The sequence below is a fragment of the Liolophura sinensis genome, chromosome 1, assembly GCF_032854445.1.
Source record: "Liolophura sinensis isolate JHLJ2023 chromosome 1, CUHK_Ljap_v2, whole genome shotgun sequence".
NCBI lineage: Eukaryota > Metazoa > Mollusca > Polyplacophora > Chitonida > Chitonidae > Liolophura > Liolophura sinensis.
In genome coordinates this window covers 59861541-59913743 of record NC_088295.1, presented here as the reverse complement: position 1 = coordinate 59913743, position 52203 = coordinate 59861541, and the positions used below count along the sequence as shown (strand labels likewise).

At 38.4% G+C, this 52203-nt stretch overlaps 4 protein-coding genes across 4 annotated transcripts; 2 read left to right on the top strand and 2 right to left on the bottom strand.

The window, feature by feature from the left end:
* Positions 1 to 4319: 4319 nt before the first annotated feature.
* On the bottom strand, positions 4320 to 21036 carry LOC135476920 (1-acyl-sn-glycerol-3-phosphate acyltransferase gamma-like). The gene is made up of 9 exons (XM_064757069.1): positions 20895 to 21036; positions 18862 to 19048; positions 17697 to 17866; positions 16556 to 16723; positions 13734 to 13887; positions 13133 to 13238; positions 11269 to 11347; positions 9855 to 10053; positions 4320 to 8285 (listed from the first exon to the last, which is right to left on the bottom strand). Exons 2-9 carry the CDS (start codon positions 19037 to 19039, stop codon positions 8182 to 8184), a joined length of 1158 nt encoding a protein of 385 aa, XP_064613139.1. The 5' UTR covers positions 19040 to 19048; positions 20895 to 21036; the 3' UTR covers positions 4320 to 8181.
* A 301-nt stretch (positions 21037 to 21337) lies between these two features.
* LOC135476868 (tyrosine--tRNA ligase, cytoplasmic-like) lies at positions 21338 to 34007 on the top strand. Its single transcript, XM_064757015.1, has 14 exons — positions 21338 to 21453; positions 23025 to 23132; positions 23634 to 23780; positions 23901 to 24076; positions 25094 to 25223; positions 26151 to 26231; positions 26529 to 26580; positions 26829 to 27011; positions 27445 to 27530; positions 27754 to 27886; positions 28516 to 28607; positions 29951 to 30147; positions 31195 to 31333; positions 31714 to 34007. The coding sequence occupies exons 2-14, from the start codon at positions 23061 to 23063 to the stop codon at positions 31822 to 31824; spliced, it is 1599 nt and encodes a 532-aa protein (XP_064613085.1). The 5' UTR covers positions 21338 to 21453; positions 23025 to 23060; the 3' UTR covers positions 31825 to 34007.
* Positions 34008 to 35550: 1543 nt separating this feature from the next.
* Positions 35551 to 44598, bottom strand: LOC135482077 (centrosomal protein of 57 kDa-like). The gene is made up of 9 exons (XM_064761910.1): positions 44500 to 44598; positions 43731 to 43890; positions 42778 to 42957; positions 41645 to 41886; positions 41011 to 41082; positions 40161 to 40334; positions 38508 to 38707; positions 37451 to 37595; positions 35551 to 36832 (listed from the first exon to the last, which is right to left on the bottom strand). The coding sequence occupies exons 1-9, from the start codon at positions 44518 to 44520 to the stop codon at positions 36596 to 36598; spliced, it is 1431 nt and encodes a 476-aa protein (XP_064617980.1). The 5' UTR covers positions 44521 to 44598; the 3' UTR covers positions 35551 to 36595.
* A 108-nt stretch (positions 44599 to 44706) lies between these two features.
* On the top strand, positions 44707 to 51207 carry LOC135469465 (protein FAM76B-like). Its single transcript, XM_064748052.1, has 9 exons — positions 44707 to 44858; positions 45744 to 45805; positions 46248 to 46308; positions 46560 to 46715; positions 47196 to 47686; positions 48119 to 48232; positions 49748 to 49910; positions 50185 to 50286; positions 50710 to 51207. Exons 1-9 carry the CDS (start codon positions 44769 to 44771, stop codon positions 50797 to 50799), a joined length of 1329 nt encoding a protein of 442 aa, XP_064604122.1. The 5' UTR covers positions 44707 to 44768; the 3' UTR covers positions 50800 to 51207.
* Positions 51208 to 52203: the final 996 nt, after the last annotated feature.

Genomic DNA, 52203 nt, shown 5'->3' with positions numbered 1-52203 from the left:
TTTAATAAATACGCTGTCACGAGAAGCTGACATTTGATCCCATTTCTGAAATCTTATTGGGACTCTCGGATCTTTATATTTGATATTGGAATAGAGAGAAAGAGAGAGAGAAATAAAGCAAACAGACCTCACACGCACATGATATACTCTGTATTGACCGTATTTATAGATCCGGGTAACGGCTTAATGTGGTTCTTCGAAATTTTTACATGTTTGCAAGGTGGTTATTAAAGAATATTTTAAAGGCATTATTCTGTGATGACTTATAAAATAATACTTTTTGTGAAGTTTTTACACTGGCCAGTCTAACCTATGTAGCTTTATCTCCAAAATCATATTAAAAATTGGCATAAATTGCACTGAAAGTTGCCCTTTCATATGCGAATAGGTTGAGGAATTAGGGTAATACTAAAATTTATTATATTGAGTATAGGTTGGCTATCTTATGAAAACGCATACATGTATATTAAGTATGTTGTTGTATTTCGTCATGCCAAACGTCCTTTCTGAATAACAGTCCTTTGGTGTACCGGGGGTGGGAGAGGTTGTCTACATGTTAGGCTTGCCTATACACACGAGGCACGGGTTCAGCGTTGGAGTTGGAATTTGCCCCACACTTACTGTTTACGGAGCCTTGGTGACAATAAACAGTGTACGTCTGGCCGTTCTTTGAAGATCTTTTGTCTTCCACCAATGTGAAATTATCATCTGTACATCAAACGTGGGAAAATTCGTCAGTAACTTTCCAAAGGTCAGTGGTTTTCATCAAGCTTTACGGTTTCATCCACTCAAAGAAGTGACCACGATCGTATAAGTGAAAACTTCAACAATCAATAATGAAATAAATAAATAAAGTCTCTGCATGGGATTGTCATGCATGCGACGAGTGAAAAAACACACAGAATAAAAATATTGATGTCTTTGCTTTCGTTACGTGTGACAGGTGAAAATATAAACGAAATGGCCGATTCCTCAATAAGCCATGGATCCCAACAACCTGTTTTTATTTGCTTCTGTAAATATCAAAATATATACTTCCACATTTGGTTGATTGATTAAAGAATAAATATTCGCTGAAACTGTTACGCATGTTTCGTCTATGATACCAACCAATATTGCCGAAGGTGATGCTAAACCTCAATCAAAAATCACCCATGTAATGCCATTTCGGCCATCGTATACCAGTGTTTTCGTTGCATGCGTAATTTGACGTCATGATTCAGTCTGGATATGGGATGATATTCCTACGTAACTAGGACATTGAAAAAAGGATTAGCCTCTGAAGGGCATATGTGGAATCATGATATAACGTATTACATGTAATAATGCCTAATGTTATTTGTTCCACCAAGTACGCTGAATAACATATAAAGTATTGATGTTATTTATTCCACGAAACAAGCTCTTCATAATCTCACGAAACATTTGCAGACGAACAAATTTTATGTCAACCGTGTATTTCACGTCCCAACAGGAGACCAAGTCGTGGTCGCGCGGTCACGTTGGTGTACGGCCATATAACCCGAGCAGGTCATTATCTCCTGTAGAACATTTTCCAAGAGAACAGTTTCCCCGGTGAACAGTTTCCATAGAGAGCAGTTTCCCAGGTGAACATTTTCCCACCACCATATTAGTTTCCCTGGTGAACATTTTCCCAAGAGAACATTTTCCAAGGTGAACATTTTCTCAAGAGAACAGTCTCACAGGTGAACATTTTATCAAGAGAACATTTTCCCAGGTGAACATTCCCAGGTGAACATTTTCCCAAGGAACATTTCCCCAAGAGAACAGATTCTCAGGTGAACATTTTCCCAATGAAGAGGATCGTTTCCCAGACCCAAGTTTTTCCATATGCCTGACTGAGTATGTACATATACAAAACTGATTTAAATGCGTGTTACTAATTGCCCTGAAAATGTCTGGGAGTAACACTGAAGTCATCATGATTAACATTCAAACATACATTTTATCAAGAGAACGGCTTGCTGTAAATATCAGGTCCTTGACCAGTCAGGTTCGAGATGGCTGCGACCTTAGGTCAAGAAGTTTGTCTGCAATGTCAGGTACCTGTGGAAGGTCCGTGGTTTACTCCGGGAACTCAAACTAAATCCAACAATAAATCTGACCCCGGTCATGAAAGTGAAAAACTCTGCGGATCGCTCCGATAGCTGTAGAGCGTCCGCCTCAATGTAGGAAGGCCTGGGATCACATCCGGGTCGTGTCATACCACGTGCACAGACTTCAAAGTGGTACTTGTTGCTGCCTCGCTTGGCGCTTCGCACTGATATTAGATTACAGCGAGAAAACAGGGGTCGATGCCACTAAGCCATTTCTGACTTAAGTCAAAACCTGAAACATCTTCAAAAAGTTAAGTTTTTGGAAAAGGAAGTTGAAATTTGGATATATTTGTCTTAAGATAACTTTGATGTGGTGGACAAACTTTTAATTTCTAAAGACGAAAATTAAATTTTGAGATCGTATTTAAAATTTTGGCTTACGTCAAAAATGGCTTCGTGGAATCGGCCCCAGGGCATGGTTTCATAATGTGACTGGGTTGGGTGTCTTCAGCGTGAGACTCCTGTGGCGACAGCACTTTGACGGCATGGACTCAATATGCCACAAGAAGATACAGTTTATGAATACATATCTAATGACTCCACGTGGTTATAGGACTGAAATTTTGTTGAGTACGACGTAAAAACTCAAGCATACATACATACATACATACATACATACATACATAGATATATACATCTACGTACATATTTTAGCACTGCGTTAAACACTAATCAAATTACGATAAATAAATATTCATTAAAACATTTCTCGATAATATCCGGAATACAGGAGGGTTAAACCAAAGACTCTGGGATTCTCCGAAAAATCTACCAGAGTAAGGCACTGTAAACGACACACAGTGTTAGCGATTATAACGGTAATTTTTGTGACTGATGGCGTTTCGTCGAAACCGCAAAGGCCACATTTTACGTTATGATGTTGTCGAAAATCTGATTTCTGTGCAAAACTGATGCCTATTATCTGTTTCAGAGACCCTGAAGATTATGTTTGCGACGGCGACAGCTAGTCTTACACTAGCATGTAAATTTACAGCGATCGATTACATGTAGTACTGGTGCAAATTTAGTATACACAATTTGTTTAGAATCTGTTCCTCCCAGATCCATTGAGCTTTCCCTGTGATTGCCATTTGTACATACCCTGGGTAAACTGTCAGCCGGATTCTCTGGTCAAACCCAATTTTTCCAACCGGGTTTTTAGGCCGTCCCAATATTCATTACCGTTTCTCGTTACTAATTTTTAGCGGCGACGAGAAACAGGGTCGCCTGTGAACACCAAAATCCAGTCAAAGGGAAGTCACTCCCAATTACTTTCGGAATCGCCAACAAATGGGACTGTTATTAAAGCACTAAAACCAAGAGAAAACAACACACCTTGTCTTTGCTTGGCTGGTAACGCGTACATATCATGGATTTGGTTTAATTTTGTGGATGTACTGACACACATCACACACATACAACGCCTTCACTTTTAGTTTCTTAAGTTCTTTAATGAATATAACTCTCCGGAATGTAAATATAGAATCTCTGTCACTCTGCTTCATGATTGTGTCTAATTCCGCTTAACCCTGGGCAAGGGACTGTATATTCATTTGAATTAGATGGCCATGTTGGATATAGGGGCAGTTGTGATCAAAGCACATCTGAGATACAGATTTTATTATCGACAACTTCTACACTATCATCGTATACGATTCGAATAGCGATTTCACGATGTTCGCCTAGAACATACCTTGAGTCTTTCCATCATCATTGAAAACTGTTAACGGCTTCTCTTTGCATGTTTCTGTCCTAATTTCTTAATGGTGGTTTGTGTTAAACGTCCTTTTGGGAATTGTCTTTGCGAGCATTGACGTGGAACGTCCATGTGGCTCACGGCTGGTATGCGAATGTCCGTTTCGACGCTTAGATCCATTTAAAATTGTCAGATTCCGACCGGTTGATTCATGGTATTTCACTCACTTTCGTGAATGGGGGAAATCGAAGAAAACCAACGACCTCTGAAACAACCGGACCAACTTTCGCAACTCATTGGATATGTATGCCATTTTTTGTGGAAGTCGAATGATCTTAAAAATAAACTTCAGGAAGTTAATTCACGTTGAGAACCGGAATTTTGCATTACATGACCTGTATCGTACCTTTAATATATTTCCCATAAGAAGGTGTTGCAAACACCAAACACTTCACCCAGTCACAGCATATGTAAAAGTCATTTCACTTGAAATCAAAACTAATCGCATATTAACAATCTTTATTGGTGAATCATTACCCATTCAATTTAATTTCATTCGCACAAAATTAAACTTATAGTTCCTGGAAACAAATTACTCGCAAATTAAACCACTGGAATCGCACAAGCCATAAAGACATCACGAGACAAGGACAAAGATTCTTGTAATTTTATGTCAATTGGCAATCAAGAAAAGCATTTTAACACATACTGTCTATATCTTGGTACGGATATACACTTTTTCCAAATATGTTCAAGAATAAAGAACGGATTCCACCATGATTATACACAGACATGCCTTTACATGTCACAAGACATACAGTTGTCCGTTCAGATATACAGATGTAGGGTATAAATATAAAATCATGAAGGAATAACAAATCTGACATAATAACGACGGGGAAAACAATAATTAATAAGTATTATGACGGCCTTCAAGCAGGCGCAAATAACTATTAATCATTGGTAAGTTTCTAATTGTTCCACTCTCAAAAACTGCTTTATCCTACCCCAGATGCACCTTTTTTTGTCTGACGCGAGGGTTTCAATTATACGTAACTAGAACTCACAACACCAATATCAAAAGTTTAAACATCAGGCAAATCGCGTTTCTTATTCACATGCATATTGGGCGCCCATGTATCCGTTACGTTGGACAAATTAAAAACCTATCTGGTTATTTCGATTTGCTCACCTCTCAAAGTTTGAGCATGACCTAAATGTACGATTTAATGTAGCTCTGAGATCGGTTGGCCATGTTCCCAGCTTAGGTTCCACACTGTATTTCTGAAAGCCAAGCTGGAAAGAATGGAACAGAACTGGCATAGATTTAATGATGTCTTTTATGCTGTACTCAACACATGACAACGGGTGGGTCTGTGGGTGGTCAAAACAGGGGAAAACTACCGACCCTTATCAAGTACATGACAAATCTCGACTTGAAGCCGTTATCTTACCGAATCAGATTCCAGCTCACAACCTTGTTTCCAATAACCTGTCGTCTGTAGAGTAGGCCTACTTAGTTTGAACCTGCGTCTGTGTCTACCTGAACATTTTGATCTAACATTTAACTTTAATCAACCAAACAAGGGAAAAAATTCCGAGATCGTTCAGTCACAATTTTATACAGTACAAAGGGAATTTTTCTGCGGTTTAGTTTGTAAAAATAAACGTGTACAGGTATGAAATACGTTATCACAGTGAATATTTACAAGCACGCTGACCTTTTCGGTTTGGGCTATGTTACATACCAACAGTGAAGCACACTTTAAACAGGTAGACAACATTTTGTCCCGGTGGACCAGCAGTCCACGTGACATATCACGTTACATATAGAACCCTTCCCATTAACCGGAAACACATGTCCCAAGGGTAGCGTAGCCAATCGTGTGAGGTTAATAGCAATTTCTGTTGTGATTGGTACTTATGGGCGAGCGACACCGACGTTTCCGCATAATCGTAAGCGCCATAAATGAGTGAATGCTAAAACAAAAAATCACCTAGTACTTCCACTACAGCAAACTAAAAACCTACAGACAGCACAATTTAAATTGAATTATTCCTAATAATAAAGAGATTCATGATCTATATACAAAAAAGCACTGATTTAACGGACTAGGCGTCCTTCCATTTTGTAATCGTTAAAATCACCGGTCTGTATATGCTGTGTGGAACGGTCAAGTGTTAAACTGTAAAGCAGCCTTCATGAAAATATGGATTACTATGCTGCACAAATTTTAATCCCTTTCTCTAATGATATACGAATCAGGTGACTTACCCTATTTTTTATGACTTGGTTTATCACCAACATGCTTAAATGGTATATACATACAACAAAATACACTTCTCATAAACAAAAAAATTGCAGAGTATATATGCAGACTAGAGTTTTGTAACATGCAGACTGTTATTTTAACCCTGGATTTATTTATTTTATTCATTTGATTGGTGTTTTATGCCATACTCAAGAATATTTCACTTATACGACTGCCAGCATTATGCTGGAAGGAAACTTGGGGAAAACATGGCAAGATTTCGAAATAAAATAACACCTGATAAAATTATCCTGTACAAATGGTAAATGTATCTGAATGTTATACGGTAGGCCCCACAATTAAGACTGACCAACATATGGCCGGTCAATATACTGCTTCCACTTCAAGGACTAGAAATTCTATACAGATAAACTAAAGGATATAGGTATCATCAAACATTAGATAAAGAATTAACGAGTATATCCACAATTTCAATTAAAAGCAAAAAGGGTGATGTCAGAAATAAGAAAGAAAATTGCATTTTCTCCAGGATTTCCGCTGAACTAAACCAACAAAATTTGTCTTTGATGCTGCACTCGCACATGCATAGAGAAGACTTTCAGTGTCGCATGAGAGACACAGAAAACTGAAAAGAAGGTTCCGCTTCTAGCTGCCTACACCAATAACAACATTTGATTCTTTTAACGAATGCTTGTGGGTAAATGAGGACGTGGACACTAAATCTACTCAATTGCACAAAACAACTCATTTTACAATAAAACAGTCATTATTTTCATGGCACTTATTCATCAAAGTACTCCCATTTTGTACAGGTTCTAATGGTATGATTGTACACTAGTCTATGTATACACACAATCATCTTCTTACTCATTGGTGTCATCTTACGTGAATGTAAGCCGAACTTCAGTCAACGTTTACACATTCACGTATACATGATTTCCATTACAAAAATAAAAGAGAGTAAAGATTTACCTAAAAGCACCTAAGCATTTTTTTCCTTTAATCAGTAAAACTGGAGGCATTTTCTTGGGAAACTCCAAAATGAGATAATTTTATTCAATATCCTACCCCTATCTGTGAGCCCATATAAACTGATTTTTGGATTTGAACTATTGACTGATCCAGAACATTGCCTTGATTTAACCTGATCGGTGTACCATTGCTAATTCTGGACACACAGAAAGGGAAAAGTCCCCAAAAAGAGCTACATGTATAGGGCTTTGGTAACTCTACTGTGAACATCTTGAAATAGCCTACAGCAAACAAAAACCACATTTTCATGTCTCCAGCCTGTTTTCAGCGTTTTAATATCCTATATGAAGATACATACACGTTCTCCTGTACTGAATTCCTCCCTCATCGAATTAGTCCCTGACTTTGTAATACAATGACACTTCCTGTCTAAATTTACAATGCATTGTGGGGTATGAAGTGGGGAAAGCTGATACATGTATGACCTTTCAGCTTAAAAGGTAAATTCTTTGTTGGATATGACAAACACCTGAAAATGCAATTTTCCATTTGTTCAGTAAATAGTTTGTGAAACTCAGGTTTCCATGATTTTGATCAGCAATAAGGCAATAAAATTGAGTGGAATCCCTATTAGAGACTCGTTAAGTCTTAAAAGAAATAAATATGTCATCCATCGCCATTTCAGCATCAAAAAGTAGGAGAAAAGATTATTATGAATCTCATCCCAACACTTTTTCCCGTCCCGAGTCCTGAATGGACAAACTTTATTCTTGGACAGAAAAGTGGGCTAATTGATGAAAACAGTTTGACATCTGATATTCTGTGTATAGCGCTCAAATCTTGCAATCCAGCTATGCTCCACTTCATATCCCATAATACACAGCACGCACAGATAATGTAGTCATTTTTCGATCAGTCTGTACATAAATTTTTGCGCTTGTTTAACAGGTCTTCCAGTCATGAACAATTGATTCCACACAAATGTAAATATATTATGACGGACTGTCACACAAAATGTAGATGTGTATAAAATTCTCATGGCCATAAAGGTTATGCATAAAAATATACTGTTAAAAATCTATCTATCTATATCTTAATGAACTATCCCTGATGATGATTGAACTCATGATGTTTTCTTTGAGCCGTTTTCTTGAATTTTAGCTTTGCCGTAGCCTGACCCACGGTGTATCTCTGTCACTCCGATCATTGCTCGTACTCCTATGGAAGCTGAATTAAGAAAAACACAAAATCATGTGACTGTCAAAACACATCTTCAACACCTGATTTTGACGTATTTAAGGTGCCAAGTTAATCACTGATAACAGATCAAAATGGGAGCTATCCAAGTTAATCACTGATAACAGATCTCAATGGGAGCTATCCAAGTTAATCACTGATAACAGATCTCAATGGGAGCTATCCAAGTTAATCACTGATAACAGATCTCAATGGGAGCTATCCAAGTTAATCACTGATAACAGATCTCAAAGGAAGCTATCCAAGTTAATCACTGATAACAGATCTCAATGGAAGCTATCCAATTTAATCACTGATAACAGATCTCAATGGAAGCTATCCAAGTTAATCACTGATAACAGATCTCAATGGGAGCTATCCAAGTTAATCACTGATAACAGATCTCAATGGGAGCTATCCAATTTAATCACTGATAACAGATCTCAATGGGAGCTATCCAAGTTAATCACTGATAACAGATCTCAATGGGAGCTATCCAATTTAATCACTGATAACAGATCTCAATGGGAGCTATCCAAGTTAATCACTGATAACAGATCTCAATGGGAGCTATCCAATTTAATCACTGATAACAGATCTCAATGGAAGCTATCCAAGTTAATCACTGATAACAGATCTCAATGGGAGCTATCCAAGTTAATCACTGATAACAGATCTCAATGGGAGCTATCCAAGTTAATCACTGATAACAGATCTCAATGGGAGCTATCCAATTTAATCATTGATAACAGATCTCAATGGAAGCTATCCAAGTTAATCACTGATAACAGATCACAATGGGAGCTATCCTACCATATCAAATACCTCACAATCCACAGGCCATGAGGAAGTCATGAGGAATCATTATGGATAGTTACAAAAAAACTCCAGCTCAACACATGAAGTACTCATGAGACATCAGCCTTAGTGAGGATTTCAATGAACAAAACAAACTGGCATGTAATTTATAATTTGCATGCACAAAGGACACGAACAATGGAAATATTCCCCTGATGCCACTGTCCATTACATATATGCAAAATCTGAGCCTGAAACATGCGGGACTTCTTCAGATAACACCTTTAACGTTTACCTTTTAACATTGCTTTCGTGAGGATATGACATAAGCTCACACTGTACTTTGTACAAAAAGAGTGCTAAAACCAGCTTAATACCAGCCCACCTTTATTGCATTAAATTTGTACAACTGTAGTAATCACCTACAGATACAATAGCCAATAGTGTAAGTTGTTGAGTGAGGGTCCCCGAGAGGAAGACTTTGCCCAGGTATGAGAACAGTGGCACATACAGGATCACTGCCCAGTACAGGTAACAATTTGTACACCTGTAATACTTGTTCTACCACTCCTACCAAACCCCTAGTACTCACCTACAGCTACAATAACCAATAGCGTAAGTTGTTGAGTGAGGGTCCCCGAGAGGAAGACTTTGCCCAGGTATGAGAACAGTGGCACACACAGGATCACTGTCCAGTACAGGTAACAATTTGTACACCTGTAATACTTGTTCTACCACTCCTACCAAACCCCTAGTACTCACCTACAGCTACAATAACCAATAGTGTAAGTTGTTGAGTGAGGGTCCCCGAGAGGAAGACTTTGCCCAGGTATGAGAACAGTGGCACACACAGGATCACTGCCCAGAACAGCCACATGAGCAGGTCCCTGTAACGCCGTGGCTGGCGGTGTCGGTTACCTTCAATGTAACCCTTCTGGACAAATGACTCGTACACATCATCCTGCAATCAACAAGAAACGTTTTAATCAAACATTCCACACACTGCACACATCCTAATATTTCTGCCATGACTAAAATCCCTGTTCTCCCAAATTCTGAGATATCTACTGATCTTAAAATGGTCGTTTGAAGTTTGTTTGGAAAGCAGGACGATATTCTGCTGAAAAACTAAGTTTCTTGTCTCTAAAAGTTCACATAATGAGAGTGTTCTTATACTGGTTTAGCAATCCAATATTGTTACTGTTGATAGGTCACATTAAGAATTAAATCTTTTTTAAAGTCTTTAACATGTTTCTAGATGTCTGCAGTGGTTTTGTCTTGAGACTCTGATCACAATGAAAGTCACAACTATCATTTAAATTGAATAATTTTGAGCATAAAAGGACGTTAAATAAATAAATATGGGTATCAGGAAACAGCTAGTGGATATTCCTCTATGACATAAACAGACATAGCTGTTTTAACACATGATCTTCTCTCTCAACTACTAGGCAGTTAGTGATGATTCTGTTTATTTTCCGGATTTCTGACTTAGGCCATGTTCACTATTATTGCTATACAACCCACATTAACATAAAGGATAGATGAAATGCTTTGGTTTTATTTCTTAATGTGCTGATTATCATATGTAATAGCATATAACAGTTCAAATTTTTCAATTTTCACTTTGGACGGGAAAAACGGCTTCAAAGTACAGTTTTCTTAAGGCCCCAGGAGTCTGTCTGGAAATTGAGAAGCTTGCAGCCGTGACATCAATGATGATCCCTGTTCAAGAAGGACTCTGTGGGGGACAGATGGGTCTGGACAAATGGGGGCGGAGGTGTGGGGAACAGATCAAATGGGGGCAGGTGTAGGGGTGCGGAGCGTGGTGCTAAGCTGGCCAGAAGCCATGTAGTATCTGTGTACATGTCACATTGCCCCCACTGTAGCGACCGATTCACCGGGCTTCACTTCGGGGGTGTTCACTGAGTTCTGAGCACGATCAATGAAGTAATTTGTGAAAAAATCTGATCATTGACAGAAAATATGCATAATATACAAGTGTAATTACCAGGCATAAAACTACTCCAAAAATAAAACTTTTTTAACAAAAATTCCGGGGCATTATTTTCTTCATTTGGCATAGAAACATAATCTTTGTTTTATAGTTCAATTCGTGTATCCCTCGAGTTAGAATACAATAAACAACTGAAAAGAAATCCATTAAAACACTTACTTTATGTTTATAAAACTTCCTCAACCAATCAGCACACTCCTCATCTGTTGTCGTGGGAACATCTTCTGTCCTTATTCTCCTTAATACATAAAATAAATAAAAAAAAAAAACAAGCTTTATTATACTAATTCAATTATTGGTTCATTGTTGGGCAGTATGCCTGAGGAATTTTTCACTGATACAACTGCACGCAGTTTTATGAGTGGAGGAAACTGGACTGCCAGACCTAAGACTTGAACACCTTACTGGTGGAAGACAAGTGGCCTTAGACAAATTTGAAACTTCCCTGTCCTAGATCGGGATTGAACCCATACCTTGTGTGCCTCATGGTTGCACACCTCACAACTGTCCCGCTCCCACAAACTCCATTATAGTAATGTACATGTACTGTAAATCTTCAACCTTTTCAACCTCCACAGCCATTTTTTTCAGTGCAATTTATGAATACTATCATTATGAAAATGACACCAAAAATGATTTTTTTTTTTTGTCACTGAAGATGCAAGTCAAATAACGCTGTGCAGATTATTTCTTTACCTCGTATAATTCTCTCAAGAGGTTTCAAAATATTGTTCACAGTTGTTGGTTGAAAAGGTCAAAGATTTAGGGTAATTTAAATATTTCCTTCATACCCAGTCCAAACAATGACTTGAACAAAAATCAAAAATCTTACTAAAAACAATATTAAAAGTTTGCTAAGAAATACATGTAAATACTTTGAAATTGTAATGGGTGTACCCTTGAACTACTGAAGCTTTTGTCACATTTAAAAATCAATGCCATCTGACACAACCCAACTTAATTGGACAGCCCAGGCTAGTCAGGCCATCACAGTAATGCAGTGTTTCCACTTATATGAGATTGCATTACTGATTACTTGTCCGATAAGTCTAGAAGAAGTGTCTCCGCAGACTCAGCACAGTTGTCTAACGCACACGTTTGCGCACTGCCAATGGAATATGTACCATTTATAAAGCATCATACGTGAAATTATTGCTGGGGTAGACTGATGGGGTAGTAGAATCATTCCTGTACATGTAGACGCAGCTGTCATTGTGCAGGCCATAAAAACTATGGCGTATGTCTTGAAGAATTGCATGAGCTATCACGAATGCAAGCACATGTGGGTGGAAACACAGTTTACATTGCACACTCCACAGTCACATAAAACAACTGTCCATCTTGGGACTTTTGCGGGTATACACGAAGAACATATGAGGCCCTACTTTAAGACCACAATTTGCTTTCAGACAGCACTTTATATGCTGGCTGAGTGTCATTGTCATATAACGAAAAATTGTACGACAATAATTTTAGTCATTTTTGGCTTATTTTGCCTAAAAAGGCTAGATATAGGCCTAAATTAGGAAAGGCCGTTCCTAGGTGTTGGACTCTTAGATTAAGATTAGGCCTTGCATACTAAAAGTTTATGTACGGTGCAATTTCGCACTATTTTAAGCTTGTATCACAAGGGGATGGTAAACAAAAATACTCTGATTGCTTCATAAAGCTGGTCTCAGAATTTGAGTGAGTGAGTGCTTGGGGTTAAATGTCGTACTTAACAATTTTTCAGTCATATGACGACGAAGGAATCCTTAGAGTGCCTCCTTGCTGCAGGACGTATTTCCACTGCTCTTTTATCCAGTGCTGCTTCACTGAGACACCTTACCAAAGGCAAGTAAGCCACCCCGCCCGAGCCATTATACTGATACGGGTCAGCCAGTAGTTGCCCTATCCCCTTCATGATGAACGCCAAGCCAAGAAGTTACAACTTTCTCTTTTAAGGTCTTAGGTGTGACTCGACCTAGGATTGACCCGGGATCTGCCGCTTCCATCAGAGTTTGAAGAAGACAGACAATCCTACCTGACATGCATTTCTGCTTTACAAGCTTTCCCGGCAAGTATGTTCATCAGGGTTGGTTCAGCTCCGTCCTTCCTGAAGGCCACTGTACAGTCATATATGGCTGGAACTGAAACCACGCAAAATCACCCAAGTCTACACACAGGTACCGAAGACTTAACAAGTCAACAGACCGAAACTGTGAATTTAATTAATCACTACAAATTTGCAACTGGCTGCAAGAATCCTGCCAAAAAGGTAATGTTCTTACGGACAGACTGACCAAACAACTCATCCAGCCCCTTGACACAGCCAATAAATCATTAATATCATTACACATCACCATCATTCACACGTAAATGATGGACTCTCTAAACAGCCCGGCCATTACAGTAGAAAGTGATGAACGGGTCAACACAGATTAGACTTTATGTTTTTCACAAATTAGAGGAATGTTATCTGATCTGGAAAGATTATAAATAGAATTTCTGTGTGATGTTCATATACACATAAACAGTATATTTAAGTCCAACGAATAATGTTTTCAAATTGCATCTGAAATTATACTTTGCTGATCAAAGTTGCTTTGGATTAAGGCTACACAGAATCTGTTTCCAAGTCTTACGTTTTCCTTTGAGTCCATGCATAGTTAAGACAAATCCCTTAGAGCGTGGCAACAGATGGTGTTTCAGGAGTGGGTAACCCTTCAGTTTGGCCACCTCCATACTACCCTTGTGCTTCTCCTCAGTGAAGCGTGTCCCCTCACAAAATAGCAGGATCTATCCTCCAGCAAACACAGTCAAATACACAGATAACAATGAGAACATGAGAACAAGCCTGTGAGGTGTGAGAAACAGACAATTCAGGAAATGTGTCACAAGGTTCAAATTAGCGATGAAAACCAAAGGTTGCAAATGTAACTAAAGAATCTGAGTGCAAATTTGTGCAAAGAATTAGGTATGTTTTAACATACAGTAAATAATCCAAAATTTCACCCTCTAAAATTGACATTTAAAAGGTTGTAAAGGAGGCAAGAATATATGTTTTGTTGCTGAAATTTACATTTTAACCAGTAGGATACCATACTGCTTTCCAACCAAACGTCAAAATAAGCAATCAGGCAAAATGAGCAATCAGGCAAAATGAGCAATCAGGCAAAATGAGCAATTTAGTCATGGAGGAAAGTTTATGTAAAAAAAGAGAAAACAGGATGAATAAATTTCATCATAATATTTATAATCATTTCATGGAAAAGAAAGTTAGGTAGCGAAGAAAATTTTGTTTGGTTTTAGATTTCCAAATTTGCAACAACATTTATATTCAAAGAATTTTTTTTTTTCCTTCAAACCTTGCAATCAATTCAATAAATTCAGTTTATACAAAAACCGATGATTTCAAGCAAGCAGACAAATGCGAAATGCCATTAAAATAGTGCCCTTGTCATTAAGATATTTCACAATCAAGGCAACAACCATGCTATCCATCTGAACCAGATTTACAAGCTGTATGAGCCAATTGCTTTTTTAATAAAGCAGGTCAAAGAAAAGCAGGTCAAAGAAAAGCTGGTCAAACAAAAGCAGGTCAAACAAAAGCTGTTCAAACAAAAGTTGGTCAAACAAAAGCAGGTCAAACAAAAGTTGGTCAAACAAAAGCAGGTCAAACAAAAGTTGGTCAAACAAAAGCAAGGGAAACAATAGTTGGTCAAACAAAAGCAGGTCAAACAAAAGCGGGTCAAACAAAAGCAGTAAAGTCCAGTTAGAACAAGAAATGCTGACATACGCACAGTAAACTAAAAGCCAGGCATACTTCATTCAAGCAGGTAGATGTAAACACAGACAAAAATTACATGCTCAAAAAAAAACAAAACAAAAAAAACATGCTCAGTGCACGCATAACACACAAAGAAAGCAAAGAAAAGAAATATAGGTAATGCATAAAAAGCTACAAAAATGTCAAACACACTTGGTAAAGCTGGGTTGGAAATTGGGGTTGAAAATTTACAACAAGCACTTCTACACACAAACACCAAGCAAACACAATACAAATGCCATGACTGATTAAACTCTTATGTATTTGTATATTTATCTGATTGGTGTTTGACGCCATACTCAAGAATATTTCACTTATATCAAGGCAGCCAGAACTATGGTGGGAGGAAACCGGGAAATCTTGATGGAACTGATGATACCAAGACACCAAACTGAGTAACTGACATTACCATCACACCTGGCCAAGTAACTGACAAATCATCACACCTGGCCAAGTAATAGGCAAAACCATCACACCTGGCCATGTAACTGACAAAATTTCTGACTTAGCAGATCCAGCACGAGGTTATGGCAACTGGCAGGCTAAGTTGGTGTTAAGTTTGTGAGGGCTGGTTCAGTTTGTGATCAAAAGGGGTGAGCACTGGTTGAGTTTGTGATCAAGATGGGTGAGGGCTGGTTAAGTTTGTAATCAAGACGGGCGAGGGCTGGTTAAGTCTGTGATCAAGATGGGTGAGGGCTGGTTAAGTTTGTGATCAAGATGAGTGAGGGCTGGTTAAGTCTGTGATCAAGACGGGTGAGGGCTGGTTAAGTTTTGTGATCAAGACGGTACCCCACGGGGGAGGGAGGAAGAAGTACAGTATATCATGGGGATAAAAAAAAGGACATACCAAAAGAAAAAAGACTGGAAACCATTTAGGCAAGTTTTATTTTAGGAGTGTGTTCTACACCAACCAAGAACTTTAATTCTTGCTGTTTTTTTAAAATTTGTCACAATGGCTTACACATGCACCATTTTTATTTTTTTTACACTGTTGGAAGAAATTGTTATTATGCATGAAGTCTTTTTTTCAAAATTCTCAAAATGACTGTGAAAAGGCATACCATTCATTTGTTTCATTCTTTTGTGAGCTTTTCCAGGCCTGAACACGTACATGTACAAGGAAAGTGGAAGGGGAACATCAATTTGCATGCATGAGCACAAAAACAAAAAAAAAGAACAAAAAAAAAAAACAGAAAGGAAACAAAATAAGCAAACACAATAATGAATATGCAGTGTGTACTGAAGCTCTCACCAAGCCCTACACACTGCCCAAAACACCCAAGTACTGTGTATATTTGCAGAGCTCCATCTTCACCGTTAAAACTCTAGTGAAGCAGCTAATGTACGTGTCAAATAAACAAAAAGAAAAGTGAGATAAGCCATTCAAGACCAATGTGAGAAGTCCACTTCAGCCAGCGATTAGCCATGAAAGGTAAACGAATAAAAAATAAAACAATAGAAACAAAAAGGAAAGTAAAGACAGAAGTGATAGTCAATTTTTGAAAACTGAAAAATTTGTTCAGAGTGAATGAATAAACCAAGTAGGAATTATATCTATAAAGAAAGCAAAGCTTGTTGATCGGTGACGAAAACAAGAGGCCATACACAGTACTTCTGAATACTAAAATTGTCACTCACGGTCACCCAGTAGTTGACAGGGAAGTGGGTCAGGTTCTTTAGGTCCCTCATGATGACTTGTCTGTCGTGCTCCCAGTTCCGCTTCAGGAAAATGCTCTCTGTGAAGTACCAGGCCCAGCCAATCAGTGGCACATACCTCAGCATCTGCTTACCATAAATTTTTGAGCCCTGCAATTAAAGAAAATGTAGTGAGTTTGCCCCACAGTGTTTAGTAACCACCCATCTTCGGTCAGAGAGGCAGACCAGCCGTGAGAATATGGGGGGACGGGAGATGATAAACTGAGGCTGTCTTTAACTATAAAAGAAAAGACAACACAAGGTTAAATGTATATGAATAGATGAAGTACCTCACAGTGTTAAATGCACACCTTTTCATCTTTGTGATGTTGCTAATCCAAGATATGGCAGTTAAAATTAAGCAAAATTGTGAAAATTGCCAAAAAAGCTGCTATGTTATTAATTTTTTATTTCACCAATCTGGTGTCCGTTATACCTGTAACCCAAGATCACAGCTGTTTCCACTACTGTCTCTTGAACTCTGTTTCACCTTCTAGCCATATAAGCTGACACATCATTGTACTTCTCTAACACAGTGTATCCCTAGGACTACCAGATTCAAAACTGATTTATAAAGATCACGCATTTTTCAAACAAAATGGCTGTTGCCACTTAGGCCTGCTTCCACCTCTCTTCTGAAATAACTATGGCTAAATTATTTGTTGCCCTTTCCTTAAAAATTTAATTTCTGTCATATGTAAATTTAAAAAACAAAAGACATCAGATATACTGATCTGAATCAATGTATAGAATATACCCTTAAACATGTTTTGGGATATCAGTAAGGAAATAATGTATGAAATAAAGGCCAATAATTGCTGAATGAAGGAACAATTCTGGCGCTAAAATTGCCTCAAACCGCTAAAGAAATTTTCACTTGTATGATGGCAGTAACGTCTAGCGGTCAAGGAAACTGTAATGCCCCGACTGAGGAGTCAGTAAACTACTGACCCTCGCCAATTACCTGACAAATTTCCTGGTCAAGGGCTTGACCGTTACAGAAAGCCAGAGCTGTATTACCCATCTGAAGTAATGAGGCCCTAATCTAACTACAAGCCACATATCTAGATTATTTAATACTTACCCCTAACATAGCATATCTTTCTGCAATAATCCACCCCATCAGCCAGTCAATGTCGTACTTATGGTTCATGATAATTAATGCGTGTTCCTTTCCTACATACTTCTCATCTTCAGGGGAGATAATCAGCTCACAGTCACTTCCTGACCACCACTGGGCGAGAAATGTGAACTCTAAAACAGGAACAAGAGGCTGTAATATTATCAATGTGATAACAGGTTTAACTTCATGAAAGGTGGAACTTAATCAAACTTTATTCTATTAGTTATTTAGGATTTAACAAGACTATTTCTCTTGTAGAATGGAGGCCAGGTTTCAGTCATAATTGTAAAACCATCAGTCACGTTAGCCAAACCTGGATTTGAACTGCACTTAAATGTTTTTATATTTACAGATTTATCTGACTGGGGTATAACACCATACCCTAATTCTTTAACCTTTTCACATGTTTGTTCAAGCATATTCTGCTGGCCTTATTCTGTGTAGACAGATAAAATTATACTGTTTGAAATTGGGCCAATCCAACCAATGTAGCTTTGTCTCCAAAATCATATTCAAAATGTTCATAAACTGCTCTCAAAGTTTCTCTTTCATATACTAAATGGTTGACGAATGAGGATACTCAACAATATTTCACTCATATAACAGACACTAGTTTTGTAGGAGTACGAAACAAAACTACCCCCACTAAACCACCATCTTTTAGCATATACACTTGGGGTTATACGTTGTACTGAACAATGAGGAGTCATTAGATGTTGGTACAGAAACTGTGTCATCTTGTGGCATGGTGAGTCCATGCTGCCAAACTACTGTTGCTGCCCTTGAAGTATCATGCAAATTATACGGATATCAGGCCAACCAGTCTTGTTTCTTTGCTCTAACCTCTACGCAAAACTTTAGGCAACAACAAGTACCATTTTTAAAAACCTTTGGCATGACCTGACCTGGGTTTGACCCCAGGGCTCCCAACTTGGAGGCAGACACTCTAACCATTAGGCCATCAACTAGTCACTACCATCCTTTAGCACGCGACAAACTTTCCCCATAGGTGACACATGTCATATTGGTGGAAGGCAAGTGATCTTCAACAAACTTCATGTAAGATCACACAAATGGCCCTACTATTCAGTATTCTATACATCTACTAGATATGGTAAGTACTTACGGCACCAATGTGAGTAAGCCAGCAGACAGTTGATTTTCCTGTACAATACTTTGTTAAATGGCCAGATGATACAAGAACACAGCATGAGGAAGTTGACAATGAGACCGCTCACGACGAAGACATAGCCAATCAGCAAGTGTAGAACGAACCATTTTTTCATCTGAGCCCACACCCCCATTTTGAACTTCTGAAAGAATGACACTAATATAAAGTAAAGACTTTAATCAGTGCATGTAACTTATTTGATTAACATGTATTTATTGATATTTTGATACTCAAGAATATTTCACTTATACTATGGTGGACAGCATTAAGGTGGAAGGAAACCGAGCAGAGCCCAGGGGAAACCCACAACCACCCGCATGGTGCTAAGAGACCTTCCCACGTACCCCGGCAAGGAAGCCAGCATGAGCTGGACTTGAACTCACAGAAACCGCATTGGCGAGAGGCTCCTGAGTCACTGAGCCATGCTGGCATGCTAACCACCTTGACCACGACTATGTCACTTAGCCATACTCCAAGACCCAATGAACAAAATCATAGGGAGGTTTGTGCCTTGAGTTGAACTAATTATTGATTTGACAGGACACTTATAAGCCCAAGTATCTATAAACTATGGCAATGTAGTGTTTGGTGTACAGCATCAGTGATCACCTGCTAGTGTGAATCTTCAACTTTTTCGACCTCCAGAGCACATTTTTGGAATTTGTGTATACCATTACAAGTATTGTGAAAATGGTGCTTAAATGATTTGTCTGTATCACTAGAGATCCAAGCTTCATAAAACTGTGCAAATTATTTCTCTACACCTCATAATTCTCTTGAAATGTTTCAAAATATTGGTTGCAGAGTTGAGTGTGTGGGTGAAGTGAGAGTTAAGAACTACAGATGATACATGTTTAGACAGAGGTGAAAGTGTGCTGTGGCTCTGAAGTATGGTACGTACCAAGAGTGGCAATTTCAAATTCAAGATAAACAGGTAAAATTATTTAACTGGTGTTCAGTGACATACTCAAATGTTTTTTGCTTATATGATGGCAGTCCTTTACATAGGTAGATGAAGTCTGGGTGCCCGAGCTAAGCGAATGACATTTGGCATGTTACTGACGAAAATTCTCACATGTGATGTACATATGCACACAAAATTGATGAAAAACAAGCGGGCTTTAACAAATGGCCTGTGTAAACTTATAATCACCATATGCGAACACTGCAATTGTGAAAATCAACAAATCCCGTTCAAGGCCAGTCTGATCCCGTACTTCATGTGTTTACCAATTGACAGGCCAGTACCTTTAGCACTATGCCACATCCTGCCCCACTCCTATTTAACGAGTCTTAGTTATGAGCCGATTGTCTAAATTTGATCTGTGACATTCAATGCTTTTCGCATGAATAAATCAATGCTTGGGGTTTAACATCGTACTCAACACTTTTTCAGTCATCTGACAATGAGGAGTCATTAAGTATGTGTACATGCACTGTCTTTTTGTGGCAGGGCGAGTCTTTGCTTCTAAAGTGTTGCCACCACTGAAGTATGACACCAGACATGACACCCCACCCAGTCACATTATAGGGCCTATGAGAGATATACAAGTTTCCGGGAGTCCTGCGTGGGAGCACCAATGCAAATAGTGGAAGTTGGGGTTACAACCCAGGTGGTACACCCGCTTCGCGCATGTTAGGCAAACTGAGCGTTTTCTAACCCCAACTTCCAGCATATGCACGAGCGCACCCACATGGAACTCCCAGGAACACGTATCTCTTATAGGTCCTATTATGACACCAGCCCAACCAGTCCTAATGAGCTCTGAACACCAAAATGCTTTTCGATATTGAAGGCTGAAAATTGTACTAAACATCTAAGTCTAAATAGCTCTATAAAGTTGTGATCACGCATATATCATCACAGCCCAACATTATTGAAGTCTACACTGTTGAACTTGTAGTCTGGACACAAACAACGTGAGATTCCGTAATCCTTGCACATGTCAGATGCTGACAACAGTTATCAGCATTTCTGAATACTTTACCTTTCTTGTTAGCTCCGTTGCAGTATATGTAATTTTCAAAAGACGTACGATCACTAGTTACAACTGTTTCCACTAGAATGTTCTCTTATGCCAGGTCCACGTATGACCAAGGCAAAGTCCACACCAACAAACAACCGTAATCTGTGTTTGATGGCGCTAACAACGACAATAAGTTCCGTTTGTGGCATGTCGTAACACTTTTTTTTACAAAGAATCTATAACGTTAAGAAATCTAGACAACCCTAACTACAACCACGACATGGTGGTGTTTGCACTTCTGCAAGTTTGACACCATGACTGTATACATATCTGCATTTTCTTTCTCCTTTTTTGTTGTTTAGGTGCAAATTAAGTTTCCATTAGAAACGAATAAGCGTCTTGCAAAGCAGTAGATTATTATCTTACATCCATATCAATGTTTGATAGTTGGCGATTTCATTTACAAGTACAGTGTTTTTCAGTTCATATGGTTGCGGTTGCATCAGACTGATCCAGTGATTGCATAGTCTAGAGCAGTACGAGGACGTGCTGAGAGAGCAAAAGTCAAGGTGGAGAGAAGGTGAGTTTTAAGTAGTACAGAGAATGTGCCAGATGTGAAATACTTAACTAATCTGATAAACTGAAGATATAGCATACGATGTCCAGTTTCCGTTTTATAAGTATTTATCAGGTATCAGACATGTTCTTCCTTTCTGCTCTCCGGCCGAACGTGGGAAAGTCATTCATCAACCTGCGGATGGTCGTGGGTTCCCCCCTGGCTGTGCCCGGTTTCCTCCCACCACAATACTGGCCGCCGACGTATAAGTGAAATATTTTTGAGTACAGCGTAGCCTAAATGTTATACTACTGTATTTTTCTGATACATTACTTTTCTCAAGTATCGACATGTTAGCCACTTGCAGTGTGTGTGAGATTTTTTTTTGGCTAATGAATGAAACCTTTATCACCCATGTTTGTAAACTAGACTCTCCCTTAGGCATTGGTCAGTTGGGGTGAAATGTCATGACCTCGACCATGAGGAGAGGAGGGCGCGATGAGGTGAGAAAGTGATGTTGGTTTGTCAGTTGTCTTGAAGTAAAACTTGGAGTTTGCCTCGAAATCATAATTGTTATGTCATACCTCCGCCTATCACAAGCTTCCTGCTAGCACAACATAAAACACCATTCAAATAAATAAATAAATTTTTCCTCTCTGTCTTTCCATTTTTGAACTAGGCATTAAATTGCATTGTCCGTTACAAAGAATGAAGTCGCCCAATTTACTATTCAGTATTACTCAGAAGCCATCCGGGCACCTCACTTCCATGAGGCAGCGACAAGCATGACGAGGTGAAAGATAACATGGGAGGGTATAGACAAATAACAACATGGACTATATTGAGAGAAGTGCGTTTGATAATAAACAGAATTTATTTGGAATTTATGAGGCCATGAAGCAGAGTTTTGCGATGTTATTTAGATAATGATAATGTCTTTTCCATTTGAGTGCGCTAAAGCGTGTTGGTGCGAGTAAAACTGCAAATGCTTGGATGCCCACTGTCTCGAATGTCTAGTTATTCCTGTTTAAAAACCACCTGTAACCATTCAGCAACAAGAGCATGCAGGCAGGATATCGCCCAGAAACATCATAAATTTGGTACTGGGGTAAAACCAATAGCCAAGGCATCAATCCCTGTCAGCCTTTTCTTCCGCTATATCGCTGTTTTGAAATGGCCAAATCTGTGGGCTGAGAGGTAAGCCACAGTTAACAACTGCTTTGAATTGTAACTATCGTTCAGAAAGGATTGAAATGTTGTATGCTTTATCACGAGTTGGTGCTGTGGCTATTAAACTCCACCAACCAGGTATGGAGAGAGGAGTTGAAATAGCTATCTTGGGCTACTACTGCACATCTGTATTCACTTTCTGTGTAAGACTCGGGCTGTTGTAGATGCTGGCCCCTGTCCTGAGAATCACTCTGAGCCCAAGGGCCAAATCTGTCAATTTCCTCCTAGGATGGTTACTAGTGATAAATCCGTTTTACAGACATATTCACATTCCTTAACATACCTTTTCAGGCCTGTGAAAACAGGCTATAACATACTGCTCGAGTTGTTTGATCCTCCAAAAGTCTTTTTTTATATTAATACAGGCATCATAAGTTGATTGGAAATTCAGGTGAACCATCATGGCTGAAGCGAAGGATCCATCTGAGATGAGCACAGATGAGAAGTTAGCCCTGATAAACAGAAATCTGCAGGTATTGTTCTCTCACACTGATACTTGTTTAAGTTAGGTGTATCCAAAATTTTAATGTGTGAAATAAGTAGGGTGTAAACAATCTGAAAGAAAGTCCAAGATAAGCATGGATACATTTCTACTTTGTGAACATCGTGGAAGTGACATTTTTTAGGTGGGTTGTTAATTGCTGGTGGGATTTAACTCTAGTCATTTAGAAGAGAAAAGAAATTAGTTAAAAAACAGATGATGTATTGTTGAGAAAAGTCAAGAAATTTAGAAAAAAAAAGATTCAATCCTTCTGCAGTGTCTCTCTCATCCAGTTTTAGGACTTGTTAACAACAATTTGTCAGAAGCGCTGTGGGTCCCTTTGCATGTTCTTAACTTAGCTGAAGATTACTTTGTCTTCCACCCAAGTCCTTGATCCATAGAAAAATAACCACTATCGTATAGTTGAAAAACGTGATGTTTATCATGTCCAACAAACATATTTTTAATTATGGCCTTATGATGTATGTTGTAGGAAGTTATCGGAGAGGACAAAGTGAGAGCAGTATTGAAGGAACGTGATTTGAAGGTTTACTGGGGGACAGCAACTACAGGCAAACCCCATGTGGCTTACTTTGTCCCTATGTCCAAAATAGCAGACTTTCTGTCAGCCGGATGTGAAGTAAGTAGTATGGGAATTTGGAGTTTTGGTGTTATCAGAAGACTTAACTTTATAAAATAAAAACCCTTTTTTGTATCCTTAAAAATTACATGTTCATTCTGGTATAAATGTAATTTTCAGGTAACAATTCTGTTTGCTGACCTGCACGCTTACCTGGACAATATGAAAGCCCCCTGGGAGTTACTAGAGAAGAGAGTCATGTACTACGAGCATATCATCAAAGCCATGCTCAGGAGTATAGGGGTGCCACTGGACAAACTCAAGTTTGTGAAGGGCACAGATTACCAGCTTAGCAGGTGAACTGTTCATCACTATTTTCATATTTTGTTTCACAGGTGTAATGAATCTTTTTTTCAGTTGGGGAAAGATATATTGTAATTCTTCAGCCGTTAAGCATATTTGCTAGGTGTTTATTGAAACATATTCTGAAGGGATTATTCCTTGTAGTCTGATTCCAGCTCATGCTGGCTTCCTCTCCGGCCGTACGTGGGAAGATGTGCCAGCAACCACCAGATGGTCATGGGTTTCCGCCGGAGTCTGCCCGGTTTCCTCCCACCATAATGCTGGCTGACGTTATATAAGTGAAATATTCTTGAGTACGGCGTGAACACCAATCGAATAAATGAACAAATAAATTGTAGTATGATAAGATCTAATTCAACCAATGTACATCTATCTCCAAAATGTAAAAGTCAGTAACTTGCACTGAAAGTTGCTCTTTCATATGCGAAAAGGCTGTGGAATTAAGGTAGACTGAAAAAATCATCCAGTTTGTGGATAATGTGGAATTTTCCTGCAATTTTTCATGTTAATGATATATACATTGATAGGAAAGCCCTGAGCAGTGGGAAAATCATAAAAATGAGACGAAACAAAATGAATGTGTAGATTTTCCGGTTTCATTCCATTAGGGCCTTATGTGGTCTTGCATGAATGACAGACACACACATTGAACTTGCTAACCTTGAGTGTGGATACTCCATCAGTTTCTTGGTAGAGTTTTCTTTTATATTACGGGTTGTACACGGAAAGACTTCAGCAACCTGCGGATGGTTGTGGATTTCCCCTGGTCTCTGCCAGGTTTCCTTCCACCATAATGCTGACTCGTTATATAAGTGAAACATTCTTGGGTATGGCATAAAACTCCAATCAGATAAATAAATAAAGGGGCACACTTAGGGATCAAGTGATGCAGCACATTTTTTTTTCATCTCACAGTCTTATTCCTGATTACAAATTGATTCACAGAATAATCTACTCCATATGTAGAGAAATCTTTTACTACAGTGTTATTGCAAATTTTGTGTATTCAGAGAATACATGCTGGATGTGTATAAGCTGTCATCCCTGGTTACGGAGCACGATGCTCGTAAGGCTGGAGCTGAAGTGGTCAAACAAGTGGACCACCCTTTACTAAGCGGACTTCTCTACCCAGGTCTCCAGGTAACTTCTTTAACCAGACTTCCAGTTAACTTTTCTACCCAGGCCTCCAGGTAACTTCCTAACCCAGGCCTCCAGGTAACTTCTCTACCCAGGTCTCCAGGTAACTTCTCTACCCAGGCCTCCAAGTAACTTCTCTACCCAGGCCTTCAGGTAACTTCTCTACCCAGGCCTCCAGGACCCCAGGGAACTTCAGAATGAATTCATGAGTAAATGGCTCAGTTATGGCCTTTAACATGAGAATTGTAACGTCCAAAAACGAAAAAGAAAATGTTTTCTGATTTGATGGTTTGAGAAACAGGGCCGCACTGAAATACCTCCCTTGAGGTTACCCACCAGAAGCTTGATGGCTAATGGCAAATTAAAGCAGCATAAGCTAGTTGAAGACCTAGCTTTAAGACAGATTTCAATCTTCGTAAACTTATTTGGAATGTCCAGGATAAAGGTTATGTCTTTTTTAAATCCATTTAGGGGTAATTTTTTATATCCTGGCCCCAGTTAAATTTAGGCTAATTGACAGCTTCAGTAAACTCTTAATCTGGAGAAAAATCATGTTATTGCTTAGAAAATATTTGTCAGTGTTGTGAGGTAACCTACATACTGCGGCTTAAATAGGCGTTGTCCCACTTCTCATAGTTTCAGTCTCTCACGTTCGATCACGGTCGTTGTCGTGTAACAACGGATGTAGTTTATATCATGCAGAGCTTTATCCACAATTTGCATACGTGCACGCACCATGCATGCACTCACTTTCTTCACTTTCAGGTCAAAAACCTTTGTTGTTCAACTTTAAAATACATGTAGAAATAATAAATTTACTTCACTGATCACAAATTATGTTATTTATTAGTGAAAAGATATTATTTTTAGTATGTTTTTTCTATGTTTCTTTCGCCAGTTTTTTTTATTAAAATCCTATTTCTTCATCAGGCTTTAGACGAAGAATACCTCAAAGTGGATGCCCAGTTTGGAGGAGTGGACCAAAGGAAAATTTTTACATTCGCTGAAAAGGTCTGGTCAGGAAAATGCCATTCATACCAAGATATTAAAAAAATTGAATTCACAAAATTTGTTAACTTTTTCCCAATTTTATGACAGTTAATTTTTTTTTCACACCTACCTTCACATGCCTGGCTTCCTAACACAGGAGGTAGATACAAAATTTAATTTGATTCATGAAGAAAAATTGAAATAGATTTGTCAGTATTTGTGCTTGAACGTTGCATTTTCTTTTACAAAATTGTCTGGATTCTCCAAGCCACAGAAAACAAACCTTTCTATGACTCGTCTCATGATTTCTGTTTTCAGTACATGCCACATCTTGGGTATGCGAAGAGGGCACATTTGATGAATCCCATGGGTAAGTATTTTTCTTAGGGCACCAAAAAGATTGATTCCCTAAAATTTGAGTTATTGGCTCTCAGATTTTAAAGATAACTTAATTTAACTGTTTTTCTGTGCAGTCATTATGTCAGTATCTTACCAAAGGTGAGTAGTTTACCCGGGGCATACCGCTTTCTTCTACCCCTAAAACTATAAGCGAAAAATTCTGCAGTTTAGCATTATTAGCAATCAAATACTTCCATAAATAATTCATTTTTTTTTCAGTTCCTGGATTAACTGGAACCAAAATGAGTTCTTCAGATGAAGATTCCAAAATTGACCTGTTAGATTCTGCAGCCCAGGTGAAGAAGAAGTTGAAGAAGGCTTTCTGTCAACCTGGAAATATCACAGAAAATGGCCTCTTGTCTTTCTGTAAACATGTCATATTTCCTCTTCTCAAAAATAAAGGTAAAATTGCAGATTGTGTTTCCTGTAAATTTGTACCATAATATCAATCAAAAGTTAGTCATCACATCTCCTGATACAATTCAAAATTATTATTTTGAACTGAATTTTTTTCTCTCATTGGGATGTACATACATGTCGTTATTAAATATAAACCTTGTCATAATTGTGGAATTTGGGGAAGGCATGTTGGACTTGGCACAGTTTAAAGCCTCATAACAATGCGTTTTCTGCACAATAAATACGCCATTCTGCGGGTTTGCAAAATGTTGAAAGTAATGTCATGTAATGTAGAATCACACCATGTAAAAAGTGATCGAAGCTGGAATGTGGAATCAACTCTAAGTTCTTCCCTTCATGGTGTTGCTCAGATGCACTTACAATTTGTGATAAGATTTCAATCTTTTTTCTTTCTTTCTTTTTTTTTTTTTGACAGATTTCCAGATCAGCCGATCACCAGATTTTGGTGGGGATTTGTCCTTCAGTGAATACGGCAAATTGGAACAAGCATTTGCCAAAGAGGTAAGTTAGTGTAGGGTTTACTGTACATGTTATAATGTCTTAATTAAAAGTTTCATTTATGGTGTTATTTATTATGAAATCAAAGCAATTAATAGGTGTAACTTTAGCCCAACTTGTGTCGAAAGTTTTCGTATGTAAATAGAAGTGTTAAAATCCCAGATGTTTGGTGTAGTAGTGTATTTTAAACTTTACGATGTCATGTTGTGTTTTTGGCCTTCTACAGGAACTTCATCCAGGTGATCTCAAATCAGCTGTAGAATTTTACCTAAATAATCTTCTGGATCCCATTCGAAAGGAATTTGAAACCCCAGAGCTAAAAAAATTGACAAGTCAAGCTTATCCGGTTGTGAAGACAAGTATGTGCCTCATTTAATAATTAAAATACAAAACTGAACTGTTGGTTAGCTTGCTAGCACAGTGTAATGACCCAGAAGCCTCTCACCACTGTGGTCGCTGTGAGTTCAAGTCCAGCTCTTGCTGGCTTCCTCTCAGGCTGTAAGTGGAAAGGTCTGTCGGCAACTTGCGGATGGTAGGTTTCCCCCTGGTCTCAGCCCGATTTCCTCCCACCATAATGCTGGCTGCCGTCGTATAAGTGAAATATTCTTGAGCTTGGCGTAAAACATCAGCCAAATAAAAAAATGAACAAAACTGAAGTTGATGCAGGTAATATGGTGATAATTTGGCGAGTAATGAAGTTATACTTTTGTTGACCTACATTACCTGGACAGAGGAATCAATAAACCTTTGATTAAGATGGAAGGCACCAATACATATCAAATGCTGTGTTTCAAAATCACCTTTGTTTATTTCATAGGGTGTGGTGCACCTCTCTGGGTAACTGCACATGGCCAAGATTTTAGGCTTTGTTAACCAAAGAAACATGATGATTAAGCTGTGTGATTGCATCTAGTCTTACAATAAAAATGCACAGACTATTGTTACTGTAACATGTAGTGTGTGAAACATTTTTGCTCTTCCTTTTTAGAGGGACCTAAGGGAGAAGATGGTGCAGCATCTGAAGAGATCCGACCCTACAGGTTGGATTTTAGGGTTGGCAAAATCATCTCGGCAGAAAAGGTGGGTGCTATAAACACTTTGAATGTATCTTCTCCATAGCTGACATCATTTATCAGCTTTTAGATGGAATGAAAACTAAAATGAACAATACATGGATACATGATTCTTGCTTAATCCACCAATAAATATTGAATATGAATCATTACATTCTGGAATTATATATAAAAAAATGTTAATATCGGCCTTGTGCACTTTAACTAAAAAGTTCTGCACCTGTAATTATCAAATTATCATGACCATGTAGCAATGACAATTCTGTTTTTGAAAGTCTTTCACTGATATGTGTAGATTAAAGGAGAAATGCAAATCATTTCTTGTCCACTGACTTCTTCTGCTTTGGCATAAGGCTGATTTGGCATTATTCATAATTTAAGCAATTCTTCAATACTTCCTTTATATAAGTTTTTGCATTTGTGTTATACAACAGTTCTGTAAATCATACACTGCTTTTTTCTCCCTTTGTAGTCTGAAAATTGTGATAAGGTCTTTTTCTTTGAAGTTCATAAAATATGAGAGTTCATGCAACACCACTGACTGACAGGTGAAAGGAACAAGACCATTGTGATCTCCTTATGTTTCAGGGGGGGGGGGGGAAGCCTTATCTTGTTGACAGTCCACATTTGTGTGTGTTATTTCTGGCCACACATGACCCATACTAATTAATGGAACAGTCTACAAGTGCTATCATCTCTCAGTGTTTACCTATGTCAGAACCAATTTTATTTTTGGAATACATATGGTGACCAAACTAATCAAGTTGCATAAAAACTAGAAAGGCATAATTCAATCCAAAATATGATGGTTTACCAATAAAGAGTTAAATTTTCGTATAAATTTCTTTCTTTCCCTGACTTAAAACCTCTCAGAAAGCCTCATTTTATGAAGTAACATTTTTTTGCAAGGTCACAATTATGTTGCCTCACAGAGTTTGGAATCAGAGCCTTCAGTTCTTTTTCTAAATATGGTTCTGTGTGTAGTTAAGGTGTTTACCTTTCCATTTCTGGGACACATGAGGTGAAGGTAAACGCCCAGCCTTGACGGGGAATTTGTGAAAACCCCGCTGTCACAGTCATTGAATTCATTGTAACTATCTGTGCAGTCATGCATTTGTTAGAGATCTCTGGTTTTCCATCAATATGGCGTGCATATCTGTATCTATCTGTTATGTGGGAAAGTTCATCAGTAACTTGCCAGAGGTCGGAGGGTTTTTCCCAGGCACTCCGTTTTCCTCCAATCATCATTTTGTAAGTGAAAAATTCTTGAGTGTGGCGTTATACAGTAATTAAGTAAATAAATAAATCGTAAACCATTTCATTTGACCTGTAATGTACTTATATATTCAGCACCCGGAGTCTAACACCCTGTACGTAGAGAAAGTGGACCTCGGGGAGGAGGAGCCCAGGTCTGTCCTCAGTGGTCTGGTGGATTTGGTTCCCCTGGAGGACCTGCAGGGAAAGTTGGGCGTCTTTCTGTGTAATCTTAAGCCAAGGACCATGAAAGGAATTGAGTCGCAGGCCATGCTGATGTGTGCCTCAACTGAGTATGACATTTTGTTTTTGTGAAAGCTAATTAAGTTGAAGACAAAGAAAACACTAAGGCCTCTATGTATCAGGTGCAAGACCATTAAACAATTTCCAGGAAATTAAATTGATTATTTTTTGGGGCAATTTTTCCAGAGGGGTAAATCTTGTCCATTTGATGAATGCATTCATAATTCTATCTGTATGTGCATTCTGAATGCAGAAATCTTGTAGCCTGTGTGTGTTAAGTGGCTAAGATGTGATGTGACATCACTGGTCCTAGTATGTTCAGAAAAAAAAAAACACTGTAGAATCTTATGTTAAAAAAAAAAAAAACAGTAGTGAAACAGCATGTACTTTCCTTGACAAAGATTAATGGTTTGTTATCTGATATATAATTTATTTTAGTGTTTCCTCTGTCTCTCATGTTTTTGGAGGGAGTAAAAATAACAGAAATAATAAATGTTGGTTGGTTCTTTATACACGTTGCCTAGGTGAATTTTATTGCTACCTCAGTTCACTAGGTACTGTAATTCTTCAACCTTTTCACATGTTTGCTAGGTGTTTCCTTAAGCATAATCTGAGGGCATTATTCCCTCACCCTCCGTGAAAAGGTTGAGGAATTAGGGTAACTGAAAACTGGCGTCTGTCCAACCCATATTTTAATAAACAGCTGTCCATTTCATTTGTTAGGGACTTGTTAGGATAAGTAGACTGTATCTTTAAGTACTGTTAGGGTTTCAGTGCAATAACCAAGGTTCATCACACTTTATGTGAAGAGAGAGGGTTTATAAAGATTTATGAACGTTGTTACACATGGGATGTATGACTTGAGCAAAACAACCATTTAATTTAATCATTAAATCTCTGAAGTATCAATGAATTTGAGACTTGGCTGGGGAGTGGTGGTGGGGTGGGGGTTTTAGGGACACTGAATTCTTGTTCAAATAAAACAAATCTCTTGAATGTCCTTTGCCTTTGGTCAAGTATGTAAAAGTAATTAAGGAGATGTTGGTATAAGTATTATAAGTATTATTGTTGATATTATTTGTTCTTTATGAATTCAGTTCCACTCCATCTCAGGTGGAGCCCCTGATTCCTCCAGCTGGTTCAGCCCCAGGGGAGCGGGTATTCATTGAGGGTGAGAAGGATGTAGCACCTGATGAAAAGTTAAACCCCAAGAAAAAGATCTGGGAAAAATTACAGGTATGGGGTTTAGTAGCCTTAGGAATTGGAAAGTTGAACCCCCAGAAAAATATTTTAGAAAATATTACAGGTATGAATTTTAGTAGGCGTAGAAACGGGAAACTTAGAACCCCCCAAAAAAAGAACTGGGAAAATTTATGAGTATGGAGTTTGGAATTTAGTTTGCCTACAAATTCGAAAGTTAAGCCTCAAGAAAGAGATGTTGAGAATATTATAGGTTTCTAAAGCAACCAACTAAAATAGCAAGTTACAGTTTTTACACATACATTGCAGGTTAATAAAGCATGTGGCACTCACTCCCTGTTGTGTCATATGTTTTGAAAATTTATGATGTAAATATTCTAATTCATTTTGTTTATTTATGTTTTTTTTTTTTCCAGCCTGACTTCAGGACCAATGATAAGTGTGAAGTGGAGTGGCAGGGAAGTCTAATGGTGACTAAGTTAGGGGTTGTAACTGTAAAATCACTCAAAGGTGTACCCATTAAATAAACCTCAAGTAAATTGTGATATCAGTTAAGAGCATGTGCTGACTGTCAACACCTGAATGTAAATCAGTGCTTTATAATATATGTTTGTTCAATATTCATAATTCAAAATAAACTTTAAGGATAAAATTTTAAATATTGTATTTCACCAAAAATTTAGCCTGCAAAAATAAACTCTAAGCAGCACATAAAGGCACTAATATTATGCTTTTGATGCCAACACGTAAGCTTAGTTAGTGCGCTAATAGTATGCTGTGGGCCTGCGTGGCTCAGCAGCTGGTTAGTGTGCTAGCCCAGCGTAATGACCCAGAAGTCTATCACCAGTGCAGTCTCTGTGAGTTCCAGTCCAGCTCATGCTGAATTCCTCTCCGGTCGGAAGTGGGAAAGTTTGTGAGCAACCTGCGGATGGTCGTGGGGTTTTCCCCGGCTCTGCCAGGGTTCCTCTCACCATAATGCTGGCCACCGTCGTATAAGTGAAATATTCTTGAGTACAGTGTAAAACACCAATCAAATAAATAAATAAATAAATAATATTATGCTTTTGATGCCAACACTTAAGCTTTTCTGAAAAACATTAACAGTAATCTGATTTCACAGAAAATTTTATGTGGCTGTATAAGGTGGAGGAATCAGTTGGAATTAAATAAAACGTGTCACTTGAAAAAAGCTGAACTTTTGGTGAAATAGTTATGTTTGTATTGTATATCTGCTGGTTTTTCATCAGAAAACTGCCATTTTAACACATCAAAGGAACTGACTCATGATACATACCTTAAAACCAGTGGATAATTTGTGAGCAAAACTGGGAAAAAAATCAAAGCCATTGGCTTTTCTGCATTTGATTAGCACAAAAAAAAACATTCTTTTATCACGCCAACTTTCTCTGCTTGTGACTGTCACTTACTGAACAGGAAGATTCCTTTTGCACCGGATAAGATATTAGAGTGGGCTGCAGTTCAGTGTGATATGTAGTTCTCTGTTATGTCCAGAACTTTTTGTCTGTTCAGTTATAGCAGTGCCAAATGGACAACTGAGGCATGTTTTACAAAAACGTTAAATGTATGAACTACTATTGCGATGCTTTTCAACAGTATATTCTGTCATGACAGTTACGTTTGACCTAAGTTACAAGCTCTTTGTAAACTGGGCTCTAGGCAGTAGTACAAGGCTTGTTTGGAGTAGAATGAGACTTGTTCATTCGATGCTCTACAGTTGAGAGTAGGGCACAAGGACCAGTCTACTTAGTGTGTGTAGATGTGTATTATAACACACTGTGACTGGTGTGTTCATGTCCCTCTTCAGTGATTTGCTTTGCCTCAACCCAGACTTTTGTTGAAAACGGTGCTAAGCCAAAAACAAACAGGAAACCAATAATCGATAGGTTATGACACCTCAGTGCAAGTTTTATCTGTTTACACTGGCTTTCGATCCTCCTACAGGATTGAAACCTAGTTTATTATTATTGAACCTTAGTGTGAACTTGAGTCTAAACAGTATATCTAACAGGAAACTCGCAAATCATGGTCAGACAAAAAGGACTTCTAATTAATAGGACAGATACCTATTAACGGATCTGTTCTTTCTCATAAAATTCCAGTAGCATTTTCTGTACATCAGCAATGATTCTCCAATAAAAAAAACTCTGATGTAATATTGTGTTTATTACATTAAGTAATGTAATAAGTTTGTGATGAATTTTTAAATAGCATGAAGAAGAAATTTTGTTACCAGAATTTATATATGGTGAATTGCTTTCATCAGTTTAATGTTAACAGATCTTAAAGGAAAATTTTTTAGTCAGTTTGAGAATGATTTGATGTCTCCTGTCCTGTATATAAGATTTTATTTTGTTTCAAAAAGATCAAAAATGTTTACATGTACACATTTATATATCATTGCATATATATTCAGATTTGCCACTGCTGTCATATTATATTAATCTAACTGTGAACTGTTGATATCATGATTGTGATGTGGTAAGTGGATTAACACTCTTAACTCTCTCTTCACCTATTTTCTGACACTTCTGTCTCATTTTTACGGTTATGGGTTCCCCAAGTACAGTACATGTAAATGTAATTTCCTTCCCCGTTAAATATTTTCCCCAAAGTGGATGTATAAACATTTTTTATTTTTTTCATATCTCTATTTATGGGGGAAGCAATAATCAGACTCCACTGAACTCTATGCTAATGACTACTGTTGTCATTTGGTCTGATCTTTCAATGTTGTTATGGATCATGCGCTTGATCTGATAGGGTCAGATATTGTGAAAGCTGCGGTATAATGTCGCCCGCCTTTTTCACATACAGATGCGCGATGTCCACAAATCAGTGAAAGCACAGCACACATGGTTTACATTATTCAACAGATATACAGCAATGGTTAAGACGTAGAAACCAGGGACTGGAAATGTTACCTAATGGTAATCAGTATCGTGAGACCAGTAACAATAGGGATTCACTTTCTACAAGTACCCAGTCTATGTTTAAAGGGTGATAACTGTAGAAATAATTGATACGACGTAACCAAAACAACACATGGACATCCCCACATGGCCTCTGTCCTGCCTGCAAATTTTCATGAAAATCCAGTCCTAACTGGAGGAGATATGGTTTTTGTATAAGGACTCACTGTGTACAAGTCTCCATTCTGTTTAAAGGGCAATAACTCTGGAAACAACTGATGCGGCTCGACCCAAACAGCAAATTCACATGCTCACATGGTCTATTGAGCCTATGTTTCATAAAAATCTGATCAAAACTGTACAACTTCAACAAAATAATGATTATGGACAGACAAAAAACTGGATGTCTATATACCTCAATATATCAGTGGGATAAAAACTGACTGCTTAAAAATAAAGTATGCATCATCTAAAATGCTACATTTACAAAAATCTTTTTTTGCTGTGAATGAATGCAGCCAAAGATTGAGGTTGGATGGTTGACCATATTGAACAATTTAAAGCACAGTGACCTCCCAGATGTTTGTTTTTTAGCCGCTAATATCCTCCCACTGTTATATATTTACAGTGTGTAGTGCTACATCTGTTTCTGTATTCAATACAAAAACTCAAGGGGGGGCCCTCCGTGGCTCAGTTGGTTAACGCGCTAGCGCACTGTAATGAACCAGGAGTCTCTGACCAGTGCAGTCGCTGTGAGTTCAAATTCCAGCTCATGCTGGCTTCCTCTCTGGGCGTACGTGGAAAGGTCCTCAGCAACCTGCGGACGGTCGTGGATTTCCCACCATAATGCTGGCCGCCCGCGTATAAGTGAAATATTCTTGAGTACGGCATAATACACCAATCAAATAAACAAATAAATCAAAAATACAAGAGAGTGGTACAAGAATCTCTGACGTCACTGCTTCAGTCTTTCAGTATGACCCAAACAGTCTAAAATAGAACCTCACTATTTTTGTACTCTATTCACTTTGAAAAAAATCCATGAAACTGTAGACAAAAACTGTGTATCGTGGCTTACTTTCACAAAGCTTCGTAAATCAGACTGCTCCCAAAGTTTCTGTAAATGATGTCTGCAGGCAGAGGATGTTATATAAAAATGATTTCAGAAACTTTGTGCAAGTGGGCCCAGAACCAAAAACCCCCTACCGAATCATTTCAATTCATCTCAGCGTAGCACCACTTCATGTCATTACGAGAAATCCACTTTGTCAACCACGTTCCGAATACTGCTAATGAAAGTAAATATAGCATAAACACAATAACTTCTGTTTCAAGTATTTATTCAATTTTACTCAATATATTGCATTAGATCTTTAATAAGATATTTACAAGAATGTAAAAAATAAATAAGAAAATATCTACAACATGTAAGTGTGATGGGGAGGCTTTACATAACAACCCTGAATAAGGCTAACACCTAAATGCCAACAGTGAGTGAAATGCACAATGAGTCAACAACACATTGAGGCTACATGTACATTATAGTGAGTCAACAGCACAATAAAGTAGGACTCTGGATCAAATTCCGAGTGTCTTCCATAAATGTGATCTGTGGATTTATCTAATAAGCCAGAAGGATTTCATCTCGATCAGTCCAGTATCTCCATATATCACTTCAAATTTTATTTCTGACCTTGCGATGTTTGCAGGCGACATCATTTACGAGCAAGTTATACAAAATGATTTCAGAAAACACCATTCATGCCACACAAAACACCATTCATGCCACACAAAACACCATTCATGCCACACAAAACACCATTCATGCCATAATTATGTCCTCATAATTATGCCCTCATAGAATTTGTAACAATGGATTTCAAGTTTGAAAAGTCTTGTATCCATATTTTCCCTGAAGACGGGATTTTCGGACAGACAGACAGATGCCTGTCTAAAGCAGAATTCTGTTGAAGCTAACACATAACTTTGCAATTCAAAATTAAAAAAAAAATTCATATCACCTGGTTGTGATACCAAGATTTGTTTTCCAAATACTGACATAATTCCAGTAATTCCTGAAAAGACTATCATCTGGAGTCACATCCCATACCTGTTCTAAACTTGAGAATGGAATGAAGTCAACAGAGGTATAGCTGGAATAAAGGGGTTAACAAAAGAAAATGAAAATGTATAAATTTCTTTTAAAAACACTATAAACCATCAGTTAACTTTAAAAAGTGGGTAAAATTTATAAGATATGAGCCATGATTTGTAAGAAATTTCCATTTTGCCTTCTCAAGGCAGCACAATTTTTGACTTAAAATACCAACAACAACAGACCCAGTGGTATAGGTACATGACTTATCCATCATTTATCCCAGTGCACATCATCCCTACGAAGAGATGTCTGTAATTTTTTCATGTCTTTGAGCACAGTCAGCGGACTTTTGCCTGAGGGTGACGTCTTAACTTTTATCCTCCCGCTGCCAGGACCAGATGCCCGTATCGTAGTGGTGACCTTGACCTCTCCATTGCGCTGCGTCTGAAGTCGGGCCATTGCAGATTTTGGCCGACCTTGCTTTTTCTTTCTTTTCTTGCAGTCAAGCTGTAAATGAGAATATGTTAATTAACATGAGATGCCTTTATTCTCGGCTTGATTTTAGCTCTCAATGTATATATTGTTACAAACTATAAATCAAAGCACATAACTCAGCAAAAACCGTGTAAACGGCATAGTGTTTCTTTTATAACAAAACCGTTAGAAGTATCAGTTGGTTGGCGATAATCAAGGGAGACAACTTTAATGGCAGTGAGGACAAAAACAGACCAACAGAAAACAAGAACACAGCATTAAAAGAAAGCTGTTAACTCGCCTGACCGAGTAGTTCGTAACGCTGCATAATGTTCAAGTCAGGTGAAATGTTCAAATACCGGCCTCTAAAGCTAAATAATGTAGAAGGATACTGTAATACACAAACATTATTCTCCAACTGGACAGTGCTAAGATCATGCCATTAAATCAACAAGGAAGGCCAAAATTATTATGTATCAGAGAGGCCATAAGAGTTGCCATCAAAAGTACCTTTTTAAGGCATTTACATGCATAATAAAGTGCATTTTTGCATACTAAACTTTAGGTGAAACAAAGTAATCAACGAGTCATATTTATAAATCAGTCGTCAACACTGAGGGGAACCCTAAATCCAGAGGTTATGAAACTCACGTTTGTTTGGTGCCTCCGTACTCGTGAGATCTGCTGACTCTTGGCCTCCATTCTGCTCACCAGGCTGTCTAGTTCTGCCTCTAGCTCTTGTCTCACTGTCTCATTGTCTGTCTCATTGAGCTGCTTCATCAACTCATGGTGTTCACTGTCACAAAAACAAGCACAAGTGAGTCAACCAAAGGCCAACAGTATTTCGTATATGTCAATGTTTTATGTACTAAAGATTATTTCCACCCATAAACCTGGTCACCATCATGCCAGTGAAATCTTTTCATCATGTACCTGACATCATGTACCTGACAAAGATGTGTGGTTTACAGCAGGCACTCTGGTTTCCTTTACCCATAAAGCTGGCCACCATTCTGCCACTGAAATCTTTTCAAACATCATGTACCTGACAAAGATGTGTGCCTTACAGCAGGCACTCTGGTTTCCTTCACCTATAAACCTGGCCACCATCATGCCAGTGAAATCTTTTCAAACATCATGTACTTGGTACAGATGTGTGTGTTACACCAGGCACTCCGGTTTCCTTCACCCATACACCAGGCCACCACTATGCATGAAAAGAAGTCTTCAGCTCAGCAGAAAACACCAATCAATCAATCAATCTTCTGAAATATCGATACAGATTCAAACACAAACAGCCATATTCAGTCATAGACATAATCAGGTCAAACATAATTACTTTCCTTAGAATATTCTGTCTTTGATTTATTTATTTACTTATTTCAATGGAATTTAATGCCATGCTCAAGAATGTTTAACTTACATGAACAACAGCAGCCAGCATTATGGTGGGAAGAAACTAGTCAGAGTCCGAGGGAGAAACCGGTAAGAGCCCGGGGGAAATACGCAACCATCCGCAGGTTAAATTGCCATAGCTATTATGAATTTGTGCTGTGCTTAAAAAGCCAGAAAGAGACTATACCCAAAAAAACATTTCATTACATCTGTCCTCATCCATATTTCGCCAAAAATCAATCTCTGATATAGCCTCTTTAATTCTGTCTAGCTCTGCAACACAACACCTGGACAAAACATGCATGCTACTCACAAGCTCATCTCCCCAAACTCATCCTGCAATTGTAACAGTAACTCGGCAAGGTCTGCATCGCTGTCGGGTGTGCTGCAGCGTGAGGAGGATGACGAAGCTGAGGAGCCTTGCAGGGAAGAGCAGAGCGCTACATTGTGACTCTTCATCAGCGCAATCACCTTCTGAACGTTAGCACCTACTCGGTGACTTGGAGTCGTTGACTGAAACCAGATAATACACGTTACCATGAGGTAAGAGCGAGTTAAAGCCTGCGATCAGGTTTGATTGGTCAAGATTTAAAACGGGTGTGTGTGTGTGCAATCACCCAAAAAGGCAAAGTTCATGAGGTACAAGTAAAATCTGAAACAATATTATATATCTATGAAGTAGTCTGTATTCCATTCATTCCCCCCATTGTTCTCCTTGTTTAGGTTCTATTCAAGCTTATTTAACCAAGGCTTACAAAACTGACTGAGCAGGTAAAGCCTGCAGAAAGCCTTGAATCTTACAATAAAGTGAACATAATGCTACCATAATGCCAGCAAAGCCAACCACGGGAGGATTTAAACCATTTCAACTAACTGAATTATTGTCGAGTTCTGTTCATCAGTCAAACACACCTCGCCCACATAACAGTGTTGTTGTTGGGGGATAATTCTGCCTAATGTTTAACAAGCGTGGGGGACAATTCTGCCTCATGTTTAACAAGTGTGGGGGACAATTCTGCCTAATGTTTAACAAGTATTGGGGACAATTCTGCCTAATGTTTAACAAGTGTGGGGGACAATTCTGCCTAATGTTTAACAAGTGTGGGGGACAATTCTGCCTAATGTTTAACAAGCGTGGGGGACAATTCTGCCTAATGTTTAACAAGTGTGGGGGACAATTCTGCCTAATGTTTAACAAGTGTGGGGGACAATTCTGCCTAGTGTTAAACAAGTGTGGGGGACAATTCTGCCTCATGTTTAACAAGAGTGGGGGACAATTCTGCCTAGTGTTTAACAACTGTGGGGGACAATTCTGCCTAATGTTTAACAAGAGTAGGGGACAATTCTGCCTAATGCTTAACAAGTCTGGGGGACAATTCTGCCTAATGTGTAACAAGTGAAGTGCACTGTATGAAGTTTGTTAGCCACTGAGCCTGTGAAACATACATATATAGAAACAGGCATAACATAGTTTTGCTCATTTTTGGAACACTTCCTCTATTCTTTTTAGCCAGTATACATGTACATGTAACTGTAGCAGGAATATTTAGTTTCTTTTTTTTCTCACACGGTGAGTCCATCTAATAAACAACATACTCATATCTTTAATTTTCTAAAAAGCTGGGAAAGAAATGTAATATTCTGCTTTCAGCGCAACTAATATCTATCCCAAAAATTAGAATTATTAGGGTAGTGTTAAGCCAAATCAGCATAATATAATGGTTTCCATTTACTAATTACAAGATAACAAATCTTCTGAGTGCAAATAATTAAAAAAATCTTAAGGTTTTTTTTTTACAGAAACTTTTCAAAGTACATGTATGTCTAGGTATGTCAAGCAAACAACTATTCAAACATTTGTGAAATATTTGGGGGACACATTTGTGATCTTGCAAACTTTGAAGCGTGTGTTGTAAAGAAGCATGGATTAATGAGGGAGAGGGGTAAATAAACATTAACATCATACCTGACCAGCCACAAATGGAATTTCCGCCAAATTCAAACGGAAATGTTTACTAGGTTCAGACGCTGTCCTCGTTCGTCTAACTGGTTTTGTAGTCTTCTCTTTTTTCTTCTTTCTCACCACTTTCTTTGTTTTGGCTGGAGGAGAGTGTACATATGGGTCTCTGCCATTGGACAGCTGTAAAAAAAAAAGTGAACTCCTGTAGTAATATTTATAAGCATGTTTGAACAAATAAAACTGAACTGTGAACTTCATTTTTAGCCCTTTCACCTCTATATTTCAGGGGGCCTCTGTGGCAGAAGGGGATGGCATGCCAGCGCGGCGCAATGCCCCAGGAGCCCCTCACCAATGGAGTTGCTGTTAGTTCAAGGTCAGCTCATGCTGGCTTCCTCTTCGGCCACACCTGTATGCTTGTGAATTTCTCCGGGGCTCTGCCCCCGTGTCCTCCCTTCATAATGCTGGCTGCCGCCATATAAGTGAAATATTCTTGAATACGGCATAAAAACCCCAATCAAATAAATAAACACATTTCAGAGGTTGCCTCCTCCTGGACTTCATACATGGTAACAATGTTCACAACTGAGTTGTCTGCAAAGAAATCCTAAACTATTTGTAAGTCTATAATGACATCTAACCCCTAGTTATTACAACATGCAACATTGTTACCTTCAAGGTGATATATTGGCAAATCAAGAGGATATCTGGCATCTCTGCATATGACATCTTCCTTGATATCTGTAAATGTCCTACTATTTGATTACTCCCTGAGAATCGCTAACAAGGTTAAACAGTGCATAGAATCAACCTGCTGTTGTTTCACTTGTGTATAAATGCTGTTAATTTCACCACATACCGTCTGTTCTTCAAGGTATTGTCTCTGCAATCTCTCTCTCTTTAACTGTTCTTCCAGCGCCCTTATTTTACTCTAAAACATTTTTCACAGAAACATGTTAACAATTGTATCTATGAACAAAGCATACACTGTACCAAAAACCAGCTTATTTGTTTGAACAAATGAAAGCATGTGAATGCAACGTTATAAGATTTTGAGGTATCCTTTTAATCAGACCGACAACGATGATAATGATTTTAATTGAAGACGCAACTACGGTGAAAGGTACTTTTAGTTCCAAATTTAAGTGTTGAAGAAAGATGAACGCAAGAAAAAAACCCTTCAAATAAAATAAGAGCCAAGCAAGGACTGTAAAGTCATGCCAGGAGCTGCTTTTATACCCCAATAACAAAATTTGCTAGTAAGTTAGTAAAATAAAGTGATTCTTGGTATATATTTTCTTTGTTCATGAGCCATCAGCAGGAATTTGCCAATCAATTATTTTTATGGATGGCCAAAATGTTACTGCCATTAAAGTGACAAGGGAAAGAAATTTACATAAAAAAAAAGTTTATCACTCTTTCTGTAGTAAACATAAAAGTATCTTGCACTATTAATTTGAATAATTAAACAAAGATGCTATATGTTCATTTACCTGTGCTAGGTTCTGAGTTGCTGCTAGCTTGACACGGTCTCTTTCCAACTGGGAAATTTGGTCCCTGTGTGATCTCTGATCTGCCTCAGATGCTTGCCTCTTGTCCTGCGCTTTGCACGCGGCGCTCTGAATTGCCTCATGGCGCCCGTGCTCTGCCTCTTGCACCATCGTCCTCATGTGGTCCAGCTGTTTCTCTAGCACCTTACATCTTGTCTCTGCTGATGTCAACTGAGATTCTAAAGCTGCAAAACAGAGAACATAACATTGTGTTAGCATCTTAAAATGTTTCTTGTTCAGCTGAGACTTAGACACATTTAGAACAGCTAACTTATTTTTCCAGCCAATGGGATTGCCAGTTGGTTGAACCATTTTGTTCGGAGAAAACATTCAACTGGATATGATGTAACAGAGGTAAGCTGTCATGGAGCAATAAAACAACCAGCACGATATAGCAGAATCTCCCCCCAAAATAATCGTACAGGTCACAAATGTTGGCACCAGAGATAAACGTTCGCTTGTGACCTGGTTTTATGTCTAAATGAGCTTCTGTTGTTTATCGTATTATTACTAACATTATATGAAGACTTTATCATTTTGTGACTTGGGTGCAGATGACACTGTATTAAGCTAGTTATCCTATTTTGAACTTAACCAGATTTTTACCATGTGTTTAACATGCATATTGTCACACTGTTCTATGTTAGAACCAATGACTGATTCTTCTCCTGAAACATATATACGATAATGTGTCTTCAGTAGCCATGGAGTGCCTTTTGCCACAACATGCACGATGTACTTTAACAAAAGCAACTATTCTTGTAAAATGTACACCAATACTGTGTGCTCCTGGCCTTATTTAACTAACAAATTCTCGTATACATGGATGCATAAAGAAAAATCAAATATTAAATGATTAAACTCTTTCCATGCTTTTCTGTTTGTTTATGTGCTCACAATTTTCCAATGATGCCATGTTAAGGAAATCAGACATGATATATGACCTACTCAAAATATATTCACAGATAAAAGTACAAGGCTTATACCTTGAGCCATGTGCAAATGCCAAGAAAAGGACCTCAAAGATTGCTCCGATTACCTCACCTGTTACTTTTCTGATCGAGTACTAGTATTACCTTGAGTTTGTTTGGACACCATTGACTGCCTGGCTCCCTCACTCTGGTAACTCTTCTGCAGCATATCTTTGTACCGCGTCGTTTCTGTTGTCAAAGCCCTCAGGTTGTCTTCGGCAGACGTCCTCTCCAACTCCAACTTGCGGATCTTGTCTTGTAAGTTTTTCAAAGCAGAGATGACTGCTGTGAAACAAAATAAAATAAAAAATAAAAAAATGATGCCAACTTGAATTCATTGATTCAGTCTAGTTTTTCTTCCTCCAGTAGTACAAGTATCTGTATAAACAGGGCGCAAAATGTTGGATAAAATTTGTTTGTAACAGGATCAATAAAACAGGTTCTGTTGCATGTGACAGGTAAGAAATCCAGTGTAAAACATTGCATATAGAGACAGAAAGATGATAGTCAAATTACTCATTTGGTGTTATATGCCGTCCTCAATAATATTTCGCTTTATATATGATGGCGTATGAGGGAATTAAAGTCCATTTTCACTGACTGAATTTTCTACAAAGGCATGTACAATAGCATTATTTTTTCAGCAACATGTGGTCAGGACTGGAAGATGCTCATCCGCGGAAATAACAACAGTAATGTATATTTAGTTATTGCCATTGTGCAAACATCACTGTCTTGTATGCACATCACCACTTTTCCCAGCTGACATCTTTCTGGCAGATTGTGACGTAAATTGTCAATACAGAGGAATTATTTCTTGGTCAAAGGGCAACAGGGAACTAAACTTTCTGTGTCAAATGAAATCTACTAGTCTGAACCTTTCAGATCATCTTGAGAAAAGTACAGAAAATCACCCAGTCAACTGTGACATCAATGAAAACACATGTGGACCATACCGAAGCTGTTGTTTCAGTGATTTGTAACGATAGTAGAGAAATTAAACAAAAGAATCACATAATCAGTACAAGGCACAGGGCCAATGGCATCATCTCATTTACCATTTCTGTTGCTTTCTGGTTGTGCAATGGGGCGTTTGGTGATGGGTGGTCTGTAGTCACTGTTAATGAAGGGCTTCTGAGATGGGTAGTCGTGATATGAAGAGACGCTGATGGTGTCTTCTGGTTTGTAACGCCGTGACGATCTGTCTGTCATATTAGTCTGCAAAATAATCAAATTTAAACAGCTACAATTAGTCGTTTGTCCCGTCAAAGATCTCGGTGACAGGACAGCATTTATTAATTGTGACAAATTCCATTAGTTGCACTTATATGGATAGGCAGGATTATGGTGGGTGGAAACCAGGCAAAACCTTAGGGAACCCACAACCACCTGCAGCTGGACTTGAACTCACAATGACCATATTGGTGGATAATGTAATTAAAACAAGGAAACATATGCTTCATTTTCATCAAAAATAAACCACTTGACAACTGCTGTCTTTGCATGGATGTGCAGCTTTAAAATTAAATTCAAACATAACTTGGTTTTGATTTCATTTAAGATCGAGCGTACGCTTGTTTTTCGACTCATGGTCCATACATGTATCATCTGTACACTTCACTCATTCAAATTTTCTTCATGGTAGTAAATGGACATCATTCGGTGCAAAAATAATGCCGCTGTTCCTGCCTTTCTAAATAATTTACATGAATGGGCTTGTTTGACAGAGGGCGAATCCGCACAAGGAATTTGAATTTCAGCTCGTACTGCTAACGCATGACAAAGCAGACATTTTGCAATACATTTAGTACATTCCTCAGAACTTACAGATGATGTGCGACCTTCCATCCCTCCCGTAGTTTAGTTATATAATGGAAACAACGGCACTGGATTTTGACACTTGTTCTTTCCCGATGTTGATTTCCCCACTGGGCCCAGGATACGCGACCGCGTGAAGTTTTGAGAAAAACAGTGCATCGATTGGCTAATGGAATGCGACTGCGCAAGACGGGCTTCCTGTGAAATATGTAACTTCCGATTGCAAGTGTTGCTTTAACATTATTTTATGAAAACAAAAGATTATTCTAAATCTGCTGATGGCCGATTCATCTGCGTTGTTTGCATGCACAAAATGTAACTCGAGACATCCTTTTGAGGAGCTTTCTCAAAGCGAACAGCTATGTAAAGTAAGTATTGTTGTTAAGAACCAAAGACAGCGTGAAACAACAACAACACTCCGGGATTATGTACTCGAGATGCTAACATTTTCAAGAAAACAAAGCCATTTGAGGATTTAAATTAGTGTTTGACATGTCATTCCGTGGTGCCTGGATTTATGCAAAGTGTATTTTGTCCTTCGCGTGTTTGCTTCAAAAACTAACTGCAACTGTAATGCACGCCAGGGGGTGATAACTTCAATTGAGAATCAGAAGTTGCCTGTTCACAAAATCTTGGCCTACGCTGATGCACACATGGTGAAATAAGCACGATGTGTGACTGGAGTTGTGGTATATCTTTGATTTGGCAGCTGGCAGAAAGCTTCTTCCTTGATGGGACTTTAAGCAAACCGGCATCAATAATCAGTTACGAAGTGATGGCATGGTCAGTCTAGCCGAAATTGTAGCCTTTAGTCATGTAGGAAGCAAATCTCACTACAGCACATTAAAAAGTGAATAGATAAGGATCAACTGCAGGCAGTGTGTAAAGAAATGTGCATATAAGACACAGGAGTCCAGCACGTGTAGATTGTGAAGGTCATGGAAATATTAGCTTTGTTTCTTGATGCCCTGCCAGTGTTTAGCCTCTGAGAATTTCCCTGGTTTCAGTGATATAATTGATTGACTGTCCCTGCTTCTAGAACAGACATAGCTAATTTTTTTTATATGTAACCTTATCAAAGTGAACTAACTTAGAGCATGTTTAGACAAATCAAGGGCAGAAATATGCATGCCTTGACAGTATAACATTCTACAATACTAATGTAGCTATTGGGAAAATGGAAAATCTGATCTACTGTATATGTGGCTATCATATTTTTGTATGTAACATTAGCTTTTGCTCTGTTTTGTCAGGATTGTCGCAACAATTACCCTGTGGTCAAATGTACCTACTGCCGAGCAGAATTTCAGCAAGGGTAATATTCTTTTATTTTTTTTTTGTAAGAGAAACACATCTTTGTGAATTTTGTTGTCTTCATTTAAAATTGTTAATTTTTAAGATACATGGATATTGTTTTACATGTCAAAATGGTTTACCTTACATGTAAATGTATCGAAATCCATTGATCTGATTTATGACTGCTGTCAGCTTGTGGTAGTCAAAGAAAGCAGGATATTAATGAGATAAATACTGAAATGAAGTTACCTCTCTGGCCGTAAGTGGGAAGGTCTGCCAGCAACCTGCGGATGGTCGTGGGTTTCCACCGGGCTCTGCCCGGTTTCCACCCACCATAATGCTGGCCGCCGTCATATAAGTGAAATATTCTTGAGTACGGCGTAAAACACCAATCAAAAAAAAAAGAAAAAAAGAAATGAAGTTACTTCAGGTCTGATGGATTTTTATTTTTGTACCTTCAGGAAGGGAAGCACCAGTACAATTTGTAAGAAGTGTGCTCAGAATGTGAAGTCTTATGGAAAGGTGAGATAACTGCAGTAGTCCTTTAAATTTCAGTCAGGAAGAAACTGTCCCTTACTTTTGTTTAGGAGGATAGTCTTCTTCATTACTATATGACATCTAATTTCCAGGTCCTGAAACCATTACTGGCTAAGCCATCTTCAAGTATGTCTCAGAAGAGAAGTAAGCCCTGACAAATAAACTAATAAACCATTTCTAATACCAGTTAAAAACACCAGTCAGATAAATAAAAAAATATGAATTTTTTTCTACAGCCCACAGCATGTGAATATTGCAATGTGATTGCGGCTTTCATCGGTAACAGATGCCAGCGTTGTACCAACTCAGAGAAGAAATGGGGCCCTCCAATGACATGTGAACAATGTAAACAAAAATGTGCCTTCGACAGGAGTGAAGATAGCAGGAAAAAGGTAACTTAGACACAAGGTTTTGCATTGTCATAAAATTGTCTTCTCCATGAAGAGGATTACTGTGACTGGATACCAAAGGTTATTTGTGGATTTGTTTTAAATGACACATCCGTATATTGTATTGCATCATGGCACTCCAATATCGAGTTCTGTGTAGATTTGTTGTTCTCATGCAGTTTAGGCTGAATTAAACACTTGTGTTTCTCTAGATGACTTAAGTTTTGTTGCACTGGGTATTTCTTAGGGACCATCCATGGCTAGGATGGTTAACGTGTCAGCGCAATGACCCTGGAGCCACTAACCAGTGTAGTCGCTGTGAGTTCGCCGGCTTTCTTGTATGAAGGTCAACCAGCAACCTGCGGATGGGCTCTGCCCAGTTTCCTCTCACCGTAATGCTGGCCGCTTTTGTATAAGTGAAACATTCTTGAATATGGTGTAACACAACAATAAAATATCCAAGTATTTCTTATGAAATTTCAGGTTGATGGGAAAACGTTATGTTGGCTATGTACCTTGGCTTACCGCAGAGTCTTGGCAAAGACTAGAAATCGTCAAGAGGAGTCACTTAAAAACTATGGGAGCCAACGACTAAGTGAAAGCTTAGGCAGTGTCTCAAAACCCATCATAGTGGATGGTGGGAGCAGTGCAGGGAGCAATCATGAGAATACTGAGAAAACTCGAAACAGTGAGAAAGTTTCAGGGAATAGTGAGACCAGGACTGGTGGTGAAAAGCGAGACGGGAGCACGGAGCCTTCTGGAGTAGACAAGAGTAGCAGTGGTGGTGGAGACAAGTCCAGTAAAGACAAACATAACACTAATGATAAACATCATCATCATCACCATCACCGACATCATCACCATCATCATCGTCACGGCAGCAGTGACAAACATGGACATCACGGCAGCAGGGACAAGAGCAAAGACCACAAGTCATCGTCTCACAAGTCTAAAACTCATCACAGTAACAACAAGTAAGTCCTTGGCTCTGATTAAGGCTTGTTCAAAAGAGACACTAACAGCTGAGTGGAATAAAGTGCAACTACAATCTGAGCACACTGTCACCAGAATTCATAAATAACCATTGTCATAAATAGAAGACACAATAAAGGCCAAACTTTTTGTTTGAAAAAGTCAGTGTGGGATAGTTCATAGTGTAGGGCCTACAGCAGGAAATGTCAATACAGCTACATATTCAGACACTTGAATGTTGAGTGCACTTTGTATATGTACCTCTTAAGCGGATATATTTCATTGATTTTTTCTGACAATGACGATACCTTGTAGGCTTCTTAGCCAGTAGTGTTAGAGCTTAGTGCGTCAGTATTATATCTAGATAGTTCTAATAGTTTGTTATACTGTATGTAGGGCTCTCACGAATATGATCTGAATTATCTCCCTTTCAGATCTCATCATGACCACAGCAGTGGTAAGAAGCCTAAGCTGGACTCCACACCCACCTCAGGCACAACAAGTACTACCACTAAGACCACAACCAATGGGGTGACTCCAACAAAAGGGTAAGATTCAGTTGTGACATTGATTTTATCTCTAATCAGTGCAGTTTCAGTTAATATTTTGACATGCCCATTCCAATGGGCAATCCTTCAGATATCCTTCTTTCTGTTCTTATAACTTACATGTAGGTCAAAATATAATATATATGGAGTTGCGCTTAACAGGCAATGCGCTTAAAGGGACATACTACCGAAAAATTTCACAATTTTTGCATTGGTTCAGCTAAATGAGTACGGCGTAGAACACCAATCAAATAAATAAATAAAAATATTTTCCGAAAACTTTCAAGAAAAAGAATTATAGGGAAATCTTTCACTGGTCTAAACTGTCCGCCCGATGAAATAACATGCAAATGAGGCAGCGCAAAGATTCCCACAATCCAACATTCGCTCATGGATCTCGCCTATAAGCAGTACGATAGATGGAAAAACGAATTGTAAGTTTAGTAGACCGAATACGATCTTCCTGTCTATCCATAATCCTGAATAAAGTACCGGTATTCATAATTCCTGACGATCTGTACAGCAGAACTGAAGTTACATAGAACATTACATGCATAATTACAACACAATACCATGTCTGACATTTCAAAGTTTGCTGAACATTCCCTGTCACCTAGACAACAAGGGGAAGTAACTGACCCAATAAAATCAGGCTTTCTAAATACAGCAACTTGAGTGAGTTGATGGTCGAAAGGAAGGCCCGGATAAAGCTGAACATCTGATTGTTCACGTATCAGTAGACATTTCGAAATCTCAACTTTATGGAGGTGACATTTAAAATAACATCACAATTTTTTTTGACGTCGGCAGTTTTCTTTTCAGGTCATTCAGGTAGTTTCACAATGTACATGATTGTTACTCATATGATGTACTCCTTGAGTCAACCCTGTGGGTGAAAATTTGCCTGTCACGCTTTAAAAAGTGTGTCAATTCCTTGTTGAAGACCAGTGTGTTTCTCTGGGAGCCCATCAAAAAAAACAGAAACAAAGCAACTCACTGTGTCAATAATTTCTATCAGACAAGAAACCTGTTTTCACGCTACTGAGAGCCAATTAAACATTGTGGCAGCCTCAATCCAGGCTAATTCATTGTCCATATACCAGACCTCGCCCTTCCAAATTTTAGGTGAAAAGTGTCTTTTTGAAAGTAAATGTAGCTACTATTGACCCATTGTTAGGCAGTAATGTGCCCCTTCTGGTCACAATATGTACCTTTCCTGTATCTCTAGGCCCTGCAATCATGAAGCAATCTTAGACAAAAATGTCAAAAGTTCAAATCCCATTAAAATTGCTATTTCTTATGTTACAATGTCAAAAAATATGGGTTGATAATGTAAATACTGGTAAACTTAATGTAAAACAAATTTCAGCTGAAATAACGGAAAGGAATATACCAGGTTTAATGATTGTAATTTTGACTTGAGCCTAAGATTGCTTCGCGATTTTCTGCCCAGTTGTAGATTTGGGTCTCCTTACGTAAGGTCTTATGGAGTAAAATTCTGTTTGATCATTGCAGGACTTCCTTGAGCACGAGCATGGCTTCCCTGACAGAGAAATCTATACCTGATCTGAACAGCACGGATCACATGATAGCTATCACCCAGCTGAGGGAAGAACTGGAGGCACTTAAGAAACAGATACAAGGCAAAGACCAGCAGATGAAGGAAAAGGAAATGAAGGTACAGAAATGCCATTTTGGCGGAGGGGGTTGTGACTGAGTGATTGGAATTGTTGTCTTTTTAATCACTAGGATACACAAGGCAGAGGTTCAATTCTGGCCTTGGACGGTGATTTCTGAGAGAGATGAAAACAAAAACAGAAGGAAAAGAAAACATTACAGGAACATAAAATTTATCATTTTCCTTATCATCAGTGCTGAAAACTTTCATTAATTCTCAGCGCTTAAAAGCAAACAAGCAGATGAAATACCTATCATAATTTTTTGTTTTGCAGATAACTGAGCTGAAAGCCAAGCAGTATGAATCTGAAAAGGAAGTCCGAGCCAAAATAACAACTCTACAAAAACGTCATTCAGAGGCTATTGAAACATTACAGGTATTGGAGCCCTTAAACATTTAGTTGGGTGTTTCTCTGTTTTATTCTGTTGACCTTTATTACAGATAGAGGTATTATATTTACGAAATAAATGTTTTAGGGTGCTCTGGTTACAGAGTGGGTATATATGGGGCACGCATAATTTTAAGTTCTGATTGTCATAACTTGTTTAATGTTTAATGTACATGTGGTGAGGTTGAATTTATTTCTTTTCACTTCAATCTTTCGATTTATTTAGAAAACGAAATGACTAAAGGTATTTTTTAGGAATCATGTTGAATGCTTTTTCAAATGAACCCATGGTGATCACAAAATTATTTCCTTTACCCCCAAAAAACACCCCAAACTGACATGATAAACATTCTAGATGTGATATGTGATATTCAGATGTTCATGCTATTTCTCTTTTCTTCTGTTTTTCAGATTAAGAACCGAGATTTGATGAAGCAAGTGGCGTCTTTATCTAAGGGAAATAAGAACAAATCTATAGCCACAGGCAGTCCATCTCTGTAGAATTGGGAAATTTCCTAATTCCCATGTTGGCCCTGAACACACCCGCCTTTGTCCTTATTTATTTTTGTAATGTGACCAATGATCTTGTTCTTACCCACCTAGTCCAGATCTGCTGTGGCCTGATTGTCCACTTGTGTTAAGTTTAACTAGTTTTAGCCAGGTAGGTATGATAGGGCAGTCTTGTAAAAATACAGAAAACCAAAATAGCCTAAACTTGTTGTTACGTTTTCAAAGAGGCTAGAGTCCACAATGCCACTTTTTGAGTTTAGGGAAAATGTAAACTTTGATTTTAATGTTTAATCTTTGCTCCCTTAAACACTCCCTTAAAAATTTCGAGTTCGAATCAGTCAGATCAAATCAAATCAAACAAAAATTCTTTTATATGTGGTGGGCTGCAAAAGGACCTAATTTACAAAATTGAATTGGCTTAGTGTAATCTGCAAGACAAATGCACTGTGATGATCTTTAGCTGAAAGTGGTGCTTTAATAAGTTTAGCTTTCGTGATCTGCTGTAGCATTTTTACACACATGTAGGTACATATACCGGTCTTGTTTGTCTCGTTGAAGTCAGAGAACTGGTAATTTGCAGCCTTCAGAAATACTGTAAAATGACATGTTTTTCTTAGCCCATTCTCAAAAATGAAACACATGAAGTGCTCTTTGAGGAATGACATTTGTCCCGCAAGCCATGTTACTTATCCTAAGGTCATTATACTTACCGTAGTGGTGTGTGTAAATACCATTGTAATTTAAAACCTGGCCAAAGTATGTGTTACTGACAGAAAGAGGGTTTGTATAACCTGTATTTGGCAGCCATGTTTGTGTTACTAGTAGAAAGAGGTGATTATGACCTTTATTTGGCAGCCATGTTTGTGTTACTAGTAGAAAGAGGTGATTATGACCTATATTTGGCAGCCATGTTTGTGTTACTAGTAGAAAGAAGTGATTATGACCTTTATTTGGTAGCCATGTTTGTGTTACTAGTAGAAAGAGGTGATTGTGACCTATATTTGGCAGCCATGTTTATGTTACTGGCAGAAAGAAGTGATTATGACCTACATTTGGCACCCGTGTTTCTGCTGTCAACAGAAAAAGGTGTTGACCTGTTTTTGGCAGCCACTTTTCTGTTACGGACAGAAAGGGTTGTATGACCTACTTTGGCAGCCACATTTCCATTATTGACAGTAAGAGGGGTTGTATGACCTAGGTCCAGCAGCCATTTTGGATCAAGGTTACTATACCGTTGGCCTTGAAGAATCCTGTCCATCATGTGCATCTATCATGGTTTATATGTACCACCTCCGGTTTTTATCAGCTGTGCAGACTCATTGTGGATGCCTGGCTGCGAAGGGGCCATGATATGTGTTAACCGTTTCTGCTAACTGTAATCTTCTCGACTGAAGA

Excerpts from the sequence above, each read along its gene's own strand:
- LOC135469465 (XM_064748052.1), top strand. The coding sequence starts at position 44,769 with ATGGCCGATTCATCTGCGTTGTTTGCATGCACAAAATGTAACTCGAGA. Across the intron at positions 46,716-47,195 it reads GTGAAGATAGCAGGAAAAAG|GTTGATGGGAAAACGTTATG; the intron begins GTAACTTAGACA and ends ATGAAATTTCAG. Across the intron at positions 50,287-50,709 it reads AGGCTATTGAAACATTACAG|ATTAAGAACCGAGATTTGAT; the intron begins GTATTGGAGCCC and ends TCTGTTTTTCAG.
- LOC135476920 (XM_064757069.1), bottom strand. The coding sequence starts at position 19,039 with ATGGGGGTGTGGGCTCAGATGAAAAAATGGTTCGTTCTACACTTGCTG. Across the intron at positions 16,724-17,696 it reads AAAGATATGCTATGTTAGGG|GGCTCAAAAATTTATGGTAA; the intron begins GTAAGTATTAAA and ends CTTTAATTGCAG. Across the intron at positions 11,348-13,132 it reads AAAGCAGAAATGCATGTCAG|GAGAATAAGGACAGAAGATG; the intron begins GTAGGATTGTCT and ends TTATGTATTAAG.
- LOC135476868 (XM_064757015.1), top strand. The coding sequence starts at position 23,061 with ATGGCTGAAGCGAAGGATCCATCTGAGATGAGCACAGATGAGAAGTTA. Across the intron at positions 23,781-23,900 it reads TTCTGTCAGCCGGATGTGAA|GTAACAATTCTGTTTGCTGA; the intron begins GTAAGTAGTATG and ends TGTAATTTTCAG. Across the intron at positions 24,077-25,093 it reads ACAGATTACCAGCTTAGCAG|AGAATACATGCTGGATGTGT; the intron begins GTGAACTGTTCA and ends TTGTGTATTCAG.
- LOC135482077 (XM_064761910.1), bottom strand. The coding sequence starts at position 44,520 with ATGGAAGGTCGCACATCATCT. Across the intron at positions 41,083-41,644 it reads CAACTCAGAACCTAGCACAG|AGTAAAATAAGGGCGCTGGA; the intron begins GTAAATGAACAT and ends AAAATGTTTTAG. Across the intron at positions 36,833-37,450 it reads TACGGAGGCACCAAACAAAC|CTTGACTGCAAGAAAAGAAA; the intron begins GTGAGTTTCATA and ends TCTCATTTACAG.